This window comes from Emydura macquarii, unplaced genomic scaffold, assembly GCF_026122565.2.
Source record: "Emydura macquarii macquarii isolate MOO-44397 ecotype Brisbane River unplaced genomic scaffold, CSIRO-AGI_Emac_v2 contig_1483, whole genome shotgun sequence".
In the NCBI taxonomy this organism is placed as follows: Eukaryota; Metazoa; Chordata; order Testudines; family Chelidae; genus Emydura; species Emydura macquarii.
Genome location: NW_027131620.1, coordinates 3,941,630 through 4,012,363, shown reverse-complemented (window position 1 = coordinate 4,012,363; position 70,734 = coordinate 3,941,630). Strand labels below are relative to the sequence as shown.

Sequence of the window (70,734 nt, the reverse complement as noted above, 5' to 3'; positions counted from 1 at the left end):
GTCAGACGCCGACGCAGGCGTTTACGTCTCTCTCTGACTCTGTCTAGGGTTATTATGCCCTCGCCCATCACCGTGGGCTGGCTGTCTCCATGTGTTTATTAAAGAGGAGGCCGCGCTTGCTGCAGTCGGAGGAAACCCCGCTCTCCGCGTGCCTGGGGCTTCCAGGGACTAGATTAATCTGAAATCACATTACCGCAAAGTGGTCCCTCCAAACTGGCTCTCTTTGCCTTAGCCACTGACTTCGGAGCCTGGAAACGGCACCCACAGGCTGCTCAGCTCACTTCAGGGTGCTGGGCATTCCTCTTTTATTTATGACTGTAGTGTAAATGGTTACGGCGGGGTTCCTGGCTCCTCTGCTGTTTTGGTCTGAGGCACCAGTGACCTCTCCTGGCTGGTTCTGGGAATTGTCATTTTGTATTTTCCATCTGCTAGTGGGAGACAATCAAACTTTTGATCGTCAGGTGGAGAAGAGCAGTGGGTAACTCGAAAGCCTGTAAAGATGTTCCCTCGCCCACCTTGTCTCTCACATCCTGGGACTGACACGGCTACAACAACACTGCATGCTTCTGTCCAGGCACTTATCCCCTTCTGCCTGGCCAGCTGAACTGCGAAATCCGTGCTGCTGTTTCATCTGCTTCCTGTATCCCCCAGGCTTGGATTTTAGAGCCGGATCCGGGCTGGGGAGACAGTGTGGTCTAATAGCTCAGGCACTGCGTCATCCAGGGCAGGTCTCTCTGCCCCAGTGTCTGTCCCGTCTGCTCAGGTTGCGAGCTCTCCGGGGCAGGGCCCATCTCTTGCTGCGTGTGTGCGCGGCGCCTCGCAGAATGGGGCCCTGATTTTGGTGCTGTGATATTCATAATAACCATAGGAGCCAGGCATCTCAGGCATCTGTTTCTCAGTCCAAAACAGCCCAGGAGACACAGTGGTGTCAGTGCGTGACTTAGAAGCAAAGAGGATTGCCCCTCAGCCCAGTAAGGGCGCTTTTAAAAAAAAAAAATACCCTCCAGAAGTGTTCCCATTTGTTGAGCTGCCGGGCTCGTGGCGGGCAGAGAGCAAAGTCATCGCGGGCAGTTGACAGGGGACAGTGGCAGGGCCTGGCTTTGCCCCATTGCGGCAGTCTTGCATAGCACTGGGGAGAACGGTGTTAGGAATGAACCTGACCAGTAGTTGGAGCTGCAGCAATGGGTGTTTCTGTGTTTGAGGGGAGGTGTCAGAGACCGACACGGCTCTGCCCAGGGAAATGGAGACCTGCTGCAGCCCTTGTTATCATCCGACTACAGCCACCTGTGCCTGGCTGGAAGCGGGGAACGTGCACTCGTCTTTCTCCACTGGAGACCATCGTGCAATCCCTGGGAGGTGCACACTGAGGAAGTGGTTTTGAAGGCTCCCTTCTAGACCCTGCTACGGCGCACAGCCGCCAGAAACAGGATTCGCAGGCGCTCCTCTGGAGTCCCACCCCTGGGCCCAGAATAGCATACACGGCAGGACCGGAGCAGCCGGCATAGCTGCTGTGGGAGTTCCCCACGCTGCCTTTGCTCCAGGCTGTGCTCTCTTCCACGTCGCATTAAACTCACGCAAAGTCTACAATCGAAAAGAACTCCAGTTGTGCCTGTGGTTTCACATGAGGGCCTAAATCCCCCCCAATCTGTGTCGCTGCCCATCTACGATCTGCTTCCCCGGGTGGAGTTTTAACGTAAGGGAGAGTCACTTGAAAACAGATGCTATTCCAGCCCCGGTTTGCCTCTGCTATCACGGTTCTCCAGCCTAGTTAGCTGCCTACGTTGGTGTTGCAAAACAGGGGACCCCAGAAAGCAGGAATGCATCTTGAGTTAGCCTGGCCCAGTGGAACCTCAGAGCAGCCCAAGAATAAAGACTTTGCTTAAAAACACACAGCATTCAATGCCAGCGTAGAGCAGCTGGAGAAATCCAAATAGACCAGTGGCTCCAGTTTCACCCCGGATCCAGGCCGCAAGAGAGGCAGGAGCAGCGTAGGGCTCTGGTGCAGTGGGGGAGCTGGGTGAGGAAGCAGCTTGGGACAAGGCAGGGCCCCGTGGAGGAACGCGCCGCTGAGGAGGGCTCCGGATGTGGAACGAAGCGAGAGGCGATCTCAGCAGCCAGAACTACTTGGGGCTGTGAGATGCAGAAATGGCGGGTGTGCAAATACACCTGTTGGCATGAAATGGCCTTTTTCCTTGGGGCTTTGTTGAACAGCAAATGCTCAGGGTGGTTGGTAGGTAAACTGTTTCTGGGCTACTCAAGGTGGACCCCAAGGATCTGAGCATTCTTTAAAGCCAGGTAGGAACCGGCCCAGAATGTGAACTAACGAAGGGCGGCAGCACCTGTGCAAAAGCTCTCCCGAGCGCACGAGAGACCGGGTCAGTTGCAGCAGGCTCCAGCAGTGAGCAGGCATTCCGGATCGTTTTTAAAGCCAGCCGGAGCATTGCGGGCTGGGGTGGACAGACCCCAGGTGCACACGGTAGATCTGTGCGGGGGGCCCGGCTGGCATCAAGCCTTTGCTCTCGAGTTCCGTCGTGGAAAGGTGGAGCGGTGGCTTGCCGTGTTGCTCACTACCTTTCCGTCTCCTTGTCAGGAACGAAGATCGGGAGCGAGCGTGGCGGGCGTCCCGAGACACCAAACTGGAGACCATCCCAAACTGTGAAGCGTGGTGAGTGGCTCTGACGCTTACGCGAACACTTTCCTTCTACCTAAACGGCTCGTGGGCCGGCAACTGCCCGTGACCATTGGCCTGGCTGTCAGATAGACCCTTCTGCTGTTTAGCCAATCTGCTGGGCAGCAAGCTGTGTCTTGGCTCCTGACTCTCCCCGTCCCCAGACGCATCGCACGCCCTGCCTTCTCACTGACACGCGCACAGACCCCTGCGTTCACGCTGATCTGTACCAGTGCCTGCCCACGTGCATAGCAGTTAGGAGTGGGAACAGTGAGCCAGGACTGCCGGGTCCTGTTCCCTGCCCGGCCACTGACTGGCAACTTTCTCCTTGGTCACACACAGCTTCTCCTTTCTGTGCCTCGGTTTCCTCCAAATGGGGATGGCATAACACGTCCCTAACTGGTGACGGTGCCCATGAGACTCACGTCATTCCCCGCTGAGATTGTTTAAATGCCGGGCTGGGGGTCGTGCCGCACGCAGCGTGTGGAAAATATTCTTTCACCCCCTGCCAGTGGGGCCCTCCCCACTTTCACTGTGTGCCGTCTCTTGCACTGGCTGGGCTTTGGCTTCTTTGTTCCCCCTTTGCTTTTTTTTTAAGCTTTCTTCTTGCCCCTATGCACTCAGTCCAGCCTGCAGAGGCTGCTGGCTGGAATGGACTGAGCCGTCCCGTGGCAAGGCGTGATCTCGGTGCTTTACAACGCACCCCTGCTGCTGCTGCTCATCCCCCTTCAACAGGAGAAACTGAGGCACAGAGAGAGGCTAAGTGGCCTGCCAGGGATTGCTGCCAGTGGCCATAAGCCAAGTGGTTGGCACAGGCAGGAATTGGACTCATTCCTCCTGGCTCCCAGCCCTGAGCTTCAACCACTAGGTGATGCTTCCTCTCCTACAAAAGATCAAGCCAACATGAGCCCTGTTATAATCAGAGGGGGGAGGAGAGGTTATAAGGGTTAAGGTACCAGCGTACCCAGGCCCTGACTGTGCCCTTTCTGCACTAGATTGGCACGCTCACGGCCCCTGAGTTTCCCACACTGAAACGGACAGCGAAACGTAGCCAGCAGCGATCTAAATATACCTCAGGCCATAAGGTCACGGAATGCCAGCGGCTCTGCTGCTGTGGGAGCCATTGCCATATAAGGATTTTATAATTAGTCGAGGGACTGCTCCGTTCCGTTGGCTCCGTTTGTCTCTGCAGCCCCAGCGGGTGGGTGAGGCACGGATTTGCTGCCCTGTCTCTGTATTTTACTCCTCCCCAGGCCAGAAAACAGCCCTGTCTCGAGGGGCAAGCATCCTTCTGCAGCATGTTTTGGCTGTGGAGTTTGCATGAACTCCGGTGCTCCCTCCCGGCTGTGTACGAGGGCCTTGCTTTATTCAGTCTAACTCCGGCCGGGCCAGTAGATCGCATTGCTGCTGCTGGAATGAACAGTGTCTCCATGAGACAGCTCCCGGAGACAGTCTAATGACTTGAATTAATAACAGCTGAAATCTGGGAGCTAAAACTAGAATTCGCTGAATGTGCGTCTGCCCAGTGTGCTCCGGTGCTGGGTGTGTACAGCACCAAGCACAGGTCCTGGCCCGTGACTGAGGATCCGAGGGGCTCCTGCAGCAGAAATGATAGTAATAAAAATCAAATAAATTCCTGCCAAATGGCTTTCTCCTGCATCCCTTGAGAAGGCGGCGAGGAACACTTGGTGATATCTTAGGCCCTCTTCTGTTCTCTGGCTCTGAGGCTTTGATTGTCTCCGGGTATCAAAAACAAATTCCTAAGCACACCACCATAAAGGCTAGCCAACGCGATGGGGGGCAGAACAGAGGGTTACTACACAGCAGAAGGAGTGCTGCGGTTACAGCTCAAACAAGCTGGGCTGGCAGTGACACACTGGTAGGGGAGTCATTCCAAAGATTTCCATCTCGCAGCCCGAAAAGGAAACAAATAATCAATGTCGCTTTCGTGTTTAAACTCACGTTCTGCAGAAGCGGCTCTGATTTTTTTTTTCAGTGCTTGCAGAATAGAGTAGCGCTCGGGGCCAGGAGATCAGATGTGCTCTCTTCAAAATCCTTGTGTTGCAGCAGTAAACAAGGGTGGGTTTTTTTGTGGCTGTTCTTTTGTTCCCTTTGTGATGGCTTTCTGCAGTGCTGGGAAGTTGCTGCCCTGCAGTGTAATGTTGTGTATCAAACTGTGAAATTCAGCTGAGACCAAGAACAGCCTCTCGACTGGTCAAATGGACGCCTAAAAAAAATCCTGGTGGGAACATTTCAGAAAAACTCCTAACGGTGCAACTAGTATTAATAGTACGTGATAGCACTGCCAGGAAGGGTTAGACCCATAAAGACCCAGATCGTAAAAAGGATTTCTGTAGGAGCCTAACTACCATTGAAATCAGTGGAAGTTGGGAGCCTGAATGGCTTTGAGGACCTGGGCCAGAGCGTTTTACTCAGTCATAACCTTTCTTTTCCTCAGTGCTTCGCTTGTCAGTAGATCCCAGAATGCCAGGCAGATTTAAGAGCTGGAGAACTAAATACATGGGAAATGGCGACAATTGCAGGGCAGTTCCTGAATGCTACAGTGCAGGTGCATTTGGAAGAGAGAGAGGTTGAGGGAGAGAGACACGCAGGTTTTCTATTGGAGCAGGTGCTTGATTGTATGCAGGGGTGGAGGAGGCAGATGGGTCACAGAGGGAGAGTTTCTTAACTCTATCTGGCCTCTCCCGGCCTGCCGTGTCTGCGTACGGGAGGGTGTTGGCCAGGAGTGGGCAGGGGGCTCAGACTCACAATAATCCTCTGTTTTGTTTCCTCCTCTTTCTTTCTTGTGACTCCCCTTTTGTTTTGTTGCTGCCGGGGCCCGACCAGCATCAAGCCGACGCCCGACGAAGTGCAGGGCTGGGCCCAGTCCTTCGACAAGTTGATGAAGAACCCAGCGGGCAGGAATGTGTTCCGGGAATTCTTACGGACTGAGTACAGCGAGGAAAACATGCTCTTTTGGTTAGCATGTGAGGAACTCAAAAATGAGTGCAACAAGCACACCATTGATGAGAAGGCCAGGATGATCTACGAGGACTACATCTCCATCCTCTCGCCCAAGGAGGTACTGGGCCCCCTCCCCGCACGCTGGCAGGGGAGCCAGCCAGCCCCTGTGCTCTTATAAATGCCATGGCCTTCAGGCTGCTCGGCGGCCATGCTCCCTCTGGGGTGGGCTTCCCTGTCAATGCAGTGAGGGAAAGTGAGTCTGCGTGCTCACGTAGTTCAGCCGTGGCTGGCCTCACTAGGGCAAAGGTGCTGATGGGCCCAAAACAAAAAAAAAAAAGGGGGGGGGGACTGGTTCCCCATTTGCGCTTCCGAACAGAACCACCTCAGCCATCGCTGAAGTAGTGTCCCCTGCTGAAATCCGCTCAGGAGCCGTCCTCACGTACAGACTGGAGCCTCCGTCGGTCGCCAAAACAGGGACTAATCTGACAGAAAGGCAATGCATTCCAGAGGATAGGAATTGTTTGATATCCTCCCTCCCTGCGTAGGCTCAAGGTGGCGATGCACAGAAAAGGGTAAGGGGGGGTCACTATCTGGCTAGGAGTACCCACTTCGGAACCAGTATTTGGGCGTGGGCTCTCCATTCTGGCAGACAAAGGTATAGCGCGAGCCAGTGGCTGGAAGTTGAAGCGAGACGGATTCAGACTGGAAATACGGTGTACATTTTTAACAGTGAGAGCAATTAGCCACGGAAAGGATTGACCCAGGGTCGTGGTGGATCCTCCATCACCGGCAACTTTTAAATCAAGATGAATGCCTGCAGGGAGCTTTGACTTCAGGGGGAGTTGCAGGCTTTTACCCCCCGTGAAAACGGGGCCTCTTACTTCGCGGCCTAAATGTGGACGGAGCCCAGCAGGCGCGTGCTTAGGCGTCTGTAGGATCAGGCCCTCCGCGGTGTGCTGAGCGCTAACGGGAGCCTGGGTTCAAAGCGCTGATCCAACGGGAGGTGTCCACGTTCAGTCAGTTGCTAGTAGATCTCGTCACTTGCTTGGCGCAGAATTATAACCTAGCAGAATTACGTCCCCCACGCCCTTAGTCCCAGCAGCATTTGGATGTAGCGCTGTTGTCACTAGGGCCAGGTAGCCTGGCCAGTCCACGCCTTGTGCTTCTGGGCATTAGGCTCCTGCCCCTAATATTCTCTGCAGGCCAAGGCTGGGCTGACCCAGGGCGTGGCCTGTCGTCTTCAGTCCCCCCCCAGGATTTGCTCTTGGTGTTTTGGTTTGTGAAGGTCCAGGCCCACGAGACATTCATGACCCCACCTCCCCAGCTAAGCCACGTCTCCTGTGCATAGCGGGGATGGGGCAATTCTAGCCTTTGGTCTGTGGGTCGGGGATGCATAAAGCCAGAGAGAGACCTGCATGGTGAAAGGACAGATCCCTGCTACGCCTGACGTGGTGTCCTCAGATACAGGGGCTGCCGCCCCGCAAAGCAGAAGACACGTATCTAGGGGGCATAGCTAACGTGCCCAGAGACGATATGGAATGTGCTGCTCCTGTGTCCGGCATTAGAGGATCTTCCGGTAGAGAGAGAGATGCTGGGAGACGGGGGCGCGTTGCTGGTTTAAACCTCAAGAGGGCATGAGAAAGCCACAGACTCGCCTCCTCCCCTCAGGAGCTGCAAGGGAATTGGCCCACCCCTCTAAGAGGGATTGTAGGGCTGCCCGAGGGTTTTGGGGTATCTCTGCCCTGCTTCCCCCCAGCTGGTTTTCCAGAGGCCTGTGGGCTCCTTGGGTCGGCGCGCAGCTGTTCCCAGAGCCCCATGCTACAGCCCAGAGCCAGAGGGGCAGGAATCGTCCTGTTATCGGCCCCTGCGCGCTCATTGCCTTCATCCAGTGCTAGTCACTTAGGGTATGTCCGTTCTAACCCGGAGCCTCCTGCCCTCAGGTGCCTAGATCCCGGGCTCCACGCGGAGCCAGAACGTCTGCACCGCAGTTAAACAGGCCCGGAGCTCGAAGCCCTGAGCCTGAGGCAGCGGGCGCAGGCCAGCCACGGGCTTTGAATTGCAGTGTAGACAGATCCAGAGGCACAGTTTTAGAGCCAGTAACTCTGCCGGCCACGGGGAAAGGCCCCACCTCTGGGGAGAGCAGGGCTTTTCCCAGAGCGCTCTCCCGGCAGGCAGAGGAGCCAGGCCTGGAGGATGCAGCCACGGGCCCAGCTCCCCTGGACCCATCCGTTTGGCCACCCGCCCTGTACTTCACCCTCCCGTCTCCATGGTCACAGGCCGAGGGGTCAGAACCAGCCCTGGCCTGGGGGGCCGCTGCCATCAGCCGGGTTATCCCAGGGCTCCAGCCAGCCCCTGAGCACGTTGATCCCGCATCTCGCCCTCCCCTTCGGCCAGGGGATGGGAGGCTGTTCTGAAAACCCCACAGCCTCCTCCTGGTGCCCATCGCAAGCCCGGGCCGGGTTTGTCCCGGCCCGGTGCAGGGGAGTCTGGCAGACGGTGGGAGCTGGGGCTGGGCCTCGCTGCTCCTTCGCTCCCCTAACGGGCTCGTCTCCCCCTCAGGTGAGCCTGGACTCCCGGGTGCGCGAAGTCATCAACCGGAAGATGCAGGAGCCCTCGTCGCACACCTTCGACGACGCCCAGCTACAGATCTACACCCTCATGCACAGAGACTCCTACCCCCGCTTCCTGAACTCTGCCATATACAAAGCGCTGCTGCAGAGCGTCTCGCGGTCCTCCTCAGAGTCCTAAGCGCCTGTCGGCCCCGGGGCAGCGCCACGAACACTTCTTTTTGTACACCGGGGTCGGGGGGGCGAGCCCCGAGCTCCCGCTCTGTCTGGGGCTGACGGGGAGGCCTCTGGGACAGTGGGGGCCGAAGCTCCCCCTCTTCTCCTGCCCCCTCACCATCCACCTCCACTTTTTAGCTTTAGCAACGAACGTCAGCCCGGTTCCCCGGCCACTGGAAAGCACTGTCCCCCTCAGTCCCCCACCAGCTCCCCCACCTCCACCCTTGCCACCTGTGGGCACTGCCATGTGGGACCGGGCCGGCACTGCCGTATGGGACCGGGACCGGGCCGCCGCTGCCGTATGGGACCGGGGCCGGGCCGCCGCTGCCGTATGGGACCGGGGCCGGGCCGCCGCTGCCGTATGGGACCGGGGCCGGGCCGCCGCTGCCGTGTGATCTCAAACTCAGGCCTCGCTCTTACTACTGAATCCCTGTCGTCGTCTGGAGCAAGTGGGGGGGGGGGAAGCTGGACTTTGCTCCCCTTCCCCTTTCGAAGAGGTTACTTTATCCCCTTCTCGGCCGTGCCCGGGCTCACTGCCAGGGCCTGTCTCTCTGAGTCTCCCAGCAGTTTTTTTTTTTTTTTTTTTACCATTTTTATTTTAAATATTTTTTGTTGGGGTTACAGGGGGGGGGGGGAGGCGGATTTTACGAAGTGTGCCTGTGTGAACATAGCCAAGTGTCAGGTTTACGTTGCTCTGCCTGTGAAATGGCCCAAGAATTCCACCCGCGGCTGGGGCCCAGCCCAGGGCCCCTGCCCGCTGTTTACAGCCACTCTGTGTTAGCGCCCAAATCGGCCTGCAGGAACCAGAGCTGGCAGCCTCCTTGCACTGAGAGAGGTGGGGAACTGCTAGCCTTGCACGGTAACGGCCTGAGCGCTCTGCTCCCAGCCCGCTCTCCCTTGCCCCCATCCTCCTCCCCGACCTAGTAGAGTTTGCTGCCGCCAGGTCCCGCTCTGGTCAAACCCAGCCTTCCACCTGGGCTACCTCCCGGGGTCACAACCCAACCAACGCAGCGGTTCCCAACCGGGAGGGTGCAGGGGGGTGACTCGTTTTCAGACCCTGACAGAAACCAGTGGTTTCCTGCCAGCCCATCTGCCTCCAAGCCGGGGCTCAGGAGCCTGGGACAATGCCCGCCGGGACGTCAGTTCAGTCTTTGCAGAACAAAATGGCCAAGCGTTGAAGTTGTCCAGAAATTTGAAAAAGTTGGAGTTTCGTTCCCCTTCAGAGCTTTTCGTTTTGTAATTTCCCGGGAGCCAGGAATGCGAGGCTGACCAGTTCGCTTGGGGATACAGGCACCCTCTAATCCCCAGGGGGCCTGGGCGCAAGCTAGCGGAGGAGAATCATGCAAGGGGGCTGGAGCGTGGGGGGGCAAAAGGGGCTGAGCGATGGACAGGAGGGAGCTGAGACGTCTTAGCCCCAAAGAAACCGGGATGGTTTAATGGAACTAGATTCAACTGGCTTCTCCGTTGGGCTTTGAGCTCTTCTCTCTCCCACCCCAGCGCTGCAGGGCCCCTTTGCTTCCTGGGTCGCAGGGTGTGAGGCAGGAGGCGAGAAATGCAGCCCTGTGGGACAAATGAAGGGAGAGCGCCCCTGCCAGGGACACTGGCCCTGTGTCGGTGCGGCAGGGCCTCGGGTCAGTTGTACCTGGGATGGGGGGAGCGGGAGCTTCTGAGCAAGTGTGAATGCCAGAGGCTGGGCTTGGCACGGGGTAGCGAGTGGGTCAGGAGGAGGCCGGGCGCGTGCCCTGACCGTGCCAGCAGCTGCTTCGGCTGTTCGGGGCAGGGGTTGGGGAGCAGCTTCGTGTCTCCACAAGAAGCTGTCGAGCTGCAGCTGGGGGAGGGCAGCAGCAGAGTTTTTGGAAGGGGAGTGAGATGGCTGCCGGCCCGGCTGGTGCAGCTGGGTTCCGGGTGGGAGGCCGAGCCATGGGGCACGCAGACAACTTGGCCCATCCGCTCCGTCGCAGCTGGCCCTGGAGTCACAGGCTGTCTCTCCAGGGCATGCAGCGCGGTGCGGAAAGGCACCAATGGCGGCGTCCGCTGTATGCGGGGGACAAGGGTGAATGAGTCTTTCCCAGAGGGCAAGAACCCGCTGTGCTATGGAGAGCCAGGCTGAAACAGCTCGGCTGCCGTCTCAGCTCTTGCCTTGTGCCCAGTCATGGAGAACGCAGCTGGAACCATCCCAGTGGGGTCATGGGGTAGGACCATCCAGTTCTCCACTGGACCTGGCTGAAGTCAGCCAAATAGTTCCAGTAGCAAAAAGCAACCGAGAGTTTCTCTACATCCTAAAGGAGCAGCCAGCAGGGCAAGCCCAGCTCACACCCCACAGCAAAAGGTGACGGCTCGTCAGGGGCTCTGTGCCAGCCTCCATTCCTTGTTCTGGGCGCCCTCCTCTCTGCCCCACCCCTACACACACCCATCGCCCGGAGCCCTTCCCTGCTGGCCTGAGCTGGTGGCTCTCTCATGAAATCTGGTTTATTTCAGTGCTCGAAAGCACTGGCTGGGGTCACCGCTGAGTTCAATGGCCCCTGCGTGAGCATCCTCCAGGCAGCTTAACCTGTGCACTTTGCTCCCCCAGCATCAGCTGCTGCGTGGGGCCTTTCGCTAAGGAACCTCTGCAAACGTGCACGGGGGGAGCTGTGAGGTGTCCCAGAGCTCCCGCAAGGACAAGGCTGCATGTTGTTTGCCCCCTGATGCAATTCAAACCAAGATCTGATGCCTACCCGCCCGCTCCCCTTACAGCTCGCTTAGGGAAGGGGTTGGTCTGCAGTTCTACCTGCGCCAGGGCTTAGGGGAATACATTTCTACACCAGGCCTTGTGCCGTTCCTGGGCCGGGAGCAAAGCCAGTTCTAAACGTGAGACACGGGGTCTAGCGGGTGTGCTAGCCAGCTGGCACCGCTGTTATCCACTCCCCTCCGTTTACCCGTGCCACTTCCCAACCAGGGGTGAGCTGTCATGTTGCACCCTACTGCCTTTGAACGTGCTCTTACAGCTGTATGCTAGGAGCCTGGCTATGTGATCCATGCTGCACAGCGGAAGTAGTTGCAGTGAAATCCAATCCCTGCCCTGCCCCGGAGAATCATGGCTCTGGATTAAACACCAGCCTGAACAAACAAATCAATCCACCTGGGTGGATCCCCCCATATTAATTTGTAAAGCAATTTGCCGGTATCCCTTATGAAGATACTCCAGTACAGTGGCTCCAGGCATGACCTTTTACCATGCTTGGGTCTGTACTGCACAACAGCGTATCTTTGTAAATAAAGGGATTTCCTTCTGGAGAGGAATGGTTCAGTGTTGCGTGTATGACAGCACTCTTTCTTCAGGGGATGGTTCGCTTGGGATGGGAAATGCCTTTGGTGGAGAAATAGATCTGTATATTTTTGTACCACATGAGGAATTGTTCATTGGAGCTGCCCGTGGCAGACCAGCATGCTGATCGCCCTTGCCCCGCTGTATGAAATGAAACAGATACCACAACACAGCCAGCTGTGCACCCCCCCCCCCCCCCCCCCACACACACACAGAGCCCTTGCCCAAAGTGGTTTTGTATCTTCATATCATTTTGCAATGTTATGTCCCAGTGTAAAAGGATGATACTCTTGACTGTCTGTATGTTTTACCAAAAACAGCCCATGATTTTAATATTTATCCCCTCCCCACCCCCCCAAAAAGAAAAATTTTAGGAACGTTGGTTCTTTTTATTGAAGATATTTTTTAAACAAACCAAAGAATTCTCCTCTTGTATTTTTTTGTGTCCTGCCTGGTGGTTGGAGTTGTGCGGACAATGACGTTTCACTAGATCAAAAATCTAGCTCCATGTCCCAAACTGGAACTATAAACTGCCCCCAAAAAGGTGAGACACCAGAGCAAGCTCATTTATTAAGGCATGGTCGTATTAGCTGTTAATTAGCTCATGCACCTGTGCACTTCCTTCCTCCTAGCGATGGATTGACTGCAGTTTGTTTGGACGCAGCTGCAGAAATGCAGCCCATAGCTTGAGAGCCTGGAACGACTGGCCAAATTCAGCAGTCCTAGCCCAGCTGACACCTGGGGAGGCTCTGCAGAACCGGCTCAGTGAAAAAAAACTTAAAGGGCTGTAACTTGTGCCGTAAGAACGGCACAAACGCCACTGGCTGACTGCAGTGTGTCTGAAGGCCACCTGTGTCAACACACAGCCAATGTTCTGCCTTCATGTGAGAGGGGCGCTTTTGAAAGGTAGTTGAGCGCCCCCGGCTTGCACACGTGCACATTTGTGTTGCTTAACTCACACCCAGGCAGGTGGCAGTGGGGATGTGTGCGTGCAAACCCCAGCTGGCATGCACGCACGAGCAGGGTGGGAGCGCACAGGGCAGGCTGATTAACACTGCGCCTTTCAAAAATCTGGCCCAAGATTTCCACGCCTGCCTCTCTGAGTAAGTGGCAGAGCGCTGGTTACGCTGCTGCTTGAGATGCCTGCTCTCACGCTCAGTAGTACATGGGACAAGCTCGTGCTCCCAGTTCTCCCCCCTCCCCCCCATTATCCCACTGAAGCCACGGGGCAGATCTTGGCCCTTGCTTCTACTGCTTTGTGCTGGTCTGCCACAGCAAAGCCAGTACCCTGGGGGAATGACGAGCATGGCTTCTCCAGCGATGCAGCCAGATTTGGGAGCTCCGATGGCCTACATCGTGCAGTCCTGATGCTGGCAAAACTAGAGCGTGCGGGAGTTTTACCCGAGTAAGGCTGGCAGCGGTGGGTGTTCAGGGTCATTTTGCCACCTTCGCTTTGCCGGACAGGCTGGAGAGATGCAGGGAACTGGGGAGCGGCAGCAATAAAGGGGGATCGTTTGTGGGATGCTGCTACAGGAGGAGGGAGGGATCTCTGCTCTGACATGATGATTCCGTTGAGGGGAGGTGGGGAAGGAGAAAGACTCTTTTGACCATGGCTCTGTGCGACTGAACGTGGCTGGGAACGGGACTGTGACCAGTGAGGAGGGATTGAAGATCCTCTCCCTTCCCCCAGCACAAAAAAATCTTCCTCCGAAGAAGTTGGGAACAGAATCCTTTGCTTGGAAGCCAAATACACCTGGCTGAACAGAATCAGAAGCTTGATGGGTCCTTAATGCTGTTGCCTAAAGCCCTGACTTTGCAATGGGCTGGAGGGGAAAGGCAGGTGCAGGATTGCCCTGTTCTGCTCGAGAGGATCATCAAGCTGACCCAGGAATCACAGCACACGAGAGTCCCCCTCTCTCCTTGAGTCCACAGCATGAGAGAGCTTGGGAATGGGCTGATAGCATCCACAAACGACATGGTTCTGCTGGCCGAAAGCCGTGTGGCGGTGGGGGCATGCCAGAGCGGTGGGGGCAGTTTCCTGCCACCTCCAGGCTGTGGGGTGGGGACTTAACGAATTTCCGGTGAGAACAAAATTCAAAAATGGCTCAATTTCAAAGAAAAATGGTGCCTTTTCCACCACTGCGAGCAGGGAAAACTGCACTGTTTTGCTCAGCCCCGTAATCAGGCCTATTCCCCAAGGGCAGAAGCAATTTTGGGTCAAAAGAGATGGTAAACATTTGTTTCTAGGGTGCAGCCGGCAGGCACGTGCCTTAACTGGCGACACTGCCCAGTGCAGGGTTATCATACATTCAGGTTTTCCTGGCCACGACTTCCTTTTTGATCCTCCACCCTCTGCCCAGGCAGATTTTTCAAATAAGAGGAAATGTTTGGGAAAATAGTCTCCACACCCCACTTGGGCCCTCGCCTGCATCTGCAGGTGCGAGCTCACGCCCACCCCAGCCTGGCCCACCAGGTAAACTGCTTCTCGGCCAGGCTGCCTGCCCTACCATGGGGCCTCAGAGCCAGGCAGTAAATGCCAGGCAGATTTTTTTTTTCAGTGTAAGATTAAAAGAAACGTGGATGATTGTGGTTGAGGGCTCCCTGGCACACAGCGCCATGGATTTTCAACCAGCTAAAGCCAATCCCTGGGCAGAAACTTCCATGCAGAAGCACTTTGTCAGCTCACGCATCTTTACTGCATTGATGGTTTGGCAATGTTGGCTCGCTGAACGTGGACCACAACTCCCTTCAAGCAGCACATCCTTGGAGAAGCACCAGAGGAAAAGCAACCGTGGCTGGTAACTGGCCAGCTTGCAATTTCTTCAGTACATTGGCTGTAAAATGCCCCAGCGCTATGGTTTTAAACACATGTGCCCAATTTAAACATTGACTGCGAGGAACCTTATTCCACCATCCCTCTGCTTTGAGAGACTCTCTAGTTAGCACCAAGTGGCATGGAATTTAACAAGTCATCAGGATGGGAGGATCTGCTTGTTCTTTGCGAATTCAGCTACCTCCTGTGAAGTGAGAGCCCTGGGCTAACAAGCCTCATGTAACCATTTCCTCAAGAGGCGAGCATTATTTAAAGAACCTGAAACACATGTTGTGTTATTAAGAGTCAGATCTTTAATGTGTCTCATATGCATGACCCACTTCGGAGCGCTCCAACCCAGCCCAAGCTCTGCCCGTGGGAGAACAATGCAGGGGCTCGGTTTTCCCGCAGAGGTGTCGTTCTTGGAGCAGAGGAGCAATGTAATAGAAATGGTGATTAAAAGCACCTTCGTAAACCGTGTGAGCCAAAGCTGGAATAACTGCATGGAATGCACTGGAGTCGCTCCATCCTGCCCTGCACTCGCAGCAGAACGTCGATTTACGGTCCTACCGTCCTTCCTTTACATTCCTCCCGTCTCAGTTTCAGGCTCAGAATCCTGCAAGAGAAGCCCTCCTGGGTCACCCGGACTGGCTTCTCCTCTGTTCCGCTAAAGGAAAACAATGGTGCATCAGGTTCTAATTACCCCGCTGTCTTACTCCCTGACTGCTCACTCACGCTGCCCTCATGTTTGCAGCAGGCCTCAGAAGCAAGCACAGGGATGTTGGCGCTTGATCCATTCCCAGCTCACTTCGTCGGCTCGTGGCTTCTGACTGCTGGTTTCCCAAGTGTAACTGATGAATGAGTCACGGTTTACAAGTACTTTGCAGAAGTGAAGAGCTCAGGGTCATTGTTTACCCTGGTAACCCATGTTCCTCCCAGGTTAGCATCTCCCCAAACGTTTCCAGTACTTGGAGTACTTGCCCCACGCCTGCTGTCATTGAATTGCTCCAGCAGGAGCTGTTAAAGGCAAACTGTCTCCCACTGTGCTGTGCCAGCACGGATTGGCTGTTTATTTGATGGACTAGCAAGAGCTTACCCAGTTCATATTGACAGCATCCTGCCTGGTGACCCATGGCTCAGAGCTCTGATAGAACCATCCCATCCAAACAGCTGGACCAACTCAAAGGGTCGATTCTGTAGCTGGGCTGGGAGAGGGGAGCACAAAACAATGAAAAGAAAGTGGCCAGATAATCAAAGGAGATCATCATCCACAGCTGCCCCTGTTCTCACACGGAATAGGGGGAGAAGTCCTAATTGTTCTTAGTAGGAGCTGTTGGGTGCTCAGCTCTTCTGAAAATCTGGCCCTCCGTGTATGTGGCCATCTTCGGCCCCACACTCGGAGCGAAATGAACGGGAGCTGCAGGCATATATCGCAGAGCAAAAAGCAAGATGCCAGAAGATACCTATGGAAATCTCAGTCCATGGAGATGAAGGAATTAATTAATTACAGAGGCCATCACAAATGGATTCTCTTCGCCAGTTCTTAGCGCTGCCTCCCTACTGCCTCCAGGCTGCCCAGGCCTGTTCTAACTATTGCAGGCAGGAGCATACGGCCAGATGGGGGCTTCCAGCCCATTGAGTGGCATTTCGTAGCATGATCCAGTTGAATCAATAGGAACAGACGCAACCCCTTTGTTTTTCAGTGTTCTGAGTCAGCTAAAGCCGTGCTGAGCTTCCTGGCCTGGTGCTAGGTTTTACGTATTGTATTACAACGGTGAGGATTCTGCCTAGATGATCTGGATTCAATCATGGGGGATGCCAGCCTCTCTGGCAGAGGGTATTGCTGGGAGTTCCCAGCACTCTTCCTCCCACCCTGTGTTAGGAAATAAACATCTGTATTCAGAACTGCCGCGTTGTTTTATGATCAGTGACTTTACAGACAATCTGTCCTTGATTTGTCTTTACAAAGCCTTCCTTTATCTCAGCCTTCCCCATCTGGTGTTAAAAGGCGTGTGACAGGAGCAAGCTGTGGAGAGCGCTTCTGATTTTAGCTTTTAGAACGTCCCAGATACATTTGAAATTGGTGTTTATCGGATAAACACCAGAAAGAGTTACTTGTATCTAAGGGCTAGTCTACACTGAGCAGTAATGTGGACTATGAGGACATGATTTCTAATGCACACTAATGTGTTGCACATCACTTGGTTTGTGCACTAAAGGTCGTGCACTAACGCTTCCCTAGTGTGCTTCAATGCCATGCTGTTTTTAACAGCTTGATATTAAGGTGTGTTAGGGAACATTACGGAGATTACAGTATATATTGTAATGACTAATGTACATTATAAATATACAGTGGATAGATAATATACCTTACTCATTACCAGGGATCCTAGTTTTCTATTATAAAAAACAACAAAATTCTTTGATAAAAACCATAAAAATCTGTGATTAAAATGAAATGCTGAACTGGGGGTCAGAAGCCTATGTAGGGGGTCACGGTATTGCCACCCTTACTTCTCCATTGCTGCTGGCAGTGGCACGACCTTCAGAGCTAGATGCCCGGCCAGCAGCTGCTGCTTTCCGGCCTCCCGGCTCGGAAGGCTGCGCAGAAGAAAAGGTGGTAATACCGCGACCCCTCCACAATATGCTTGTGACCCCTTTTGGGTCAAGACCCTCAGTCTGAGAAATGCTGTGTACTTTCATCTACTTGCACAAAAGACCAGATTTCACAATCCATAACGTGAATTTCATGGCTGTGAATTTGGTAGACCCCTTCGAATAAGTAACACTGGTACTGTCAGTAAAATTTAGTTAATGGTTAATATGTTTTTTTATTTTTTTCACCAAATGTAAAAACTAAAGATTCTCTGTAAAAACGCAAATTTCCTGTTTTTCTGTGGCAAACGGATTTCTAGGATCCCTGCTCATTACAGTACAAACAAAGAGAAAGTCTTCACAATTTGCTAAAAATAATCCCCCCCACCTCCAAATGAAATTAATAACACCCCCCCCAAACCAGAAACCCTAGCTATGTACTAAACAAAGGGCCTCTAGCACAGGCACTGATCTCAGGTATGCTGGTGTAAATTCAGAGTAACTCTACTGACTTCCAGCTGTACCTGAATTAGAATCTCACCTCTGCAGCCAATGGACTAAGTCCTATACTTGGTACCTGAGCAAAGATTCCACTAACTTGGCTGGAACGTGGCCTGTGTCATATGGGTGCAGGATTTGGCTCAGGGGTTTTTGGTTCATGAGCTGATTAAAAACGAAATGTCGTACATCCAGGAGTAGGAAGCATTCCAAGGAAAACTGCCAGGGCATTTTTTACAGCCAGGCTCAGGAGTCTGGATTTGGATAGCTGAGGTTTGAAGGCCAATCAATTCCTTTTCTGATGGCGTATTGGGCTAACACACTACCCTATTGCCTCACAGAGAAGGAAGATCAAGTTTCAGGTGCTCAAAACTAGATCTGTGGCAAGAGCTGTGGCTTCTGGTTGTCTGGTATCTCAACAGTGCCCATCCACCGACGCCACATGAGTTTTGGGCAGGAAATGCAAAGTGGCAGAAGCAGGAAGTTCAAATAAAAGTCAGAAACTGGCAAAAAAAAAAGTTTAATACTGTTATGAAAAACCAACAATACTTATCTGGATGAGAAAATACAGCGAAAATGCATTGGGTGAACTCTCCTGCCAGCCTGTCTGCCCCCGAGGTTCCAATCGCAGCCACACAAACCGAGAGCCAGGCCTCCCCCCAGATGATGCACTTAGTGTGTGACACAAAGTAAACTCACTTGGGATACAGCACACAATTGCTGGGGAAGTCAGAGAATATAGGTCGTGGTCTGTCCGGCTTCCACTGCCGCTGGCGGGCTGGAGACATCTCAACAGAACTACAAGAGATGGAAGTTTAAACCCGGATTAGAAAAACCCATTGCAAATAAGGACCACGAGCGGCACGTGGGTCTAGCTGAAAGTCTCACTCCTCATCGGGCTGGGGGATCTTGCGCGGGCAGCACATGCTCCTCCTGGAGTAGAGGAGCCTTCTTTTCTTGTCTAAAGATGCACGATCTCGCTAATCTCCAGCTAATTCTACAGCTAAGATTTCTGCTCCAATCCAAGGCTGGGCACAGCATGAAGGGGCAAAATTGTGTGAGTTTTAGAAGCCTCAAGAATGGTCATTGTTGCCTCCTTTCTACTGGATGTATAGCAGGAGCCAGCCTTGAGGAGAGGGGAGTGGCCTAGCAAACAAGCCCCAGAGAAATGGTCTGTGTTCGGGGATGGCATGGAAAGCAGGGCTGATTCACAGGGCCATGTTCTAAGAACTCCTGAGTCACTGATCTTCTACAAATGCCAGCACATCTGTCTGGCCAGATCTGCAACGTGGCTGCTTTCAACGGCATCCGCCCCCCCGCGTCCCAGATCTGTACTCTGCACAGCCACCAAGCAAGTCCGCCGTAACAGGGATCAAAGCAGGAGGCTGGGGGTGTGTGTGGGGTGGGGAGGCTCCTAAGTGCTAGTCCCATCCCCACAGACTCGCTGGAGCACAGTGGATATGTTACACTCTCTGTCTCCCCCTCTGTCCTGGGTGTAACAGCATTTGCAAGAGTCAGTGAGGGTTTGGAAGGTGGCTAAGGATTTATTCCTAAAATGACAAACTTAATAAACTTCACACCCTCATTCACACAAGTGTCAATCAGGCTCTACCTTCCAGCGGTTCCCACACTCGTTACACACGACGAAGGTGGTCATGGGCTCGTCAGAGCTGCGGGTCTGCACCTGTGGGAACGGGACAAGAAGGGAAATGGACGGTAAGAGCCCCTACTTGGACCTTCCAAAGAGATTCACGATGGGCAGACATCAAATACCTTCTGGGTTCATCAGTCAGAAACCAGCCTGTAAGCCCAGGACAGCATGCAGGGCCTGAGCCGGGAAAAGGAGCCACACACTCCCCTCTCCCTGTGATCCTCTGAGCCATTCCGTCGCCACTGCTGAGTCCAGGCTGCAGAGCCTACTGAAAATGCTTAGCCTCTTTAAGCAGCGAGGGCAGTGAGCTAAGATGGCCTTACGTCCCATCAGTATCTGTCTCCAAACTCATGGCTCACAACACACCTGTACTGTGTGCACACACCAGGAGAGCCTAAGCCTTACAGCCCTGACATCACAGCGCTAGGAAACTGAGAGCCTCCACTCAACATGTCTGGAGATGGTAACACCACAGCTACACTGCACATAGCCCTGATACCTATTGGAGGCACAGAAACTGCTTCTCGGCAGAGTTCGGCAGGAGGGCATTCAATCGACATTAGGCTGCAGCTGACAGTGGAAGGAGCCCACGGGCTGCCTTCCACGAATATGCAGACCCCCGAGGGATACTATCACCACCCCCTTCCACTCCTGCTGCTGAAGTATACAATGAACACTTTGGCTGTGTCTCCACCCAGATGCTTTTCGGCCACGTCCCCCCACTCGCACCAGTTCCAGCTGACAGCAGGGATGGTGGAAGCTGTAATGGAGACCGGGCACTGGGATTTTTACCATTGGGTTGCGTAACTGCCCACAGCAGGTGCAAACAGCATGGTGGTGAAAACCCCATTTTACACTACATTAGTGTGCCCACCATTGCTACAGACAAGGTCTAAGGGCTCTGTCACACCTGAGATTGGGCTACTCCACGGAAGGCATTTTCTTCCTGGCCGTTACAATGCAGATGAGTCCCCAGCGGTGTTCAAGTGGCTGATAACTAATGCAATGGGGGACAGTCCATCTAACTGCCACCATTTGGCATGACAGCCACTGAAACTGACCAAGTGTTGAAGCAGCAGGACCTCAAGGGAGCAGGGGCTTCCATTTGAGTGGTTAAAACACCAGCCTAACGTAGTCCATTCCTAAAGCAAAGCCTCCCAGGTCGTGCCAGGTGTGCTCTAGCTCCATTCCCATTCTAAAAGCTGGAAAGAGGGCAGCTCACAGGAGCCATATTAATGCTTTAACTGCAGAGAAGTGCCTCAGGAAATTGCCTCTGCATCTCCCAAACCCCCAATTCTCCACCCACAGGTGTAAGAGGAAAACACAAAAAAGCACTCAAACCATTCTTTTTTACAGGCTAGTCCCAACTTCGGCCATGCAGGCTGCCGGAGCCACACGCTTTGTCACTGCTGCCTGCAAATTACCAATCTGTTTTGTATTTAGCCCTTCAGGGAATCCTGGTATTTATCCCTGGATGTGACTGCTGCAGACTTGGCAGACACAGGAACTTTGCTAAACTCTAGAAAGCAGATTTCCAAAGCCTTTAGGTGAAACTGGGTGCCTAATTGCATGTCAAATTACCACAACTACCAGCCCCTATCAGGTGACAGTAAATACTCTGGGATAATTAGGGTGGTCTGCATGTGCTGTTACCCAATTTGCAGTCATGGTAACTATACATGCAAATTAAGTGAGTGCATTTTGCAAATACTATGTGGACCTAAACAACTCTGAAAAATCTGGCCCTGTGTAACTGATCAGCTTTGAATGCTTCCATAATAACCTGTGCATCCAAATACAAGCAGAACATCTCAGTTATGGAGAAACCCGTGTCAACACCTGATGAAATAGAGCTATCCCCTTTTCACTGCAAAGTTACTTAAATCTCCAGGCAGGGCAAACCCTTCTGCAACCTTTAACAACTTTTGACGTTGGCAGGTGAGTAGGGCACATTTGGTCACAGTCTGACTCAGGACCACACCAGTTTGTTGTCAGTGGGCCCCATGGCTGGCTACTAGGTGTGTCTAACCCCCCTGGAGCTGAATGGATCTAGTCATTGTTTCTAACTCTGGGGCTCTAGGCCACACTCTAACCTTTCCTTGGCACATAGGACTCAGCAGTCCAGCTATGCTAAGCCCCCAGACCAGAGCCTCAGACCTCCTGAGTCCCCCCATTCTCTTACTCAAGCCCCCCCTGAGTAGCACTGTAGCCAGGAGAGGTAGCTTCCCTCTGAGAGAGACCCAGAGAGAGAGCCAAACCCAGCCTGTCTGGTAGACCCCAGAAAGACATCACATGTCCAGAAGCAGGTGGGCGGGCCCAGGCCTTTAGAAGCCAAGTGGACACCACCTGACCAGAAGCAGGGGGGCGGGGCCAGACCTTTAAAATACAGGCCGCCTAGCTCAGTCAGGTGGAGATGGCCAAGGGAGAAGGATGCTTCTCCTCTGGGGTGCCCACCTAGAACCAGACCAGAGGTGAATGCTGAGGGGGAGTGGCTGGTTTTACCCATGGCCTGGGAGCTGGAGGAAGGCCTGCCTGAGTGGTCTGGGACCTGGAGGGAGACTGGTCTGAGTGGTCTGCTGCCTGGGACCTGGAGAACCTGCTGGCCCTACCCACTGCCTGGAGGAACTGTCCTCTGCTGAAGAGCCCATGCAGTTTCTGGAGCTGCTGCTGGTTGACAGGGAAGGACTTGTGGGACTCCCACACACCCCCAAACCCAGTGACCCAGGTGAAAGTGATGGAGCCCAGGTACTTTAAGTGGTGGGTGGGGTGAAAGAGCCTAGGGAAGCTGACCGTGGTCTGGCTGAGCTGTGGTTCGCAGTGAGTTGGTGTGTTTTGGCTGGAGCCCCCCTGACTCTGTAGCAACATCTTTGCTGCTGCTAGGGCCCTGGGCTGGCATGCAGTGGAGATGGGTGGGCCTGTGTCCCCCTTCCTCCCTCCCCCCCACCCTGACCTAGGGTGGACAGCGACTACTGCTGGAACCTACCCTGTATTGCCTGCCCTGCTTTGCTTAAAGGCTGGCCCCAGACAGCTGCTCACCCTGCTACGGGCCTGAGCGTTTCCGTGTGCTTCTGCTGGCATCCCCGGCCCATGAACCTTAGACCATTGACTCCCTCCCCCCTCTGGCTAAAGACTAAAGCTGACTGCTTGCTCGCCTACCCTGCCAAGGGCTGTGGCTATAGACTGCTTGCTCGCCCGGTTGGAGGGCTTGAGGCTACTCCCCGGGAAGGGTGTAGCCGGGACGTGTGGCCTCCCTCTGAGTGGGACCCAGAGGGAGAGCCCCCAGGTGCTGCCCCTACAAGGGGGAGTGCTACAAGCACCTTAAGCTCTTCAGGGATAACATGGCAGGAAAGCAAGACACACTGGCTTAGCGAAGGGATTTCTTAACGAGTCGCTTACTCTTAAAAAGCATTAGAGGGTTACAGACCTTTGCAAATAACAGGAGTCCTGAGGTGCCCCTGCCCCATGTCTGATCTCATCCCTTCTGGGAGTCTGAGGGCTAGTAATGTTTCAGGCTGGGCAGAGTCCCTCCTGCCCTCCCCTTCCTACCAGCCCTTCAGTTCTGTGGTGCTGGGCAGCCCCATGCTCGGAGAAGCCCCCTCTACCTCACTTAAATACAGTCTGTCTTCTTTTGCCATGTGCCCAAGCTGAGAAGCTGCAGATCCACCATCCACACTGGCACCCCTTGTTCCTTGGCACTAAGGCAGCGGCTGAGACAATCAATGCTGATGGTTCCAGGTTGCTCTGTGATGACTTCGGCTTGGAGGTGGCCCTTCAATGAGATGGCACGCATGTTTCCTGGCCAAGGCCCCATCTCAGATGCATTATTGTAACCTTGGGCAAGAATAGCCAGGGCAATGGAGGTCCTAATAAAAAATGGGGTTCCTGGTTTGATAGACACATGTCCCCCACTGTCACAGCTAGCAGAGAAAGAGATGTGGGCAGCTAGTTATTAAACCTGGAGTGATTCATTTCAGAACATGCCGAACAGCAGAGTAACCTAAGAGCAGGAACTGCTCAATGGCTGCTCTCCTCATCTGCTTTAGTATCTCATAGTTAATTAATTATGGGCTTATCACGTTAGGAACACAAAAATCAAGGCCACCAAGCAAACCCCGCACAAATGAATGAGGATGTAGGAATGAAGGAACTGAGAAGTCTACAGATTCAAAATTACAGGTTACAAAATGGGCTGATTAAGTGGAGAGAGGGAAAAACACTACTGAATTTTCCCCATTTAGGGCCTGATGCAAAGGTTATTGAAGCCTGGGGGAGATTTTTCCATTGGTTTCAATAGACTTTGGAACAGGCCCTTCGAACTTGCCATGAAACAAGTGTTCACCCATAACAGAATAGGTGTTAAATGGCAGGTAGCAGGACTTACCAAATCAAAATTTGACCTTTTCTTTCCACTGAAACATAGGGCTTTTTTGTTTTAAAATGTTCTTTTCATTGTTAAACAAACTATTCACTATCCAAAAAAACACAATCCCTATCCAATCTTACAAATGAGACTACTACAGTCTTAAAACCACATCTGTAACTTAGCCAGCTCCTGGGTTTGCAGAATGGCTGGCGCACATATGCAAGTTGTACAGTGCTTTGAGATCCTGAAATGGAAGGTTCTATGGAAGGGTAAAATAACATCATGAGAAAAACACCCAGCCTAGTTTAAAATCTAGCTCCAGTGTTTTGGCACTCTTGGTTGGAAAGGGTTCCTTTATTTCTTTTTCTCTATTTAAATTAATTCTCTCTATTCAATTAAAAAAACTTAACAAGATCCTGCTAATCAAATGCATTTTGAACCCATTCCTCTTCTAAAATCCACTTTTCTCTTCTTTTATCTGTTTCTACCAAATTTTTCAACAGAAAAGAAATAACTAACTGGTAATGTTTCCATTCAAAGTGCCAACAGGCCAGTCACCTGCTATTCCCATGGCTGAAGCATCTTGAGCAAAACCAACCCGCTAACACAAGCCACTTTCGGGAATAATGCTCAGGGCCAGATTTTCAGAAGCTATATGGTGTGCAATTGCTCAAGCAAAACCCTTGCTCAACCCCTTGCCTAGCCTGTGTGTCTGCAGTTCAGGCAACTGCATGTGCAAATAAGCCTTGCTAAGTACCTGCACACACAATTGGTACGTGCACAAGTTAGCAAAAGTGCATGCATGACTGAAGGCACATTTATCTCCAGAGGTCTGAAGAAGACATGGTAACTCAGGAACAGCAGCGCACCAGGGTGCTGACAGCTGTCCATTGAGAGATAACATGAAATTCTCTCTCCAGGTCACTGTCTTGTTTATTCCTTGTTACATTCCTTCTCTCATTCATGGTTTGATTTTAAATGAGGCTGGGAGTTTTCCAGCCATATCTCCAGCCTCTCTCAATTCTTACCTTTGCACTTTCGAGTGCCTCCAGCCTGTGACATCAGAGTGCGTCTCTAAACTCCTGCAGCCTCTTCTCTCCACCACGGGCCAGAGTCGTCTTTCTCCAGGGCTTCCCCCTTCTCTCAGTTCCTCCCAGAGTCTCCCTTGAGCATCAGACTGTGTCTCCTAGCCTGCACTGCAGGCAACTTGACTCCTCCAGAGATTCTAGGGCCAGACCTGTGCTGCAGCACCAGTGTGGACGTGGCTATACAGGGAAGGGGTCGCATGCAGCTCTGCGGTGTGGACACTCACAGGCGGCTGGCAACCACAGGTACCATGCCCATGAGCCCAGACCCACGTACACTCTGCAGTGTGAACATACTTTTAGAGTTATCCTGCTGGCTGGATGCTATTACGGTGGATTCTACTCTTCCACATGCCTTGTAAATAACACACCCAGCATACTCCACCCTTGGATGGGGAAGGGACTCTAGTGCCCTTCACTGGCTGACAAAAGGAGGGGTTTGAACAGGCTCTAGAGGGAGCTGCTTTTAGCGCACACCGTCACAAGGAAGATCTTTGAGGTGGTGGGGGAATGGGCATTCCCTCACCCTAGCAGAAAATTCAGTGTGGCTCTGGATAAGCTCTGGAGCAGAGCCCAGGAGGTTACAGTGATCCAGGAGAGACACTGCAAGCCAAGTCCATAGGTGTCCCTGGAAAGTCACCCCCATTTCTGTTATGGTTATTAAGCTGGAAGGAAAATTCCCTCCATCCCTACTCCACTTTTACACTCTCTGCTCTAGTGAGTCTGCAATAAAGAGAGCACCAAAGATCCTGCTTTGGTTTCAAAAGGCCTCCAGTGTGCATCTCCACACACCCTGGTGTGTCCCAAACCCTTACACACTTGGACAAGTTACCCTCCATGTGTGCAAAAATGTGCGAGTGCACCAGCAGCAGGGGGCAGGAATAAGTAGTCCAGCTACATTTTAGGAGGCCCTTACTGCAAAAAGCTAGCTCCCCTGAGGTTCTCCTGGTGAGCTGCAGGACTTGTCATCCGACATGGCCCAATCCCATGATGTGCCAAGGGCCCCTGGGGACATACTGAACATCCTCAATGTCCACTGGTTTGACCAGACTGGAGACGGCTCAGAACCTTGCAGGATGCTGCTCTTTATAAGCAAAGATGGCAAATCCCTGGCGGGGCTGTGGGAGCTGCTGGGCTAACCTGAGTGTAAGTGCAGTTCTTCTTCTTGCACTTCCCACAGGTGAAGAGGTCGGTTTGGGTCCCTCCTGTCCTAGCTATCTGGTGCTCCCGGATCGCTTCCTTTGTCATGGCTTTCCTGATCTCCTTCAGCTCGTTACTGGCCATTTCCTTTCAAGAAAGAAACAAAGGCAGGTCAGCCCAGCTTCCCCGCCACACTGCTGCCAGTCCCATCCCAGCAGAGTGACAGATGGAGAACACAGGCAGCAGGGCTGGATGGCTCATGGGACTATGGAGCCTCTCAGCTCCAGTCTCCAGTTCAAATCCAGCCTACGTCGCCAGTGGGAAGTGACTGGGATGCTCAGTCTAGCTTCAAGTAGACAAATATCCGCATCACAAAGCCCACCCCTAACTGGCCTCATTGTGTGGGATTCTCAACTGAGAGGCCACGTACAGACCTGCCCATTGAACTGTAGAGGTGCTTGCCGCAGCCAGCAGAGAGACCCAGTGCAGGGAAGCTCATGTTGCTGTACGTGCTCTGTGGATACACAGAGGAGTTCAATTTCCAGAGGAGTCAAGCACCTATCTCTGGCTCCAAATTCCTTTGAGGAACTAAAAAGTCCCCCTCACCTGCACCCTCATCTATGGTTGACCCGGAAATGCTGCTGCTGATTTGAACCTTAAACCGAGCTGCCATCTTGAGAGCAAACCAGCTTCTAGCTTGAAGTTAATCAGAGTGACACAATCCCTTAAGAATAATGCCTAGGAAGGTTTCCCTGCCCCCCCTCACCTCTGAGGTCATCACTGCGATCTGCTCTGGGGTGATTGCTCCGCACAACACGTTCTTTCTCAGCTCAGGGTTTTTCGAGTCCTTCAGGTTGGAGATGCGGCTCCTCACACGGTTTTTGTACTTCATGTCCGTGTTCTTGACATCTTGGTATATATGTACAAGAACAGTTAAGGAGCTACACGGGGAATAATTAACCCTGCCACCTACCGTTGCTCTGATCCAAGGATCTCAAAGCACTTTCCACACATTAAGGAATTATGCAACACAGTCCCTTGTGAGGTAGGAGACAGTCACTGCAGCCAGGGAACATGTGAGGACACAGACACTGAGAGGTTAAAGTGACAGGCCCAGAGTCATATGGCAAGTCAGTGGCAGAGCTGTGAGCAGAAGCCTGGAATCCTGCCTCCCAGGCCCATGCACTGAACAACAGGCTACATCCCCTTGTTTAATTTAACTGAACTCAAACACTCGTAAAGGCTGGAGATTAATACTGGGAGACCTCTGGCTCTTTCCCCGCCCGCACAGCAGAAGCTGTTACATGTGTGCCAAGACTAGCGTTGAGCTGCCACCCTCCCCAGAAATAAATTGCAAAGGGGTTCCTCCAAAGCCAATTTAGGACACAGAGGAAGGGAGAGGGTGTCCCAGTTCTGCAGCTAATTCCCTTCCAACAAATGACTTCTCCCCAGCGCTGGAATGGCAGCGTGGTGGAAATAATCTTTGATTTCCACTATCCTCATGTCCCTCCACATATTGCTGTTATCTGCTGGACAGACTAGAAAGCTGTGCACTACACCACCAGAGTGTAACTAACCCCTTTGCCCCCTGTCACACTGCCGGCACTCTATCGCATCTGAAATTAGCAGGCTACCTGACACCAACTGCTACATCTCGCCTGGTCCCTGCCCCGTGGCCTGGCGGCAATGAGAGCCCTGAAGAAGGTAAGTGTGGGGATCTGTTGCACGGGAGGATGGGGAAATCAGGGCAGTACAAACAGACTGCCACGCTGATGCCAGTCACACCAGGGAGTAGTCAGTTCTGAGTCGACAACAAATCCATCAAGGGGCTTCGTCTTTAACCTGCAGCTTTGTTCATCAAGAACAAGGCTGCAACCCAGCACAGAGCCCTGGGGAGCGAGACTTTTGCACAAACATCTATACAACAAAAGCCATTTGCCCCTATTTTCCTCCTAGCCCCCGGGGTGTTGCTCACAGAACCCTCCATCCCACAAGGATATATTCTTCAATCTGCGCAGAGAGGTGCTCGCAGTCGGCACCAATGGCAACGTAATCATCTGTAAAAGAACAACAAACACAATTACTGATCACTTTCAGACAGCCACGAGAGCCCAACGGCTCGATGTTTTGGTGACCCTGGGGACCAATGCCTAGCTATCTACCTAGCTTGAGTCACACATGCCCTCTCTCACAGGTGGCACCTGGCGTTTGCTTTACATGCCCCTTGACGCATTTTAAAACACAATGATAAAAACAAATGACCCCAGCTGACTTCCACTGTCTGCTGCTCCACTGACTCCACTAGGGCTGTCCAGAGCTGACGCAATGGAGAATTTGGCAACCAGGTGCAGTTATATGCATTGTTTGTCAGTAACCAACACAATACTGGTAACTTATAGCCTAAATAAGTATACACAGGGCCTGACTCTGATCTCACTGGCGCAAACGGGTGGCAACTCCACTCTGGTCAATGGTGTTACATGGCAGTAAAACCGGTGTACTCAGAATCAGGCCCTCATTTTACTTATTCTTGGCCAAATGCCCTGCAACCTCCATCTGCCCATGCCCTTATCGCCACCCACTTCCGGCTCGCTGTAATTAGGGCAAATAGCTGGTGAAATCCACTAAACAACCTGGTTCATATAAGAAAGCGATGTAGTGATTGTGTGTGTTTGGCGCCTAGACCTGGCAAAAGACTGATGAGCAGGAAGGAGACGGACAGGCACAGGTTGGGATTCGTTAAAGCAGACAAGGGAGGGGGTGGGATGGGGATACAATGCAATTGTTGTAATTAACACTATCTGGCACAGCAGATATACAGGAGTGATTTAAATAAAATTCTGTGACGCGTGCATTTCTCCATCTGCCACTGACATTCCATCATTCCCAATTAATACAGCACCTCAGTCGTGCATACAGGCCCACATTTTCAAAAGGTGGCCTCTAATTTTTGGACAACCCAATTGTTAGAGGCCCAACTTGGGACACTTACGGACTGATTTTCAGAGGTGCTGAGCACCCACATGGCTCCTATTGACTTCAATCAGGGCTGCACATGTGTAACTGAGGGACAACTTTCACCCCAATCCCTTATAGATGTATGACCTTCATAGGAATCTGTTCTAACAGCTGAGTTCCCTAAAACCCTGCCCTACCTGCAGAACCCTATCGGCAGCAGTGTGGTTACCCATATCCAGCGTGCTGCCTTCCAGCTCCACTTTCTCCCAAAGGGGAGATGGGGATGTCAGCTGAGTTTTTTTTAAAGCAATCAGACAAGCCCGGGCAATGCGGAACAAGCCCAATGCCTATGGACGTCCCTGACTTGAGGTCAAACTTGTGGTTGGCAGCCCAACTAGACGCCCAGCAGAACAGTCCCAGCAGAAGTATCAGGTAGAAGTTGGCCACCACTCTTTTCTTCCCTTCTATGGCACAGAGAGGTCGCTCCCCAGATCCCCTGGGTGAAATAAGGTTTAGCCAAGGGATTAAGGCCCATCTTCCTCTTGCTTGTGCATGGAACTCCTCCTTGGCGCAGCGCTGACCTCAACACACACATGCTTCTGACGGTCAGTAGAAATGCATGGCAAAAGGGCCGCTGTGAGAATTTGCAGCCAGCCCAGTGGAGCACATCGCCCTGCGCGAGGCTCCCGCTTACTTACTGTCGGTCTGCAGAGCAGATGTCAGCATTTCTCTGCATTTGTTGCGGACAGCGTCGCAGGTGATGGGCACCGGTGGAAAAGTGGTGATTTTTGGCGTGGTCGGCGTCTTCGGCGGCTCCTGCCGTTTGTTGGCGCTAAAAGAGAAACTTCACCTGTCAGACTCATTCAGTTCAGGTCACTGAGAACAGCGTGGGGCTCAGCAGCAATGCAGTCAAGTATCCTGTTAATCATGACGTAAAACCAATCATGAAAAAGCACAGCAAAAACCCTTGCCAACAGCTGCCTCCCCCCAGTTCATACAGATCACAATATGTCAACCAATAGCACTGGCCTGGCTACGAATACGGGGCTCCCAGGAACTGGAGTGGCTCTACACACATGTGCATGTTGACATGTCCTTATAACCTATAGATGAGTCCTCATATGATATTGTCTACGCACACTGATTTAGTCCACTGAACAAAAAGAAAACTGTCATGCCCTCAGAGGTCAATGAGAAAGGCTATTACAAAGCGATTGGACACTGTCAATACTCCATGCTTTGTTTTTGATTTTCTGTTACCTACCAACATAGGGGCTTTGGGAGTTTGGTTCTGGCATTTTGGCACACTGCCATATGGGATTTCACGACTCCAAGGAAGAGCTCCCTTGAATGTGGGACCTCCTGGAATGACATCCCGAGACCTGAAGAAGAGCTCCATGTAGCTCAAAACTTGTCTCTTTGATCAACAAAAGCTGGTCCAAGATATGATCACACCCACCTTATCCCTACACTGGACAATCAGCACTGGAGCACACAATAAATCCACTTCTCAAAAGGACTGCCTTACAAAGATGGTGCACTGTATAGGGCAGAACAATCCCAGGTTACCCTTCCATCAGCAGAATAAGGAGGTGACTTAGACCTTCCTTTCTCCTGCCCTGCCCCTCACACAGCTTGACCCAAGAATCCAGCCCCATAACCTAGAGTTTCCCATTTAAAATCTTATAACAGACCCACTCCTGCAGTCCTTACTCAGGCAAAACTCCCAGTAGTGAAGTCAATACCAGTTAGTGACAATGGTTCTAACGTCAGTCGCAGGGATCGCCAGACTCTTTTCACATAGGCCACTTCTGTGGGGAGTTCAAAATTAATTTTGCTCTGGAGAGTGAATTATGTTAGAATTGGGGTAGAGCAATGGGGCCTGAGTTAGGATTGCAGGAGTAGGGTCAGTGTTTTTAATTCATGGAGGGTTTTTGTTGTTTTCATTTCCTTAAAGACAGACAGACAGACAGAAAGAAAAAGGACTTTTTTATTTGAAGTACTACACACACCACAAAATGTATTGCAAAGCACTTAAGCGAGCAATTAGAATATCCAGTCAGTTTGCTCAAATAAACACTGTGTTCTACTCTACACATTCATAAAATGGGACAAGATCAAGGACGGTCCATTCCGTCCACCCTCCCCCCCGCCGTCTGTGAAATGTTAGGGTCAAGACTGTCTAGCCATTCTAGTGATCTGGCCCATCGTGCCCCAGTACTTTATAGTTCTATGCATCACTCCACCCAAATTATGCCCTGATTCACCCCTTCAAAATGCAGTAAATGTAAACATCACCCCATAAATCTGGTATTTGTTGAATGAGTCAGGTGATCTCAGTCCCGTTCCTAAGTGACCACATCAGAAACCGCTCCACTAACTAGCATCCTGGGAGGCAGTTTCATCAGAGAGCCCCAGAAGCAAATGGCCATGGAGACTCATACCCCCAGAGGCAGTTTTCCTAGCTCGAGATTGAGGCATACGGGCAGGGTAACAAGGGGAAGCTTGCTCAGCTCCTGAATATGCTGCAGCTTCTCAAGAGAGAGGTATCTTTGGTTTCCAGGTCTGTCAGGCTCACACCTTTCACCAGGACCATGGTCTTATGACCAAAAACACTGTAGGTAAAACGAGGCTTTTGACTGAGCCAAGTAGTTGAAGTTCAGTCCTCTAGAGTGAAATGCAGGCCAGCGTGGAAGCGCAGATCAAGGCCTTTCATGCCATGTGTGCACCATGGTGAGGCTGAATATGGGACTTCTTGGGGGACAGGGCCTCTACGCCCCCTACACACTGTAAAGGGAGGCCAGCATGAAGGACAATTAGGGGGTAGGCCAGGAAAGAAGCAACAGGCTCCATGACTATGCTGACCCAGTCCCCCCAAACCTCCTTACGAGGGAGCAATCCTTCCCTGTTGCAGTCTCACTCCTGCCTAGCGATAGAGAGGTCTGAATTCTATGTCAGCAGCCCCCCACTCAGTTCCCTGCTACTCCAGTTTTAAATGGGAAGAGGTGAATTCCACACACAATTAGCACAACTTGATTTCGGAGTGTTGGTAATGGCACGCTGCTGAGCGAATACCCTAGTTGTGAGGGAGTTTTTCAATGAAAATTTTTAGAATCCATCCAAAGACATTCCCTATCCATGACACCTCAGGAAGCTATCCCAAAAGGGAGGATAATGGTATAGCCTCTCATGCCCCGTCACATGGCACAGTTTATCTCAGCACAGATTTGAACCTCTTTGTTTTCTGTGTAAAGCCTCATCTCTGCAACATAGCAACTCCTGTTACCAAAACAGTTCAAACAAGTCCCATGGCTCTGTGCTGAAATATCGCTGAAAACACCTGCAGAGAAGTAGTAACATGAGAAATAGCAACAGAGTGGGAGACTGAGAGACCTGGGCTTTGTCTGGTCTGTAGCACTGAGTGACAATCACAATGGGCCACGCGAGCAAAGCACCCCAAGCCTGAACATTTCCTTTGGGCATATTTGTTAGGAGAGATACATCGTCTCCTAAACTTGGAATCATTCTGGGTCCAAATTCCCAGAGGCATTAGGAGCACGGACAACAGCTGGGCATAAATGTGCTAACTCAGTAACCGCACCTGTAAATGGTAAATGACAGTCATTTGTATGTGCAGGCACAGTAATTTGCATGCACAATTGCACATGGGTTTTCTAAAGTCAGGCCCCCTTGTGTTCACAGTTTTTATTGACAGGTGCATTTACAGCTGGTTTGACAGCCCTGGAGGCTGGAGTCTCCTGCGTATTTCGAGCAGGTACAGCCCAGAGAGTGACAAACCCAGCTTCCCTAGTAACATAGTTCAACCCTGCAGTGGGAAAGATTCATCTGAGAGGGCAGATGAATGTCCGTGCCGTCTCAGGCTCAGTCCTCACCCACTGAGCTGCTAACGAGAGAGAGTGTGATGTGGACAAACAAACACCCCATCACTCTAGGCCACTTACCAAAAGCAGGTAATATTTTCAGTGCCTCCTGACCTAGGCTGAACTTAAACGAGTGACCTGGAGGTGAAAGCCTCTATCGTATACTCAGCCTCCCCTGACAGCTGGTCCCCCACCTACACAGCCAGGTTCTCTGGCCTGTTCTGCTCTCCTCGCACATTGAGGCAATACAAAGGGAGCAGAAACCAGAGGCCCACTGCTGCCGTTTCCCTAGCACCGGGAAGCCCCAGCAGTCAGAGAGCTGCCTCTTCTGCCTCCCTTGCCACAGCCTCCATGGCAGAAGCACGTCAGCTGCAGAGAGGGAGCATGGTCAAAGCCCAGTGTGCTCCAGATATCCACCGCTGATATGCGGTCCCTAGGGACCATAACCAACTGTTTTAAGCTGTCCTGCGGCAGGGCACAGAATCATGGATCTGTAACCAGCTCCCCAACAGTGAGAGCCGCAGAGAACCCAACCCCGTTTTCTGTTCATTCTATGGCAGAGGGAGAAAATGGCTCCCTTCGAGTTGACATTTATAGTCTCAGACACTGACACCACGCTGCTATCCTAGGTCTGGCGGTGTACGCACCAGGCAATGAAGCTATCCTAGAATCCTTGTTTCTCCTCTAATCATGAAGCTGCTGCTACTATAGGAAAATGGGACTTCGACAGCTCAAGAATTGACACTAGGTACTTCAGCAAAACGAGAGTTCTGTGGCACCTTAAAGACTAACACATTTATTTGGGCATAAGCTTTCCTGGGCAGAAACCCACTTCCTCAGACGCATGAAACTTGCATCTGACAAAGTGGGTTTCTGCCCACGAAAGCTTATACCCAAATAAATGTGTTAGTCTTTCAGGTGCCACAGAATGCTCGTCGTTTTGCTGAAAACAGACTAACACGGCTACTCCTCTAGGACACTTCAGTAGGGCTAGTTCCAACCCAGCCTAGCACTTCAGTGCCCAAAACTCTTAGGTCCCCCAAAGCTGTCCATTGCTACGTGAAAGGAGGTGGTGGTTTGACTCTAGTTCCAGACGTACCCATCCCAGGTTTAAAAACTCTACCACGCAGGGCACCCTGCTGGCACAGACAGCAATGCAGTCAGGGATGAAATGGGAATGGAAGCTGAACTACCCGCTCAGGTGGCTGCCTCCAGGGCAATACTATAAGGGTTAGGGCACAGTAACACATAGGGAGCTTGAGCCACTGGTGGTTGTTGAGGGGCTGAACGGAAGACTTACCAGCCTTTGAGGATCTGGCTCTAAGGCACCCACTGAAATCAAGGGGAAGTACATCCCCTAAATACTTTTGAGGATCTGGGTCTCAGTTACTACTAAATTCTACTCATCAGTACTGGTTATCTGGCATAGATCCCGAGCATTAAGGACCAGATTTTCAAAGATGGTCAGATGCCTAACGATGCAGCATGTACGATAGCACCTAAGCAGGTTAGAACCTATCTCCCACTGAGCTCTCTCAATGGGACCTGGCTTAGGCACTTCTGCAAAATCCACCAGGAGTTCACCTGCATCTTCAGGTGCCTAAAACATCTCTGTCAATCTGGCCCAAAGACTTACATTTTCATAAAAATAGGCCCTGCAGACCCAATTTACACATGCAATTACTACATATACATAACTGCACACGTAACCATTTGGACGTGCAATAGATTAGCACAAGTGAATTTGTGTATACACATTTTCCTGAAAACGTAGGCTAAATGTAGACTAAAATAAAGTCACGTCACTGAGCTGAGTACATACAACATCACCTGCAAGAAATGCTGCAAATGTTGGTCTGACAGTAAACAGCTTCTGTTTCGAATGGAGCAAATACCACCAGTTACTGCTATGAATCTATGTCTCTGTACAGACTACACCTACATGGCTGAATGTATATTTCTGTGGATCACATGGGACTCTAAGATGCTTCTAAAACTGTCACAATGAGGCAGGTGCATTTGTTGCATGAAATTTACAAGCCCTTTGTCTCAGCTTGACAGAAACATTGAGCCCCAAAGGTATCCCAAAGCAAAATCTCCATTCAAGGACTCCTTTCCCCGCTTCCATTAATTGTCACATCTGTGCTAATTAAGCATCTTTTAAAAGAGGACTAAAATAAGCTCCATATGCTTTAAAAATTAAAGTATCAAACCTGGATGCTGAAAGTTTAGATTCCTAAAGCAATATTTAAGGAGTGAAGTAAAAGTGGCCTGATCTTTGAAAGGTGTTGAGTACCTGTTGATTTCAGTGAGATTTGCATGTGCTATTTCTGTCAGCTACAGAGTGCACAAGTGATTGCACACATGCAAATGGGGCTAATGCAAACTGATGTTTTTAAACAGACCAAGAAAAACTCATTCAGGGAAATGTGCAAAACCTGCCCTTCCTACCAGCTGTTATGTGAGCGTGTGGCTTTGGCAGAGTTCAATGGCTCAATAAGCCACCATCCTCCAAAGCTCTGGAAGACTCATTTGTGCAACATAAGAGAGAATTTGATAATCTGCCCCACAAACCTCATTAGGTGTTGTGTGTCTAAGTGCAGCTCCACCTCAGCAACAGAAGTCAACCTGCCCCAGGAAGGTTACGGCTCAAAGTAACCCAAAAGCCCTTTAGAGCAGCTGCCTGATTGTGCAGTAGAATTGGAGGTAAGAGAAGCACTGAGAGTAGGCTATAGTCTGGTGGACCTTCAAGGAAGCAGAACAAGCTTTTTCTCATTCCTGCAGTTTAAAACCATAGCAGGCCCTGAAAAAGACCTCAGCTGATTGCTCTTAAATCAAATAATACAGGTTTCACAGAAGTCCAGGCCACAGTTACGAAGTCCGTGTAAGAGGAGGATTTTTTTGTCATTACATAGTTGAGAAATAAGAACCCTCACGCACAACACAGGGTAGTTTTGCTGCAGGAAATGCTGGGGGTTTGCACTGCTCCTTTCGAGCACGGGAATAAGCCTGCACATTTTCCCCCCGAGAATACAAAAATCCTCTGCATTACAAAAGAAGTGACACAAGAACAAAAGGGTGGTAAGTGTGATGGCCAGACTGAATGGGATTTGGACGGCAGTGGAAAGGAAATTGCCATGAAAGCAGTACACTGACAGCCAACAAATCCAGAGACTCCCAATAAGTGGCCTGATGAGAAAGTCCTGGCAAAAAGAAACCTCACTACTGCCAGAGATGAAGACATCCTATATGAAACCTATTAAAAAGTATTGCAGTAATAGTTCAAAATACTACACCATGCAGCAGTGAGACAGAGTGCTTTGAGCCATAACAATACAGAACTGCTGGATATAATTTTATAAGGGATACCACATACTAGTGTATCACGTAAATATCTCGCCTCCCAGAACAAGTGCCACTTCCACCTTGGATGGCTTAGATACTCTAGATACAGCCAGACTGATGATAGATCCCTAGTCATTGCCAAAGAAATTCCCCACTTGCATTACAGAAATCAAGAAAAGTTATGGGCTAAGAGGTACTCCAGATTTCTTCACTGATACAAGGGAAAAGGCTCAGCCAAAAATCTGTCGGACTACACGGCTGAAGTAAGTACTTTTCAACACTGGCTGACCTCTCCATTGCTTTGATAGCAGCCTCATCAAACCAGCATAGCGGTGCACTTACTGCCCACAGATCAGCCATACTGTCTGACTAATTAGTCTGTCTGTCCTTCACAGGCAGAAATCGGGGCAATTTTCGGCCAACAAGCTCTCTGGGTTTTTCAGGCAGATTGGATGTCTCTTTTGTACCTTCAGAGGAACAAATGCTTTTCGCTCTGTTACAAGGCAGCATGTTGTGTGGGACTGACTACAGGCTGGGAGACAGGAGCTACATACCTCTAACTCCTAACTTCTCTGCCTATGTTCTCCCCTCTGGAAAATGGAGGGGGTACTTCTATCTGACAGGGGTGTTGGAGGTTTAATGTCTGCCCCACACTTTGAAAGGAAAACGAGAAGTCGTAACTGCGCAGTGCCTCAGAGTCTTACCAATGGAGGGCGAACAACAATGACCTTGGTGGGACTGATGGGTAATCCATTGGTCCTTGGTTGCTGAAAGGGGGGTGTAGCACCATATTTCTGCCTCCATGACCACAAATGGTGTGTTATTTGGGCTGTCTACACCCCAAATCACCTCCTCCAAACTGTGAGTGTCCTAACAGTGTGGGTTTGTTTTACTCACAATTTTAACCCTGTTCACTCTCCCAGGCCCTTTTGGAGTAGGCTGAGGCACTCTGGCCAATGTGCCGGACAAACCTTCTTACTTTAGATTCACAAGAATTTCCTGAGGAAAGTCTATAGAGGCTAAGCCAGAGGTGTTATTTCCTGACTCTAGTATGCCATCAGCCTAACACAAACCCATAATACTTTCCCTTCTGCCGACACAAACGAACTAAGATTCAGCAGATTCCTATACGGCTGGCAAGCATTCTCCAATTACAGATTGAGAAATGAAGGTAAGAATTGAAGGCGCTTGCCCAATGGCACAGAAGGAGCTGGTGTTAGAAGCAGGATTTAGAATGTGGAGGCATTCCTTGGTCCCAATCCTGCACTCACACCACTCTTCTCCCAGTTTACAAAAGAACATTTCACTAAAAATACTTGAAGCTCTGCCACTTCCATCTCATAGAAATCCTTGGCTTTATAAAATGCAAAGGGAAAACTTCAGCTGGGAGATTCCATATTAACATTATTTGTAGAATTACCGCAGAATTAGCACCTAGGAACGCTAGTCATGGATCAGGACCTCATTGTGCTAGACATTGTACAAACAAAAAAGAAAAGACAGTCCCTGCTCAAATTTTAAAATGCATTACGGCTGGGCTTATGGCCTCAAAGCCAGAGAGATCAATTGTTACTAAAAACACTGCAATGCACATGCTAAATCATGATCTTTTGGCACATTTAATTCAACTTTATGCACAACTGGAGGCTGATATTTATATAGCAAGTTAAATTGATGTAGCTCAGCCATCGTGTCAGTAACTGTCATTATATCAGCCCCGCACAAAGTTGCAGGGGGTTGAAAATAACTAAGCTGCAGCAGCAATCATGTGACAGTTCTGAAACAAAAAGGAAACACAATCAAGAGGCTACTCTGACAGGAACCAATTGACTGGCATAAGCAGTGACAGTCTTTAATGAGCATGGGAAAACTTGCAAACCAGAGACAAATACAGACCACAGAGAGTTACCAATAAACAGAAACTAGAATATGGCTATTAGCCAGGATGGTCAGGGACAGAACCCCATGCTCTGGGTGTCTCTAAACTTCTGAGAGCCAGAAGCTGGGACTGGATGACAGGGGGTGGATCACTCAAAACTGCCCTGTTCTATTCATTCTCTCTGAAGCACCTGGCACTGGCCACTGGCAGAAGACAGGATGCTGGGCTAGATGGACCACTGGTCTGACCCAATATGGCTGTTCTTATGCTTTTAATATTAATCTTAAGGAAACTGACTAACCCACAGGTGTTTTACACCTTATGAAACAGCCAGATTCCTACAGGCTGGTGGGGGATTCTTGGGAGAGCTGTGGCTAAAAGGAAGGATGAGTCTCTTGCTTCTGAGAGGCACAGCTGGGACCGTAGTGAAGCTGGTCCCAACCTATAATCTCCCTGCCCTCCATCCATGCCCCACATCCCCCTACTGACTGTTTTACACGTGCTAGAAGGGGAACAGGCTGGGAAGCGCCCAATCCAGGAAGAGGGGTGAGCCAGCAGTAAACCAGCTAGATGTGTGGGCATGGCAGCCTACTGCTGGATGGGTGGATTTCTTCCACAGCTTGTTGAGGGGAGATCATCGTGCATGGAGGAGAGGCTCCTGCCAGGAGCATCTGTGAATATTTGGCTCGATGCATCAGCTTAGAATGCTAAGGCTGAGCATAAGCTGAGCCCCTCCAAAGGACTCCAAGGGTTCACAACAATCAGGGAAAAATATAAAAATGCAACACAAACCCCCCTTTCCCCAAAACCCAAAGGAATGTTTTATTAACAGCGAAAGAAACCAGCATGAAACAGAAGGGAATGGAAACATGTGACATGTGAAATAAATCATGTATATGAGAAAGCAAAAAAAAGCACACTAAAGCCACTGTATATTGTAGATGTTTATTCTTCCGTTACAGTTGTATTTCTCTTTATTATAGAATACCACACAGACCTACAGGCAGCCTGTCACCTTCGCTGGATAGGCTAGACTTCTGGCAGCTCTGGCCAGGAGGAGGCATTTCAGCAGATCAATTGCACAGCCCAATAGACAGGTTAAAGATCAAATATTAATACAGAAAGCCAAGTGACAGAAAAACATGTACAACAGCATCATCTTTGGCTAAAGGGAAGCGTTACCTTTGGTCTCTCGAGTCCCCGCTCTCCTTTGAGGAGGATGCTGACAAGGAAGAATTCTTCTTCTTCTCCTCACTTTTGTCCTCTGAAGCATCTGCACCCAGTGAAAGGAGGGAAAAAACAAACACTTAGACACTTTACAGGGTTCCAGGTTGTCTTCACAGCACAAGCCTGTCTACACTAAGCAGAGCACCAAGGATGGTTAAGAGCCTGGATATCTGGTCTGAGGCAAGTTACTAGCTCCAGAGGAGCAGCATGGAGGAATAGGTACTTTGCAAAGCACCTAAGGCAGTCTTTCTACTTGTTTTTGAATGGCAAGGAATCAGGCAACTGGCAAACATACCACAAACCTTTCCCTAACTAGCCAGTGTGAAAGGACCATTCCCCGAGTTTAGCGTCTTCATGAGGGAAGATTCATCCCAGTCAAAGTTTCTTTTCTAGTGAGGCCCCTGCTGCTGAACGTACACAGTAAAATTTTCAAAAGTCACTTTTGAAAATGGGACTTAAACCCAATCAAATTTTCAAAAGTACCTATGAAGGCCAGCCCCTCTCTCAAGGAGGTGTTTGGGAGGCCAAGTATACACTTCTTAAAAGAATAAATAGTATTTATTTTCCAGTTAGTTCAGTACTGTTGAAAGGTGATGGTATCACAGTCCTAGAGACAGAAGTTCTGGGTAAGCACAGAACAGGTACAGGCCAGGAATAGGCAGTGAAGGCTTTCCCTCATGGCCCCGCCAGTATGTATCAGCCCTGACATGAAAGGACCAGCCCTGGCAGGGGGGTGGAAGGAAAAGATAGTTCAGTCTCCAACACCCGTTTAGTCTTTGGCTTCTTTGCCAAATTATTTGTAGGAGTTTTCTTTGAGATGCAGACTGGAACGAGCAGTTCATTTCACATACATCTTGAACAGCCCATGGTAGTACTGAATACAGAGGATAGGTGTTTCTACTGACTCAGACAGACTTGTTAGTTTTGATGAAAGGACACTCTACCCTGACCTCACCACACAGCTACCACCATATGGCTCAGAAACATGCTTTATGCTAAAGACAATTATACCCGTTACCAATGATGCACAAAACCCATTCAAGACATCTCCTCTCTTCTAATGTGAAAATTAAGAGGTCTTAGGATTTCATGTCCTATAGCCCCCCCAAAAATTCAGCAGATCCATGATAAGCCCTATAAAGCGTCTTCACTAGTACATAGATGGAGTGTTTCCATTTATTCTTGACTACAGGAAAGAAGTGCTTTATAAACAGTCTATTTTCATGGTCATCTAGAGGAACGGACAAAGAAGTGGGAGAGAAACTCCTGAGTGCTAATCCCAGTGTGCTAATGACTCATTAAGTAATCTTAGACAAGTTGACTGACTTTTGGGGGAAAATGAAGACCATACTAATTAGCTACTTCAAAGGGGGGGCTGAATGAGTTAATGCTTATATAAGAATACTGAGCAAGCAAAGTGCTACCCCTGTGCAAAGTACCATCCTCAAAGAGTTTTATGAACATTTGCTCATTTTGCATTACATTATCCCTTTCAAAGAAGAAGAGTCAAGCAATACAGTTTTAAATAAGACCTCTCTCTCCAACCCATCACAACTGGAAATGCTTTCTAGCCGGTATCATCTGTTGCTACACTAGTTGGCTTTTTATCTGTTGTTTTAGTTTCTTGATTTTTTAACATTAGATTTACTTTAAATTGCAGCACAGCACCCTGAGCACCTCAGTCAGGAGATGAAAAACTTTGTAAACAAGATCTCTGTATTACTATCATTGTCATGCTAATTGTTCTTATTTCAAACCTCGCAAGACTGGGCAAGTGCAGAGGGGGTTGGACTAGATGACATCCTGAGGTCCCTTCCAACCCTAATCTTCTATGATTAACTAAATGAGGTCCTGAAACCTTCTTCTGAAGGGAACATTTTCTTTTAAAATAGGAACTCAATGGAATTCACTGTGTAGTACATGAAACCCTCTAGATGAGGAGTGGAACTTTTGGAACATAAGAATGGCCATACTGGGTCCGACTAATGGTCCATCTAGCCCAATATCCTGTCTTCTGACAGTGGCCAATGCCAGGTGCTTCAGAGGGAATGAACAGAACAGGTAATCATCAAGTGATCCATCCCCTGTCACATATTCCCAGCTTCTGGCAAACAGAGGCTAGGGACACTTCAGAGAATGGTTTTGCATCCCAGCTAGTAGCCATTGATGGACCTATCCTCCATGAACTTACCTAGTTCTTTTTTTAACCCTTTTAAGATTCTAAGGTCTGTGGCCTGCTAAAACTTCCTATCTCTATGGATGCAGACAGAAGCTTGTAGGAGTAACATAGCCTACAGGTTATCAAAGCAGCTAGAGTTGGCTATCTGGTAAGCTGAATCCAACAAAACCTGCTTATTTTCTTACCTAGGAGCTTTTTCCAGGACTTGATGAGTGATTTGGCAAGTGATATCACTTCGTCGTCAGTGCTCTGCTTCCTCAGCGCATTCACCGACATCCCAATCCGGGTGGACTGCAAACCAACATTCAAGAAGTGAACCACTCGAGAACTGACTAGTTAGCCAATGGCACTGAAAGTAGAGAAAAACAGGTCTCCACCACAAAACACAGCAGCATTGACTGAGACGTACAAATCCCTGAGCCATTCCCCAATGCACATCTTTCTAGCTCAGTGTTTCTCAACCTTTTAAGTAGCAAGTACCCCCTAACTTCTGAAAATTGTAATAAGTACCCCAACACTCAATTTTCCACTCTGAGAAATACAATCTTTTCCCCCTTTTCCACCAGACGACTGTATTTCTCGTAAAGCAGGAGAGTTCTGAGTTCTGCAATGCCGTGTGGCTGTGGCAGATCACAAAACCCCCTGCTGTTTCTCCCCTCCTTCCTCCATATAGGAGCGAAGGTCAACGCCAGCCAATCACTATAGCCTGACGGCGGATTCCATGGTGTTCTCCTCACACAGACGGGAATTTATGAAGTATGAGCAGGCACTAGCGGCCCACCAGAGTGGATAGCAGCGCTCCCCATGGCCGTCCCTAGGGGGTGCGGGCCAGGGGCAAATCACACTGTGTGGGCCCCTCTTAAGATTTTTGTACTGGTAAAATCTGGGGCTGTCATAGTTGTCAATTTCACTGCTCAGCTAGAGCAGTGAAATTGACAAGTCAATCTGCCTTAAAGCCCGGCTTCAGGACTGGGCAAGCCACTGGGCTCTCCGCCTGGCTTTCTGGGCACCAGGCTTTGAGCTGGGCAGGGCAGGGGAGCTGCCACCTGTGCAAGTTGTAGGCAGCTGCTGCCTGGCTGCCAGCCCGTGAGGTGTGCGACTGCCACCTGCTCCGAGCTGGGGCAGAGGAGGCTTCCACACAGGCTGGGACCCAGGGATGTGGGCAGGTGGAAGGCAGCTGCTGCCCATCTTCAAGCTAGGGCACGGGAGGCTGTCTCGGCTCAGAGCCGGGGCATGGGTGGCAGCCACCCAGCGGCAAGCCAAAATTATAAACAGATGCAGAACTGTAATGCATGATACTTCAAGCCTTTAAACCACAACGACTCTTCTAACAGGATTTCCTTTTAAAAGGATGCTAAGCTCCTTAGCTGTAACAGAAGCCTATAAAGGAGTGTTTTTAAGTTCAGCATATTACTAACGCCCTTAACTTTTATTAACTATTTAACCTAGTTCTAAAAACCAGAATGGTGTTGCCCCCAGAGAGTTTTCCCTAGAATCTCATTCCAATGGAACATGTCCCCCAACTTTCATGGACTCCATCAACTTCTTCAATTTGGTGAGCCCTAGGCTGTACACCTTGCTCCCCCGCTTCAGTCCCTGTCTCCCCACTTGAAACATACCTTTTGATGCTCTCTTTTATTATTAGTTTTGCACAAGCTTTTTAAAAAATCTGGCTGCTGGCCTCACATTTGCTACTTCCCCAATCTATTTTCCCCTTCTTTGCTCGGATCCCTCCACTGGTTTTGTAAAGCGTGGTCTTTTCATATAATGTTTATAAATGGAATTTTGAATTCTTTCTGATGATGTTGATGAGTAGTTCCCCAAGTACCGCTGTTGGTGAGGCTTTATAAATACAACATTGTATAGCTTTGTTTTGTTTGATGATTTTTTTGGGGGGAAGGGGGGGCAGAGGGGGAGGTACACAACACAAATGGCACGGGAGACTGCATCAATCTCATTCTCAAAAAACCAGCATTTATTCCATCTACATATGGACTTTAGTTTTCCTTGCGTTAGCTGCGTGATTTACCTGCAACAGGTCCAGAGTTATAGGCATACTTTTCAGTTCCTTCAGCAAATCCATCGCACCATCCTGTGAAAGAGGGGAGGGGAAAAATCTACTAGTTACTAAAAATAAGTTATTATGGGCTACTTCTACTATATCAGCTAAGAAAGAACAGCTACCTAAACTCAACCTGCATGAGCCAATAAAACAATAATTATTCCTAGAATGTGAGGGAGCCAACCAATCAATCTTGGGATTGATATTTTAGACTACACTAGAAACAATCCCCATTATATTCCTGAAGCTACAGTATATAATGAGGCTTTAGCTAAGGTATGGGAACCAAGCAAAACAGATGCATGTTATGCAACAGATCTGTCCTGGCACACAGCACATTTCTATTGTGCCTACTACTCGCACAGTTTACTATTATCCGTATCCAGATAGTTTAATTGTAACTCCTAAGCAATGCACCTCAGACAAGAACTGTCCCCTAAAAAACTACTCTCCCATGACATTTTTCCTCTAGGAATAATCCTGTTAGCAAATCACCATTTTAGGTGACCTGATTGATGACACAGATACCTTTGCCAAGGTATTGCATCAGAGGCTCTCAAAGCACTTCACAATAACCCATGTGGGATAGTAATTATTTTGCCCATAATAATAGAACAGCTGGCATTGTGTCTCTTGTAGGATTTGTGGCTAGAAGGAAAACTTGCTTTGCAAAAGTACTCAGGATAGCCGCAAACTACCTTTTAGAAAAGCTTTGACCGCTGTGTCAAAATTGGTAAGAAACAAGGCAGTTAGGAAGCAGGTCACCTGGAATATGGTATGTAAAATGTTCGTTCATCAGCTTCATTGTATCCAGAAAACCCAATTGCTACATGGCTCTAACAACACCATGTGTACATGTTAAAATATCAGGTGCAATCGCAAACTGTATGGACAGATGTTAGCAAAGCCTCACTTCCGCAGTACTCTCCATGAAAACAACCGCCTGGAACCTGTCAGCCTCCTTTCAGACTGCAGTTTCTTTCCCTCCTCTCCTATCCAACAAAGCCTTCTAGTGTTCACATTTAACAGCTCATTTAAAATACTAACCACTCCAGGCCCAATTGGAACACAAAACCTACAGAGGCTATAATTGCAGCGGTGTGAAGCAGCCTGAACTGACAGACATTTTAGCTTCACATCCCTCCCCTCCATGCAGAGAGGCTGTTTCTGATTCATTGCAGGAAGAGATCCAGCTGCCAGCATCATCTTGCAGGACAGAGGCTGTGAGAGCTAAATCAAAGTAAAGCTGAAGATTTCAATAGGCACACACAGGCAATTCACTCCATCAGGAGCCTTACAACAACTTACTCAGAGTGAATGAATGAATGATTTGCAAAATTTCTTTCCGAAATTCCGAGATTGAGAGTCAAATAAATCCAGCCCTCAGTGCACAAAAATGACCCAAATCGCCCTTTGAGGTTCTCCTCGAAGGAAGTTTTGCCCTTTACTTCAGTGAAAGCAGGATTAGGACCAGCGTGTGTTAAAGTTAACTTCCTCATTTGACAAGATGGGGACAGAGTGCGGTGCACATACGCAAGATGAGGATCCAGTGGCAAAGGACCATGACTGCAGAAACCAATGATGTACTGTAAATTGCACATGGTTTAGTAGCCAATATCACAGAATATAGTGACCCACCTGTTAAAACTACCAACTGGTCATTCCATTACCTTACCCTGCAGTGCCAGCTAGGTCAAATCACTCAAGAAGCTGCTTTTCCTTACTGATCACTGACACTTGGAAGCCAATTCAACCATAATTATCCTTTTCTGAAGAACGCCCCACCATTTTAAGGGTTGACCTCTTCAGTGATTTCAGTTATTTTAGGGGAACGCAGAGCTTTGGGGTTTTTTTTAATTTTCATGGCTAAGGGACAGAAGGGAATTGGGGGGAGGGAAGGGCGGGAAGGAAATGAAGGAATTCCCTCACTTCGGCTCTGAATGTTGATGATGCTCCCACCAAAGCTTTCTAGTTGGGAGGCAAACAGGAGCCACAAGTAGGTAGGAGACAGTATAAACCTTCCTGAAACATTAGGAGGTGATGATGGGAGTGCTTCCCCTCTTCTCTGGCCATTTGAGAGGAAGATGGGAGCTCTGCACACCTCTGGCGACAGAGAGGTGATGGGAGCTTCCTCTTTCTCTCACTACAGCAGCAGAATATGGGGAAGCAACGGGAGTTCACGGGGCTCCCCTTCTGTTGCAAGGCAGTGATGAGCAAGTGGTAGGAAATAATGGAGACCTCAGAGGGCTGAGGGGACTGCAGGGTCTACCTTTTCCTGTACTGCAGGGGGCTAAGAGAAAGTAATGGTGCTGCAGGAGTCAGCGAAGTTGTAATGGGAAGGTTCAGGGGAGAGCCGGAGGGGCTCCCCCAGACTCCTCATGCTTTTCTGCAGAGATCTGATGGTAAATGATAAGGCCACCAAAAGGGGATGGGAGGGTTCCCTGTACGCATGTACATTTCAGCAGGGCATTAGCAAGAGGACTACAGGGGCGGAAAGGTGCTGATGCATTTCGACAAGGAAGCACCCAGGAGAGAGCTGACAGAGCTGGGGCAGAAAGCAATGGGTGGCTTGTAGATAGCTACTCCAGAATTACAATGCTTTTCTGCCAGATGGTTGATCGGGGACACGAGGGCACTGGAGCTAGACGCGCTTGTCGGGAGGCGAAGGGGTGCTCTGGGCATACACGCACAGAGGGGGACAGCAGCGGATGGGGGGGGCTGTATGGGATAACACACTGGGGGGCTGTGTTAGAGAATAGCAGGTGATCTGGGGAGGATGACGGGGAAGGGGGGGGGGGCTAAGTGGGCAGGACAAACGAAGCGGGGAAGCAAGGGATTCCACCAGGGCAGCTGGGGGTGCACAGGGGTGGGGACGTGCCTGGAAACAATGGAGGGCGGTGTGGGGGACCCCTCCAAGAGAGGGGAGCCCAGGGCTCGGTAGGGGGCACCCCAGGATAGGGTTGTGGGGAGAGGGGCACGGGGGTCACACACACACCCAGGGGAGGGGGGGCACACTCAGGAGAGAAGGGGATAAACATGTGGGGGGAGGGGAGCACCCCAGCGGGCGCGTTTGAGGGGAGACACGGTGGGGAGACCAGGGAGCTCTCTAGGGGAGGGCACAGGCGGGGAGGGGGCACCCCAGGGGAGGGGGCTGGAGAGGGGGGCACGGCGTGGGGGCACCCCAGTGGCAGGGCGCTGAGGAAGGAAGAGGGGCGCTCCGAGGGGGGGCCCCCAGGGGAAAAAGGGGGGGGGCCACGGAGAGCGCTGTGGGGGCGGGGCACTGAGGAGGGAAGAAGGGGGCGGGCCGCTCCGGGCGGGGGGGGGGGGGGGCGCGGGGCGCTGAGGGGGCGCTCGGGGGGAGGGGCACCCCTGGGTCTCCTCGCCCCCCCCCCCCCGCCCCCGGCCCGGACTCACCGCGCTTTTCTTGGAGACCATCTTGTCCAGCCGCTTGGCGATGCGCACGATCTCGTCCTCCCCGCCCATGGCTCCGCTCCCCGCGGCGGGGCCGAAGGCGGGGGGGGAGGGGGGGAAGGGGGCGCTGCCGATGCGCTCACTCAGTCAGTCAGTCAGCCCCGGTGTCCGCCGCAGTCCGCCCGGGCCCGAGCCCGGCCCCGCCCCCACCCGCTCTCAGTCCAGCCCTGCGGAGCGCGGGGCACGATGGGACTCGTAGTCCAGACGCACCGGCCGGGCCGACGCCTGGCGGCTGCGGGGGACTACAGCCCCCAAGAGGGCAGCGCGTCAGCGGGCGGGGAGGGGGGGGTCTCCCGCCCTCCCGCCGCGCTGCATTGTGGGACGTGTAGTCCAAGCCGGGCGCTCCCTCCCGGCCCTTCGGGTGAGGCTAGGACTACAAGCCCCAGCAGTCACCAGGCTGGGAACTGAGCGGCATGGGTGGCTGCCTCTCTGAACGCCCATGGAGTAACACCATCTCCCCGCCAGTGGCATAGTGGTGCAATTGATGGAGCTAGGGCCATGCCACAGCTGTGCAGGGCCCAAGCATAATTTTTTGGGGCCCAATACAAACTTTTAACACAGGCTCCCTCCCGTAATGGAGGTAATGGGGGTTGCAGCCTGGGCCAGCCCCCCCAGGACCTCCAGGCCCCGGTAAAGTGTACCCTTTTCCACCATCCATGCAGACACCGCGTTGCTTACGTCCAGGCGTTGTCCCACACTTCCCCAGGCTGACAGAACAATTGATACAAGCGCACCTGGGGAGGACGTGCACTGCCGACACACGGAGCCAGGAGTGCACACTCAAAGCGATAAAATAGCTGCGGTGGCTGTACACCGACATAATTTCGTAGTGTAGACGTAGCCTGGGAAAGCATTGCTGTTCCAGGCTGCCTGGCGCCAGCTGGTGCTAAGGAGAAGTCAGATGTCCCATCTCAGAAGGTGCTTCCACCTGGTTCTTTTAATTGACTGGTGTACAATAGATACACAACGAGGGCTGTAACACAACTGCTAGTCCAGGGAGGAGAGCCCAATGCATGGTTTACAGAGAGGCCTGTAAGAGGCACAATCTAGTTCTCAATTTAATTTGGTTGTTGGAATTATAAATGCAGCTTCCTAGTGTATTCCAAGGGCCCAGTCCAGCAACTGACTCCATGTGGGCATAATTCAGTATCTTCCGTTGTTGTATGTAGTGTTGTTGTAGCTGTGCTGGTTCCAGGTTTTTTCTTCTGGAACCCATTACTTCTTGTCCTGTCCTCAGTGAACAAGAACAAATGTATCACCCTCCTCTCTTTACATACTTGAAGACTGTTCTCATGTCCCCCCCCCCCCCCCCCCCCGTTCTCATGTCTTTTCTTCTCCAGGCTAAACATACCCAATTTTTTCAATCTTTCCTCGTAGGTCATGTTTTCTAGACCTTTAATCATTTGTGTTGCTCTCCTCTGGACTTTCTCCAGTTTGTCCACTTCTTTCACAATCCGTGGTGCCCAGAACTGGACACAGTCCTCCACCTGAGGTCGTATCAGTGTGGAGCAGAGCGGAAGAATTGCTTCTCATGTCTTGCTTGCAATATAGACATGGTCCCTTCTCAGGCCTGGCTTGTATTCAGAATTGCCCTGATTTAACTAAAGATGTGTTTTTAAATCGCTTTAGTAAAACCGCTGCAAAACCCACCAGCATGGATGGTCTTAAATTGATTTAATCCTAGGTTATATTGCTAAAGCTTAATTCGGCGTAAGAGCATCCATGCTGAGTTTTGCACCAAATTTAACTAAATTGATTTAGAAACAAAACAATTTTAGCTAAACCTGTGCAACTTGAATATATACAAGGCCTCAGGCAGTAAAGTCTTGGTGCAGAAACACCACGCAACAGGCGTGTGCTGGAATTAGCCTTTTAAGTGTGTGATTAGATGGTGCTTAGAGCTAAGGCGGGGCAAAGGAACTAGCAGGCTGAGTGAGGCAAGAAGTCTGTGAGCACCTATGCTGTCTCCTTCCTCCGTAACTCACAGGAGAGGGTGTTGTGGCAAAGGAGCAACCAACCTGGCCTGCCTCCAGGAGAGTGACTGTAATAGATTTATGAACCCGGGAGCCTGGAACTTTTGGGAAAAGGCCTAATATCGTTTAATCAAAGCCATGTTAATAATCAGGATTCATGGTGGGACCTTGATGGAGCTTTGTTTAACAAACGGGATTTGTGACGATACGCTTTGAGACTGCTCAAGGTTTCCTTGTTGTTGAGCGAAGATTGTTTGGGTTAGAAAAGTGACTAGAAACACTGGAAGAATGGCTGTGAACAGCCTGGTAGTTTTCCGTGGATCGAGATCTAGGCGGCCCAGAGGAAATTTAAAGGGGTTTCACTGGCTGGGCTTTAGCTTTGGTTGTTGTCTGTTCTTTTCTTTTTGTGCTCCAAGTTATGGGTGTTGCGCTTATGGAATCTCATGTCCTGGGGTTTCCTGAATTTCAACAGCCTGGTCCTGCTATTGATTTTGTCTGTTCATCTGAGGCTGCCTCCTGCTACTGGGAGAGAGGGGGAAATGTCATCCAACCGTGGGACTGTGCCTCCAATCCAGCCTTCCCATCCGGATCTCTAATGGATCAGGGATTCTGCCTGCCCAAGGAAAGAGTCATGACTCTCACCTGAAACTGACAACCATCAGTACTCATCTTCCACCGGAAAAGGACCATCTCTGGACCATCCCCCACCCCCTTTTAGCTACTCCTCTCTTCTCTTTGGCTACATATATTTGTCTGTCTGTGAGCGTAGGTGGTTGGGAAAACTGACTTGACAAAACTTTTAGCTATGCAAGGGAATTGGGGATGTTGTGGTGTCACACAATGTTTTCAGCCTCCAGAAAGGGTTAAGAAACAAAGCTGGTGATATGGTGCAGTCAGCGGATGATGCTAGCAAGGCAGCAGGAGCTGCTGCTGTTGTTTCTGTAGGTAGGTTGACCTCATGGCTACTGCGTCACTGGCCCCCTTTATAGTGCTACCAGGATCCATCATAGTCCATTGAAGGCAATGAAGTGTTAGGCATTAGCCATTTTCTGTAGCCGTGTATGTGCAGCAGTGCGTGTGTTCTAACTGACCTGTGCAGCAGTGCGCAGGTGGTTAACACAGCTAACATTTGCTGTCATTCCCAAACCTGCTCTACCATCTGTGTCATGATGGGGTAGGATGACGGATCTTGGATGCGGTATGAAGGATACAACCGGGTTTCTGAGCAACAGATCAATAGAAAATATTCCCGATGCCAGCATGCATGTAAATATTGCACAGTAACAAAGCGCAGTTGCAGCATCTCATTGATATTCTACACCTGGAGCGTGTCTAAAACCTCTCTTTTCTGCCGCGCAGGCTGGCAGTGTTACTGCGCTGCCTTTACCAAAAACTGAAGCAATGCTGGAGAGGTGGTTTGACATGGAAAACAAGATCTGGTGACCAAAAAATGTTCCCAGGGAGGTGAACAGAGTCACAAGCAAGATTGATGTATTCATGACGTCATTTATAGGAATAACAACAGAGGACTTCTGAGATATAAAAATACAAAAAGCTGACACCAATGGCTTCTGTTAAACCAAAATGGCAATGAGAATTCCACGGCGCGGAGCTTTAATGAGATAAAAATTGACTAATGACTCCAGCGTTTGGCATCATTTATTCTTTTCTTCATCTATCTTCTTTCATGTACAATATGTGAACCCTTTACTTGCTATTTCTGGGCATATATATATTCCTTACTTTAGCTATATTCTCTTCCCTTTCTTCTGTGCAAGGGTTAGTGAAATGGATGCAGGTTGACTTAAAATTGCTTTCTCAGAAACAGGCGTTGTCACAGAGGGAAGGTCCCAGACATGTGGCTGGAGCAGATTGCTTCATTTACTCATAGTTACACAGATGTTCATTTCCTTTGGATCTCTTCATTCGTTTTCTTTCCCAGACGGACCCGATAAATTTAGTTTCAGACATACAGGGCTTCACTGCCAGAGCCTGCTTACCTGCAGAGCAGTTGCATGCCCGGTTTACATGCCGTTACTGTGACTGTGCACGCAAATTGGATGATTGCACCCTCAAATGTCCTGCAGGGACCTTTGGCACATGCAATCACCCCGTGTGCACACAACTGCAATAAATGCTCACATCAGCTAGGCATACGATTGCACACACATTTTACAAATACTTTGTATGCGACTAATTTGGTGAAAAATCGGGTCCTTCTTTAAAAAATAAAATACCTACTTGCTTTTTTAAAAACGATAAAAAGAATTTGGTAAAGTGATAAAGCAACAAAACACAGTAGGGTTCATTTTTGTAACATCAGATGTATGCCACAATGTGTGCCCCATTGCACATTTAGTCTGAATATGTATTTATGACATCTGCAAGGACAAATGAGGTGTTTGTGGGTGTAAATAGTATGGCTCGCTTCTAACTGGCCTTCTACATATGCCAATACCTGATTTGCATTGCATATGCATTAATTGCACCCCCTTATTTTTTCCTATAGCTCTGATCTTCTGGTGCTTTGAAAATCAGGCTCAAGATGCCTGAAAGCAAGTTTTCTTGATGCACACCTCATGTGTTAGGTTAGTGTGTTAGGGCCATCCATTCCCCAATGTAGCAATGGGGTAGTAAAGTCATACAATCACTCTGCTGTGTGCAGCAACATTTATTTTTCAAATACCAAGCACCTGATCAGCCAACAGTCAAGGCAATCTGATGGCCAGGACTAAATTGGATAGAATAATGCATAAAATGTACTTTCCAGAATTAATTAAGGTAAACCAAAAGTTGACCCTTGTGCAAACCTTTTCCTGTCTCGGGAAGATTTTCAAGATTTTGAAAATTATTCCTGCTCCGCATTGGGATGCAATGGAGATCTTTCAAAAGGTTTTGGCAAAAAGAATGTGGCCGGGTGAGTCTCTCTCTCTTTCTCATTTTGCTCGCAACTCCATTCTGGACCCGAGAAACCATTTCCCCACCAAAGGTTTTTCAAAAGTGATCTATTCCCATGAGAAGCTTCTGTCTCTACAAACCGGCCGCATTTTCCAATGAAAAAAAAACATTTTCTCAAACAATTCCCAGCCCTTGGGCCTTCCACTCCAAGGTCTGCTGATATAAGTTTAGTGTCAATGTCTCCAAAATTCCTCAAGGTGGGACTGTCGAGCCATGTAAAGACTACGTCCGCATGCATATTCACTAGCGAGTTGGTCCAGTGGGGTCTGCTCATCAAGTGTAAGCTCTTATTTATGGGACTCATTTTGGAAAATGTTGCTTTCTTCAGCTGATACCCAAGAGGGGGAGAGCTTTACATTGCCTCTGCAGTTAAATAGGGCCAGCTGCATTTCTCTGCTAAAGGGTTGCGTTGTGCAATTATGGGCTGTTAAACAGCTACTGCATTCTGCCCCAGAGGTGATGGTGCTTCAGCGGGGGTTAAAGTGAAACCTGCACAGATTTGATATGCTAGCCTGCTGCTATGCGCTCTGGGCCGTGAGTTCGAACCTCAGCTGTGACCCTGAATTTGGTGACTTTCAGCTAAGTCGGGGCTGAACGTGGGGGCCCACGTTTATATTTAGGCACCTAAATCTGTTCTTCAGAATTGCTGAGCACCTGCAATTCCCACTGAAGTCACTGAAGTCTGAACAACACTGTGGGATCAGTTAGGGTGATTGCGCAAATATACTGTTACTACTGGGACAAACTTGAAAATCCACAGATTAGCTGAGATGGGCCAAACCCAAAGGCCTCGCTCCACATGCACTCATAGCTGTGGAAGTTCAGATCCACCTTGGAACCTCGTGGCTCAGACCCATCTTTACAAATTCGGTTTCTGTCCAAACCAGAGTCTCAGCTTAAGGTAAACCAAGAGTTGACCCTTGTGCAAACATTTTCCTGTCTTGGGAAGGTTAGAACTCACGGTCCAGAGCTCATAGCAGCAGACTAGCATATCAAATCTGTGCAGGTTTCACTTTAACCACCACTGAAGCACCATCACCTCTGGGGCAGACTTCACAGCATCTGGAAAGCTTTCATTACTTGGCAGGCTCTGGGCTTGAAAGGGAGAGACGGTCACTGCAGAGGGAGACTGCCTCTGAAAGGGAGGTGAAGAGATCTCAAGGTGAGCAGAACACACTGGGAGTCTTCCATTCAGGCAGCCCTGAAAATGGGGGCGTTCCTGCCCACGGGTGGGGAAATCGGGACACCCCAGTGCTCCGCTTCAGAGGAGCATTCAAGAGGCGCTGTTGACTCTGGAAATGTGGTTTGTATCATCTCAATTCAAACGTGGTTCGTGACCACAAATATGGACTGCGACGTTTCTCAGATTCCAGGAAGCTCAGTCACTCGGAGCTGTTGCTGAGCATCGTTCCCCCCTTCATCTCCTACACGGGGCAATAAAACCTTCCAAGCTCCAGCAAGTCTCCACCCACACTAGTGCTGTAATCGGCTTCCCCCTGCCTACATACACCGCTGCACCATGATGCTGGCCTGTTGTGCGGGCTCCAGCACCTTCTTCCCCTCCCACAGTCCCTGTGGCCACATTGAAAATGGTGAGAGATCTAGGAGGGGCATAACCCAAGTCAAAAAATGGCACACCCTTCCCCTGCAATCCCTTCAGTGGCTGCATCTATCCTGGCGTGGGCTGAAAACCATAACCCCAGATCTCTCCCTAGCAGAGACAGGGATTTAGATGAGATCCTGGGCCTGGATTTCTGACCTCCCCCAGTACACAGTCCCCTCCACCCAAAAGCTTTCTTGTAAAAAAGAGTTAATCGGACAGGAAGGTTTGCAGAGTTTGCTGGTTTTTGGACGTCCTCAGCCCAGCCTCCTGGGTCCAGAGCTGATGGCCAGCATATTCTCCTTGGGTCTGGGTGGAGGTAGAACCCGCAGGAAACTCCACCTCCAGTGGAGCCAACCTGCTGCAGCAGGAATTCCCAGAGAGATTCCCGCTTGGGCTGATGTCTCAACGGATCCATGAACTTTCCTTTACCTCTTGCAAAACCAGCCCATGAACGTGCAAACAACAGACCAGGATTGCTTCTACCCCTAGAGCAGACTTTGGGAGCTTTAGCTGAACACTGTGTGCAGATAGCCGCCCTTTTACATCTCCGTATACATGGACCTGACTTCTCATCTGCCCTATGGAAGAGGGAGCAGTGGAGCCATAAAAATTGTTCACCGCAAAACATGAAACTCGCCTGGTTTCATGCCAAGCCTGGAGCTTGACTCAGATTTGCTGGGAAGTTGTAAAGCTCAAATGATTTCTGACTTGGCAGGTGGGGCAGGTGAAAATGGGCAGGGTCAGGGGAGTTCCTCTGAGCTTTGGGATTTGTTTGGGCCCAGGATTTAAAGCCAACCTCCAGAATACCAATGCCAAACTGATCAGAATCAGGAAAATCCCAAACAGATTCCCATGAATGAATGAATTCAAGAAATCTATGCTGCTCTCAGCACACGTGCAGCCTCTGAAATGCACCTCTCAGATTAACCAAGGGATGGGCACGTGATGCTAAGCTAGTCTGATCTGCATCTGAGCTCACCTAGCATTTGGGAATGCGGGGGTGGGATCCAGGCCATTATTAAGGGGGACGGGATAGCTGCAAAGTCCTGATTTCTATTCGAGATTGGGTGTATGTCCATCTGTTACACAGATCCAGACACTGCTGGGAGGAAAGAACTAAGCCACTGCACCACTGATTCAAACATGGGGTCTGAGTCTCTTCTTCCTTCCAACAGCTGAGGAACCTGTTTGGTATCAATACAATGGATGAAGTGTCCGGGTCAGTCACCCTGAGTTTGTGGCCATTTGGCTCTAGATGTCATAGACTATCTAGCCAAAACCCTTGATCTAAGCACCCCTGCAACTCTGGGAAAACGTGGACCCAAATTCAAACTTGAATTCTGCAGCCTGGGATCATCTCTGCGTTCTACTGACAGTTCTAGCACATAACTATGGCCATACTGGGTCAGACCAATGGTCCAGCCGGCCCAGTATCCTGTCTTCCAAGGGTGGCCAATGCCAGGTGCTTCAGAGAGAATGAACAGAAGAGGTCATCATCAAGTGATCCAGCCCATCTGATCTCTCTCCCTTTTGTAACAGAGTTTGAACTCCTCTCAGTTCACTAACACGTACGGAAGGCCCTGCAGAATTTAACAGGGGATTCAACAGGAACCAATAGGGTCCTAGAGGAATTTCACAAAGTTCCATAAAAACGACTCTGCAGTTAACAGCGACTGTTCTCTTTCTGTAGGTTCGGTTGAGGAGGAGGGACATCATTCTCCATTAATTCCAGAGGACAGGTCAAGAAAGCGATAGAAAGTTGATCGATTTCCTGGTCAGTTCCACAGGGCTTTCCCAAAAGGGAAATAAATGCAGCGTTTGCCCGCTCTCAGCTCCCATCCACCCTGCTGAGAGTTTTGCATGGGTAAGGACTGCCTGATTTGGCCGTGGCCATTGGATGTATAGTCAGAGCGGCCCTTGTGATGAGCATAGCTACCTAAAGCCTGCCTCCTGCCCCACTGCACTGAGGTGAGTGACACTGTGTAAGAGAGGCTAGGGATGAGATTAGAAATCGCCAACGGCTAGAAGCAAGGCTTACGCCAGGGTGGAGTTTGCTGAGACACCAGGGCTGTGTCTTAATACTCTTCCCTTTCGCTATGCTAACTATTTTGGCTGCTGCTCAAAATAGCAACAGCATAACGAGGAATAAGAGCTAAGCAACTGTCTTTAACGCTAACCAAGGTGCTCCTGGGGACCGTGGAGCGGATCCTCAGCGGGTGTTGAACAGCGTCGCTCCACTGAAGCCAATGGAGTGATGCCCATTTACACCAGTAGAGGATCTGGCTCTCTGGATTTGGGTCTGGGTGGGTGGCTGTCTCTCTCCATCTGCCTACCACAGGAAGTCCAAGTCATTCATTTTGCTATTTTCATCCCCCCTCTGGCCCCCACAGCCTTTCTCCTCGCTGCTTGCCCTGCATCCTTGACCCTGAGAAGTCCGGTGTTAATACACTTCCCTTTTGGCCCATGGAAAGCGCCGATCTGCAATGGAGCCTCGATAAAGGCTGCTGTGGGAAGGCAAGGGCTCGCAAACTCTCACACGACGCTTTCCCATTGAGCACTTCCTATATTGTCCCAATTCAGCAGCGATCTGCAAAGCCGGGATGGCCCAGAAGGATGCCCCTTCCATGCTGCAGGCCTGTCTCTCCCAGGATCGTTTGGGATGCTCCGTCAAGGGTCCAGCTCCAAGCCTGGAGAGCAACATGCTCTGGAGATGAGGGAGCCATTTAGAATGCTTGGCAGAGCGGTTGCGGTGGGAAGCACCTCGGTCTCCTGCGCCAACGCCGGCAGCTCCAGTGTTAAAGGGCCAAAGGCAAAACCTCGGCTTCGGGTTGCAATGCATTCACTTCCCCCGGCTGCACCGTTCCTTTGTAATCAGGACACTGATGTTTTCTCCCCCCCTCCAAGTTTGTGATTCATGGGGCTGCGGGACCAAGAGGACTCTCTCAAAGAGGGCAGTGCTTGACAGGGCAGAAGGGTGCTGGGAGGGGAATGGGGGACCCAGGACTGAATTAGCAGGGGTGTTGGCGGGCAGGGTAGCGGGGGAGAAGGCGTGCAGATGCAGAGCGCTAGCGATGCAGCAGGGCACAATGAAAGTGCATCGGCAAGGCTGTGTGCGGGAAGTGTCCGTAACCCCTGTCCGCAACGTCATGTTCTGGCCAGCGCTGGCCAGCTGCGCGGTCCGGGACTGTGATAGCTGGGGTGTTGCCAGCCAGGAGCAACGGGCCTTGGAGAAGCTGGATGAGGAAAGCTTGCGCTTGACTCTGGTCTGTGCTAGCCGTCTCAGCTCCGGAGAGGCCACAGCGCGGACCAGTGGGGGTGACAGCTGGGGAGCACGGTCAGAGCTGTGCGGGTTCGAGGTAGGAATAAAACCAGTGTTGCACGTCAGTGGTGAGGGGCATTTGCAGTGTTGCATGCAGGCTGAGCACTGGGATGCTAAGAACCGTGATGCGTTGGCAGAGCTGTGCATGTAAAGTGGGGCTCTGGCCTGGACTGGCGCAGTTCTGGACTGGCCAAGTAGAGGGCGGGTGGCCTGGCGCGTGCTCGGAGAGATCCAGGTCTGGCCTGAGGACTACTGGCGGAGGTGTGGAGTCCCAGGGTCGGACTCTCAGGAGTAGGGCTTGTCTGGATTGAGGAGCAGTAGCAGACCTGTGAGTTACATGGGCACACTCCCTGCCACACTCTTTCTGGCTTTGCCCAGCTCTTTTGTTTTTATCACTTTCTTAAAACCAACTCAAATCCCCAGACTTGCCTGCCTGCCTCCTGGGAGCGGGGCAGAGAAGCGGAGTGGGGGACCTCTGCCGGCGTTCTGCTCCACCGCTCTCATTGTATCAATGTGACTGGATCTGCCCCGATAAAATCCATCTCCAGCTTATCGCTCCATCAGCCACGGTGCAGACGGCTCAGCTGCTCCACCACCGAGCACCAAGACCTGATCTCATCAGCGCGTTGCACACTTGTAACTCAAACAATAACCTCCTTCCCTGACCCACACAATTCCCAGAAATGCACAGCCTCTGCTAAAGCCTCCCTTAGGAAAAGCATGCCAGCCGGCCTGTCGGCACCAACACAAACAGTCACTGCCACCCCCGGCAACGGGCGTCTGCCACATCCCTGAGCAGGGCTGGTGTGGGGGATTTCTCACAGCCCGCTGCAAAACAAGGGTGTGGGAGGGGGGCAGGGTGACCGGAGCGGGGAGAACTGGGAAAGGCTAAGATAGGATCCGGCAACTGACCCTTTCGTTATTGGTTCTTGGGAAGCTCTTCGTTTATAGATACACGCTCATTGCAGAAGCCTCAGAAGGCAGAGATAGTCTTTTTGGCAGAGAGTTCTGTTGCTTTCGTCCACGTTTGCTACACGTAATTATAGTGCTCATGAAACAGAAGACTAACGGTGCCTGCCGGGACTGGCACTCGGCTGGCTTCTCCCCCGGCCCCCCAGAGGATGGTTAAGCCCCCAGTCCTGACCCGCAGTGGCCTCAGCACTGATTCTAATAGCACATAGATGCTCCGGGTGATGGGCAAGGTATAACGAGCCACGCAGGTAGGTGAGGCTGGATGCAGAGAGGTGGCGATTCGATTTGATCCTTCCCCTCTTTGTATTTTCCAAAGGCTGTCCGGACGTTGACTGGTTAACCCCAACCCCAGGAAAGTAAGGATCTGTGGGGAAAGTGACGCTGCTGGGCTCCCAGGCAGAGCCAGAGACGCAACGCCGTAGCTCCTGGCTCCCAGTCTGCTGCTCTAACCCTCGCCAGCATCACGGCCTGAACATGAGGGGTTCAGTGGTGTTTCCTCATGGGTGGGGGCACTAGGCTTTCTAGTGTGTGCACCTCACCAGGGGCCAGGTATGTAACTGTCTCCCGACCCTGCGGAGTGCAGGATGGGTAGGCGAGCTCTGCCAGTGGGGGCCTGTTGGGCAGAGAGATGGTGGGGACATAGCCACGAGAGAGAAAGTAACGATGGGCCCAGCTGGCGGCAGGCGAGATGGCCACTGAATCATCCTAGGAGCTGGAGATAGAAAAGAGCCACTGGGGCAATGGAGGGGCAATTCCCTACGGTGCCATTCTAGTGCTCGGCCCAGCCTACACGAGTTTGAAGGGTCTGTCTACTCTGCAGCTGGGAGCGAGGCTCCCAGCCTGGGGCCGCAGACTTGTGCCAGGCTGCAGAGCCGGAGCGCAACATCGACCCGCTATATTTAGCAGCCTGGCACGAACCCCGCTAGCACAAGTCTGCAGCCCTGGGCTGGGAGGATCGCTAACAGCTGCAGTGGATGCAGACCTTATATGCCCCAAGAGATGAGCCTTCTACCATGGCCCTTAGGAGAGGATCCCTTCGCCTCACACAGTCTCATTTCAATCGAGGGGAACCAGCGTCAGCCACAAGGAGGAAACTCTGAACACCAGAACCCTTCCCCAAAAACTGCTGTGGCACGGCTCCTCTGGGGACACATTGTTCCTTGAAACCCATGGGGAAAAGCGGAGGACGAGAGACTGGCTGGCTGCTTCAGGCTTCCTGCTTCCTTCGCTGCAGAAGCACGGGCGTTGTAATGACATCATTGCACGGGGTGGTATCTCAGGCACCAGCTCATTTGTCTGATGGTAACTGGGGAATTTCTGACCTAGAGCCTCATTTTACCCCTTGTCCCCTGGTTCTTTTTTTGCAGGTGTCTCTCTTTCATGGTCTCTTTTCTGTCTTCATTAGACCTTCAGCAACTTTCCCTCTCCTTATCAACATGCAGGGCTGTGTTGAAGTTCCCGTGCATGGGGGAACTTCTGTCTGGTGGGGCATGAACCATCAGCCTTCACCTCCAAAAGCAGCAGCTCTGCGTCTTATGCCATTCCACTCCCAGCGGCCGGTTTACACCCCATCGATGAGCCATTGAGCTGTACCAGGCGAGACCATGCCGGGCGCACGAGCTGATGCTGCGGGGGGAGCTTGCCGTGACGGGTTGGCGAGGCCAGGTGGAGACTGGAACGCTGACCCACGCAAGAGGCAACCGTGGTCAGGCTCAGCGGCACCTCCGCTGCACGCCTCAGCCCACGAGGAGCGGCGAAGGCCCCACGTCCAATGGCAGAGCAGGCCCGGCCCTTGGAAAGGAGGAGGTGAGTTCGGAAGGGTTCTGCAGCCCTTTGCACGCCTGGACGGAGCTCTACTCCATTCCCTACTTCGGCTGGGCCTCAAAACTCAATGCTGCCCTCACTAATGTGACGAGGGCGAATCCGTGGCAGAGCCCGGCTGAGAACCCAGTGGCCCTAGCTACCCAGGCTAACGCTAGGACAAATGTTTCCTCTCACCCCAGAGGAAGATCTGGAGTCACGGAAATGCAGAGGTGATTACTACTGCTGGGAACAGAACCGTGGGGTCACAGCACGTGGGTGGGCTGGAGGAGGTGGAGGTCGGAGAAGTCTTCCTGTGGCTTCCCCTTGGTTTAGGGCAGTGTGCAGCAGACAGCCAGAGCCCTGGGAGAAAGCAAAGGCCTGTGCTGGAGATGAGCCAGCCACTGGCCTGAGCTGCGAGATCCCAGCCCTGGAGACGGAGGGAAAGGAGGCCTCTGCCCTGCGAAAGCTAGCTCTTTGACTACTACCAGAGCTGTTTTTTTGCAGAGCATGGACTCTTCATAGCTGGGTTCAGGACATGAGGATGTCAGCGACCTCCTTGCAGTGGGAGGGACACGTCACTGAACTCTACTCGTCAGCACTGAACCTACACACGTTGGGTTTGCCCTCGTCATTGAGAGCCAGAGCCTCAGGGCAGAGTTTGGAGCAAGAGCGGTTAGGCTCCGGGCAAGGGCGGGGCGCAGATCTGCACAGGTAAAGCTGCAGCTAGGCGCCTCGTGAGAGCCAAAGAGCGCCACCGTGAGTTAGATGCCCAACTCCTGTTGGGAGTGGGGCGCCTGAACGGCGGAGTCGCTTTTGCAAATCATACAATCTGCACTTTTAGCAGCCTCAAGGCCTGTGCAAATCTGGGGCTGGGGTATTTAAAGGATTAAGCTGTGCCGTGTTGTGTTTTTCCCTTGCAAAGATTGCCGGGGGGGAGGGTTGGTTTCATAAGCCATAAAAATCTCCCCCCTCCGCCCATCTGACAAATGTCACCTTCCTTCTAGCACCAAACGCAGCATGAAACCGTAGGGCGAAGCCCTGCCTCCACTTCTGCTCCAGCACTGGCCGGCAGAGCTCACACACACACACTGCTGGTTTTATGCAGGCCCTATTCAAATAGTGAGCCAAAAATCCACCCCATCAGTGACTTCAGGGGGAGTCACCCCAGCGAGAAGTTTGGACCAGGCTCTCGAACGGCATGTTTCTTGGCCGTCCGGCTGCATATTGCCTTCGATGTGTGGAATCTGGAAGTCATTTGAAGACTCTGTAGGTATAATTTGGAGCTGAACGATTTGATGGTCTCCAACAATTTGGGCTGTGAAATGATCTTCCCTCTTCATCTGGTGCTGCTTCACCTCCACCTCGTACCCCCCGACCGCCTCCCAGCGCCTCCCAGCTCTGCTTTGTGTTTTCATGGCATGGTTTCAAGGCTTCGCGGCGGCGTGAGCCCGAACGCACCACACAGAGGGAGCAAAGCACTTCCTTCCTGCTCCTCTCGCTGTTTCCTGCTCTGCGCTTATTGCTATGGAAACGCAGAGCCGAGTGCTAGGCCAACTCCTGGATGGTCGACTGCCAGCTGCAGCTTCCCAGCTGGGGAAAAGTAAAGTTAAACTCAGGGGGTGGGTTGGAAATTCATGGGGCTGGGCTCTGTGGGGAGCGGGGGGGAGTGTCAAAATTCATACACAGCAACATTTGGGGTGACTGCCACCATGCACGGCCAACGTCCAGACAGGGAGCGAACCTCCTGAAAAACGACGGCTGAATTTCACACAACGTCAATCCAAGGTCACGGCTGACTTCAAGCGCTCCTCTAATTCAGTATAAAGACAAAAGCTGCCTTCCCCTCGCTTCTGCGGAAGACGCATGTGTACAGGGGACTAATTGCAGCGGTTCTGCAGGAACACACACTCACCTAACACAACGAACAACACACAAAACGAACTGATGCCCACCTACAAGGGGGTTATTAATTGAGTCACATATTTTAAGGCCAGAAGAGACCTCTGTGATCATGTAGTCTGACATCCCATGTAACACAGGCCAGGGGACTTACTTCCCTGAATTAATTACTGCTTCAAGTCCAATCACTGAGGTTGAACTGGAACTGCTCTTTTAGAAAAACATCCAATCTTGATTTAAAAATTACTAGCAATGGAAAATCTACCCTAACCCTTGGAAAATTGTTCCAGCGGTTAATTAAAAACTTGTGCTTAATTTCTACTTTGAGTTGCCTAGCTTCAACATCCAGCCTGGAAATCTTTTTACCTTGTTATACCTTTAGCTGCTAGATCGAAGAGTCCTAGATTATCAAATTTCTGTTCCATGTAGCTACTTATGGACTTATGATCAAGTCACCCCTTAACCTTCTCTTTGATAAGCTAAACAGACAGAGGTCCTCGAGTCTAAGGCAAGTTTGCCCATTTTTTAATCATTCTCGTGACTCTTTTCTGAGCCTTCTCCAATTTATCAATGTCCTTCTTGAATTGTGGACAACAGAACTGGACCACAGGGTTCCAACTGTCGTCACACAAGTGCCAAAGACAGAGTCAGTCCTTGGCCTCTATTCCTACTCAAAATTCCCCGGTTTATACATCCAAGGATGGTATTAGCCCTTTTGTCCACAGCACTGCATTAGGAGCTCATGTCGGGGTGATTATCTACCGCGACCCCCAAGTCTTTTCAGAGTCACTGCTTCCTAGGATAGAGACCCCCATCTTGTAAGTATGTTCCTAGATGTATGCCTTTACATTTGGCTATACTGAAATTGTCATTTGCTTGTGCCCAGTTTCCCAAGCAAACCAAATCGTTCCATATCAGGGACCCCTCCTCTTCATTATTCATCTCCCCCTGCCCCGTCTTTGTATCATTTGCAAACTTTATCACTGATTTTATGTTGCCTTCCAAATTATCGATAAAGATAACTAGAATAGGACCAAAAACCAATCCTGCAGGACCATACTAGAAACACACCCATGTGAGGATAATTCTCCATTTACAATGACATTTTGAGTCAAGGCCCTGATCCAGGAAGGCATGGAAGCATATGAGTAACCCAACTGACTTACGCTGCATAACGAATGAGATGGAGAACAATACAGAAAATATTATAATGCCATTTTATTAATCAATGCTGCAGCCTCATGCACAGTACTGTTCAACCTTTGTCAAAAGGATATCACAGAATTACTGGGGGATTAGAGAGAGAAGGGATTAGAGAACCACTGGTATGACAAGAATGACAAATCCAAACCTGATGTAACTGGCAATTAGACAGCGGAACTCATTGCCACATGAAGTTATCGAGGCCAAGAATTTAACAAGTTTCTCAAAGGGATTGGGTATTTATATGGATAAAAAGTATGTCCAGAGTTAATAGTTATTGCTAACAAAAGTTCTGGAAAGGATATTAAACTTTGTGCTTCAGGATGTAAACCAATCTCTAACTACCAAAGACAAGGATGAGAACTGATGGAGGGGCAGACTGCCTCACATCTGCCTACTGTGAGGTTCTTATACCTTCCGCTGAAGCATCTGGTGCCAGCCACCACTAGAGACAGGATACTGGGTTAGATGGAGCTTGGGTCTGATCCAGTCTGGCAATTCAAATGTTCCTAAATCTATATTGAACCAGTGGTATGGCAAGGAACTGGCCTGATAGAACTCACTTGAGGAGACATATCACGCGTGGCTGAAAAAGAATCCATGGTATATTCGTGGGCAGATTTTCATAGAATGTGGGCACACAGTGGCAGATGCAAAGCACACAATTAATGCTTAATTGTGGATATTTTCATTGTAATTACCCAATACATACACAATCAGGGTAACTGCATGCACAAATTAAATGCTTAATTGCAAACTCACACTTTGCACATATCCAAGTATTCTGAAAATCAAGGGCCATACATCGTATCAATTAGAGGATCTGGATATAAGGAAACAAATCCCCAAATTTCTGATTGTCACTGTTGTATCACTTCTGTCCTGGAAATCTCCCCGTCACTTATTTAGCAGCTTTGAAAATCTCTTTCCTCCTGCGAATCAACACGAGGCTGCAATAGATTCATGTGGACCCTGGCACACTGGCAAACCTGTCCTGCTTGCACAGATGTCACCAGGTAAGCTGGCAAAGCCGTTGATTTCAGTTCATTTCATGGCTGCACATATAGTTTTTCTATGCAGCCAAAATCCCTGTGTTTCATATTTCTGGCTCCAGGCCATTTTCAATGTCAGACCTCTCCTTCGAGAATAAAAATATGATTATAATAATCTGCTCGCCCCTGATGTTGACTTTGACTGCATCCTCCTGTCTTGAGCTTGTATGGAGTGTGCCTTTTACACCAATGTGAGGCTCCTTCTCTCATCATTGTTGACTCCACAATGAAAACGCTTTGTATTATTCTGTCCCAGAACCTTTGCCAATTGCACATGTGTCCTGAGCTGATAGCAGCAAGCTTTGGCAGGACTATTGCTCCATCAGATAAGAGCACTAACCTTATTTCTTCAGCTATAACGTGCCCGGGGGCTGAAGAGCTGGTCTGGTGAGTGGTTTCTCTTGCTCCACACCACTACTTTAGTCCCTGGTGAGGTTTAAGGATTTAAGAAAGAGGAACCGTTAGGGGGGAGGCTGTAGGAATGGGGATGTATAGAGAGGGTTCCTCGGGGAATGGCATCAAGATGGGTGTTATAAGATCCCTGTAGGGAGACATCAGCAGAGAGCCACCTTCCAGGGCAACCGGCGTCCTAAACACTGGGCCCGCAGCTGACTTCTTTAGGGGCTTGCTCCACTCCAGCGTCCTCCAGTCTGGCCAGCCTCAGGGCAAGGCAAACGCATGCAGGAGTGAAGTGAAGGAGCAGTACTCTGACCTGCAGACCCCATCACGGCTCTCCCAGCCGCCGCTGGACCAGGAGCCGAGGACCTCGGATCCTGTGTCTGGGTAATCTTTTCTCAACACTGAACTTGGCAAAGTGACGCATGATCCTTTCCTGACCTAACGCGTCCCAACGCTCTTCTGCCAGGCAGGAGCTGTGTGTTCAACCCCCGTCCCCATCGAAGGTAGGAGCAAAGCAGAGCAGTGATTCCCAGTTGATCATACTAAGATCTCCACTGTACCAGTCAATGACTCCCAGCCACCAGTGACCTCCAAGCCCTAGGGTCAATACCCTCCTGCTCTCTTCCTCTACAGAAGAGAACCCTCGTCTTCCTGATCCCTGGTACCTCCCATACAGCCAGAAACCTACACACTCACACCTCCAGCTGTAGCAAATAGCCTTCTCTGTGTCACACACACACACACACACACACACACACACACACCCCTCCCACTAGCCCTACCTTCGCACAAAGGTCCTATGCTGAACAGCTGTGCATTTCTGCTGGCCATCTCCCACTCACCTGTGCCGTGCGGCATCAGCCCACAGCTTATTACAAGTTTGGCCCCAGCTCCAGGGTTCAAATGATTCTGTGAGAATCTCAGCTTCCTTTGTGACTAGCATGTTTCTCGCCTTCGTATGTGCAATGAAAAGCCTGGAGACGTAGCCTGAGTGTGACCTGAAAGCTCAGAAACCTGGAGGCCAAGAAAAAGAACCCAGCAGTTGTTATCCTGTAAAATCTCAGGATTTTTTAAGCCAACCCCCCTGATTTTTTTGAGACCTGGCTCATAATTTTTGAGCTGTCGGGGTTGGCAATACCCTGGGTGAATGCTCTAAATGGTCCTGCAGTGCAGTGTTTCACCACCACATCCTAAAGCGAACTGGACTGCGTGTGCGGTCCAAGCCCCGCCGCAGTTTACGGCATAAACAGTGAATGGCAGTCAGCACAGGACTGGACTGTGGGGCTGAGGCGTGGGGTTGCAGTGGAGCCTGCCAGGTAAGGGGAGGACAAGGGCTAACCAAGTACTTGAGGCAGTAGCTAGGACAGTAGCCTATGGTTTACCTGGACAGACCAGGGTTCAAGTCCCTGCTTCGTCACAGACTTTCTGTGTGACCATGGGCAAGTCACTTAGCCTCTCTGTGCCTCAAGTTCCCATCTGTACAATGGGGATAATAACACTGCCCTGCCTCACAGTAAAGCGAGTCCGATACTGGGGTGATAGGGGCCAGATAAGAACCAAGGGCAGGATTGACTGGGAGCCCCGAGGTGTGGGGGGAGAGCACCCACCCTGCGTGGGAGCGTTGCTTTTCTCATGACTGAGCATGGCAGTTGGTAGGAGGCCTGGGTCAAATGCAGGGCTGGCTTATCTGGAGAGGCATCAGTGCTGACTCCAAAACCCAACGCTGAAAAGGAAAAGTGTTTCTCCACTTGAACCTCTCAGCTAGAGCTTCTGCTGCCAAGGTCCGAAAATAAAAGGAACCGTCATTTCAAAGAAAACTCCAGGCCCCTTTTTTTTTCCCTTTCAGGAAAGAAGCACTCTGTCAAAATGGCCCTGCCACATCCTGCCCCTCGGCTGGGAGAACGTGCACTATGGAGAGAGGTGAGATCCAGTTTGTCTCCCCTCCTCCCGGTCCCTGAAACCACGCTGACTAATCAGCCCCACGACTCCATTCGCGGCTCCAGTGCCATGTAATGCTGTCAGCTTCCTTCGGGCCCTTTCCTTTCTGCTGACTTCCCCTCCCAGCCCTCTGTTTATGGGAATAGCCAAGGGTCGTGGCAGAGGAAGCTGGGAGGGACCACCAGTCTTTCCTTTCCGCTAAAGCGGCCTTTTGCAGCCATCGCTGTCATACAACAATAATCTGCTCTTTGCGCTCCTAGTGGCTCCTTCCAAAGGGTTTTACTGACAATAGGCTGAACTTCACCCCTGGAGAGTGGGCCATCACTTATTGTTATTATTATTAATTATTTGTATTACCGTAGCGCCTAGGTGCCCCAGTTGTGGTCCAAGACCTCATTACGCTAGGTGCTGTACAAACACAGAACAAAAAGACAGTCTCTGCCCCAAAGAGCTAACAGTCTAAGTATAAGATAAGGGACAACAGAGAGATACAGAGCGACAGGGGGAGCACAAGGGAACAACGAGACAGTATTGGTCAGTGAGATAGGCAGTGGTTTCAGCACATCAGCAGCCTAGTCATTACCACTGTCAGAGCCTGACCCTTGTGCTGGCTGACTGATGAATTTCACCCAGTGAGGAATTAAACCTGCTGACCCTGAGAGGCAGGTAGTAACATTATCTCCATTCCACAGATGGGGAAACTGAGGCACAGAGGGGTGATGTGACTTGCTTGAGGTCACAGAGCACGTCTGTTGCAAGGCCTGAAACAGAACCATTTCTCTTTAGTCCCAAACTTATGCTCTAATGATTGGACTTTCCCTGCCCAACCTTGGGTGAATAGGAGGGATATGTCCACTGCACTCGGATATCTATCGGCTGCCTGGAAATCTGCAACCCGTAAAGGAAATTCGCCATATTTGAATTTAAATCTATTAAGCATGGTCATATGTATATCATGCACTCAGACTATTACCAAACTGGCCAGGTTTCAGGATATTTGCCACGTATTCCACCATCTCATACGTAAGGAACAATACATGATCTGTGGATGTTGCATATTACATAGCCATATAATCGTATGATTTGCCAGAGCAGTTTGGACAAATGGCCCATCAAGTCCATTTTCCGCTCTCTGGCAGGCGTTTGTTTATTCCTGATGTTTCTGAGGATGGTGACTTGGCCTCCAGGATAGCAACTCACCACTGCATAAAGCTGGGCTTTGGAAGAGAGGTCTCTTCCTACCCCGAGTCAATCAGCTGGTTCTTGGAATCAGGAGATTTGACTGCGGTGTCTAATCAGGAGTGACTCTGTGTTATCATTAGTCTGATATTGGTTCTTTTAAGACACCTCGGTCCCAGCTCATGTTCCTAGAATGCAAAGTTTGCACATAGTATTGTAACATTCCCTTCCCACAGAAGTCAGTTCCTCTTGTTATCAAGCTGATATTAATTTCTGTAATATTCTCTCTCTTTATGGTAAATATTCACAGCCTCTGCATTGGGAATTTTGCTTCCTGGAAGCCTGAACGCCACTCTGTAAGTCGAGACGTCAGATGCAAGTCTAGGGTTCTTTCATTGCATGCTTAGGGTCTTTCAATCCTGTTTAGGGTCCCTCCAACCTCCCACTCCATAGTGAAAACTGTCCGTGCAAATCTTACTACAAGAAGTTTCCAATATCCCCAGCCCCCACCTAGCACAATGCAAACAAAACAAGCCCATGTCAATCCCAAGCCAGGTTGCAATGAGGAAACCAGACAAAGCATTGAAAACCAGACCAAAAACCTAAAGGAGCTCAGTTAAAGGGCTGCAGACCCAACTGGGAAAGCAAGAAAACTACTTAGTGCATTTTGCAGACAGCAGCCATCTGCAGAAGGCTGGTGAGGTAATGGTCTGTTATAACTTATAACACATCAAGGACCACAACAGTTCGGAGGAGCAGAAAACCTTTCCCAGATGTAGACATCCTACATTATTATGTCAGATACTGCTGAGATGGGGGAATGTTCCTTTTCACTCTGAGCTGCGTTTCTGCAGGCTGTGCTATCTGGTAAAGTGTATGAGCAGCAATCGCCGCTGGCCAGCTCTGCCGTACGGACCCTCTCATGGAGAATCTGCTCTGTGCTCACGAAGTTGCTTCCTCCCAGAATAATCAGAAGCCTGTGTTTCTGGAGCACAAGCTCTGGCATGCGATGCTCACTTCCTTCTCTGGGCATGTTTGCACCTTAACTGGTTTCATTTCAGTTTGGAGGAGAAGAAAACCTTTCCCCGCTAGTGATGCATTAGCTAAATTAGTGATGCCAGCTAAAGCAGCTTGGCAGACCTTCTTAAAGTCTTGCATGTACAAGCCACACACCATCTGGTTGCTTAGTATATTGCTGGTCTCGTCCCCTGTCACTCCATGGGTGGCTCTACACGGGAGATGAGAGTTGGCCCTTAGGTACATTTGAACCTAAGATTGCACCTTTAAGGAGTGGTTCTTTGGAGCAAACTTGTAGCATCACAATGTGGCGTGGTGCGGTTTGTGTTGCAAAGTCCTCAAGTTGTATCACCGTCTTCCTCCGCAGTACACTGTCAAAGTGCGGTGCCCATCACCAAAGTTATTTCAGATGCGTTAGGGCAAGATTTTCAGCCAAGCGATGCATGCAGGTGTGCATGCGATATGAATGCAAAATGGTGGGCCTCGTGTGACTCTGCAGTTGTCACTACACTTGCCTCACACACAGACAGCTGGTTTTGCACAGTTTCATGTGCAGGTACCGACTAATTGTACGTTTTGCATGCCTAACGATGAAAATCTAACATTGGTAGGACATGGGAAACCCCTTTGAAATCAGGGTCATGTGTGACCCATCATTAAAGGTGGAAAGAGAACTTTGTATAGACTCCCTCTATGACTTTTTGCACATCCTTGCTCACTCATGCTGTCTCATTGGCTTTTCTCCCACTCATTAGGCTCTGGTGTATATTCACTGCTAGCTGGCTGGCATACATGACCATTGGGCATGCAATAATCTTTGAACCTTTTGCATTTAGCCTTTGTGTCTTTCTCCTCCATTGATTTAGCCCATTCATTTTCACCCAGCGTTTCCTGAATGCTTCTTAGATGTGCTTTATTGGAACTGACGGAGATATTTTCCTGCATAGGACTAGGCAGGATGAAGCCATAAGCATTTAAAAATCACATATCCATAGTTCTGCAATGGGGTATCCAAACACAATGTTGGGAATGCCTTTGCTTTTAAATGTTTGTGAATTGTCATCAAAGTGTTTATCTCATTTCCTTTATTTTAAAGCAGCATTAGTTTCTGTAATGCAGCGTGGAACCTTTTATTATGACATCTTCAGTCAAATGACGTTTTTGTAGCAAGACATGAAATAAATCTCAAGAAAGGAAACTTGGTGATTAGGAAACTCAGAGCAGAGCCCAGGAGACAAGATTTTCCACATAAGAAGGGGAGGTCTTCTTTTCTTGCATATAACCTGATCTGGCACTACCAGGCATGAAAGAGACATTGCTGTCAACAGAACAGGAGGGAAGCTCTTTCTGAGGCCACTGTACTGGAGTACAAAGAGTATGCTAATGCTATGAAAAACGACCTTGCCAAACTCATTGTCAGATGCAGCCTACCCACAGACCAACTCAGCCCCTGCCAGAACAGAGGCAAACCTGCAGACATCTCTCCACTGCTACAATGATCAGTACCCCCCCACACACACCTTTCAAGATCCATGGGTCCTACACATGCCTATCACAACATGTGGTGAACCTCATCCGGTACACTAAATGTCCAAGTAACGACTATGTGGGTGAAACGAGACATTCACTGTGCTCTCGAACGAACTCACACAGAAACACAATGAAGGACACAAACATCCTGTCATCCATAGGCAAACACTTTTCACAAAACAATCACTGTGTATCTGACCTCTCAGTCCTCATCCTCAAAGGAAACCTGTGCAACTACTTCAAAAGACAAGCCTGGGAACTTAAATTCACAACACTGAGAGACACCAAAACTTAATAAAGACACTGGACTTCCAGTTCATTACAACAATCTGTAATCCACTAATTTTCCTTTGTCCCAGACTGTAGAGGTGTTAACGGCCCACTTCACCTTGATGGTCTCCCGCAACGTGTTAACTCCTTATCTGTTCCACCTTGTCTTTAGCTGTGACACGAATGCTTTTCTCAGCCCTGAAGACGAGCTCTGTGTAAGAAAGCTTCTCTCTTTCACCAACAAAAGTTGGTCCAATAAAAAATATCACCTAACCCCGTCTTGTCTCTCTATGGAAAAACAGTCTACAGCAAACCTGTGCCTTACTGTAGGTTGGTGGTATGAGGACTGTGTGTATGTGGGCATCTGTGCATGTGTGTCGCATGGATGCAAATGTGCAACATATGACAAGATGACACATAGATTGATGGGAAAACCGTCTTTTGTAAACGTCTTATCACCCAGAGGAGTGATCTCTGGGACTTAAATTGGTCCTACTTTCTTCCCCAGCAGCTTCACTTCTGCATACAGAGTTTTAAGAGAAGATTTTATGAAAACAGATGTGTGCTTTTTTGTTCACGCTTCTCCCCAAACCCACATCCAAGATGGGCTTGGTACATACCAATGTGTACGCATAAATCCCTTGTGTATGTCTAGCAGAGGTCGTGCATATGCAAGGCAGGGTGCACACTTTTGAACAGCTATTCCTGAAAGTGGTCCATGCAAAGATTTTTTTTTTCCTTCACGCTTTGC

At 50.3% G+C, this 70,734-nt stretch overlaps 2 protein-coding genes across 3 annotated transcripts in view; one reads left to right on the top strand and one right to left on the bottom strand.

The window, feature by feature from the left end:
* Positions 1 to 8,773, top strand: part of RGS19 (regulator of G protein signaling 19) — a 13,357-nt gene extending 4,584 nt beyond the window's left edge. The window contains exons 3-5 of the mRNA XM_067554081.1: positions 2,591 to 2,665; positions 5,516 to 5,750; positions 8,192 to 8,773. Coding sequence (XP_067410182.1) covers positions 2,591 to 2,665; positions 5,516 to 5,750; positions 8,192 to 8,380 — 499 coding nt within the window. The 3' untranslated portion in view covers positions 8,381 to 8,773. The remainder of the gene's footprint in view (positions 1 to 2,590; positions 2,666 to 5,515; positions 5,751 to 8,191) is intronic.
* A 9,358-nt stretch (positions 8,774 to 18,131) lies between these two features.
* On the bottom strand, positions 18,132 to 47,015 carry TCEA2 (transcription elongation factor A2). Of its 2 annotated transcripts, none has more exons than XM_067554079.1 (10): positions 46,812 to 47,015; positions 43,365 to 43,427; positions 41,521 to 41,626; positions 39,112 to 39,202; positions 29,523 to 29,656; positions 27,867 to 27,923; positions 26,633 to 26,787; positions 25,867 to 26,013; positions 19,240 to 19,311; positions 18,132 to 18,425 (listed from the first exon to the last, which is right to left on the bottom strand). In XM_067554079.1, exons 1-10 carry the CDS (start codon positions 46,878 to 46,880, stop codon positions 18,417 to 18,419), a joined length of 903 nt encoding a protein of 300 aa, XP_067410180.1. In that variant the 5' UTR covers positions 46,881 to 47,015; the 3' UTR covers positions 18,132 to 18,416. The 2 variants fall into 2 exon arrangements, with proteins under 2 accessions (XP_067410180.1, XP_067410181.1); XM_067554080.1 differs by having other exon boundaries at positions 41,521 to 41,684; positions 46,812 to 46,866.
* Between the last annotated feature and the right edge of the window lie 23,719 nt (positions 47,016 to 70,734).

Coding starts and splice junctions, on each gene's coding strand:
- TCEA2 (XM_067554079.1), bottom strand. CDS start 46,880: ATGGGCGGGGAGGACGAGATCGTGCGCATCGCCAAGCGGCTGGACAAG. Junction 41,627..43,364: donor TAACTCTGGACCTGTTGCAG/GTAAATCACGCA, acceptor GTTGGTTTGCAG/TCCACCCGGATTGGGATGTC. Junction 27,924..29,522: donor ATCTGCTCTGCAGACCGACA/GTAAGTAAGCGG, acceptor GTTCTTTTACAG/ATGATTACGTTGCCATTGGT.